Raw genomic sequence first — 72,089 nt, forward strand, 5'->3', positions numbered from 1 at the left:
AGGAACTCCTGAGTGCAACTGTGCAAAAGTGACAAGAAGGTGTGTACCAGCCTCCCCAACCTCCAGGACAGGCCATTTCCTAGCCCAGATCAAACCCTGCTCACAAAGGGCAGTGGTTTTGTCAGAAATGAGGAGAGGCTTACTAAGGCACAGTCGCCACAGCTAAGTAAGCAGTGAGGGCGGCTCCCCTGCCTGGGGGGTGGTCTGCACAGCAAGCGAACCCTGGGCACTGATTCAATCCCTACAACTGGCCACTGGGCAAACGGGGAACACTTGCACTAACTCTGAATATGCCTTCACCGCTGTACATGTCCATGGAGCAATTTACAAGGAGAAGGGACTTCTAACTGCAGGGGAGAAAAAAAAAGGAAAATCCTTCAATTGATGAAGATGGTCTGGGGCCAGGCAATGTTGCTGTCATGCGTTGTCAGGAGCATCAGAGGAAAACAGATTCTGTTGCTGGGGAAAATGCACTGGCCAATGGGGTGGCTTGGCAAGCAACCAAGGCAGCCCTCAAGCTGCAACTCCACCACTGTTGCCCCACCTGTCCCTTTTAAAACAATGCATTGAAAGGCTTCAATGTCCCAGGGGAAGCAGTTGTGGGCAAGGAAGGCAGGGACACTTGTACAGCAAAGCCAGAAGTTCTGGACCATAGAAACTCACAACTGGCACTCCAGAAAGGTGGATGAACAGATATATTATGTGCAGGCCCAGAGAAGAGTTAATCTCCAAATTCTGAGCCCTGTTTTTTAGTGGTCATAGGTTTATATAGGATTTCAGGTGGGATCAGCATAACTTCTGTTCATTGGCTAACGTGTTGCTAGGTGAAATTTGCAAGCAGGGGTTATAGAGGCAGAATGCAGCTGCAAGTTTCCAGGCTGATTTACAGAAGCAGGTGGTAAAGTCACTCTTTTGATATCTTTCTCCTGGGCCATGTTTTCACAGGCTGATTTACAGAAACAGGGGTAGGAGTTATTTGATATTTTCCTGCAAGGCCATGCCCTCGCAGGTGGATCCACAGAAGTGGGGGCAGGAGTGGCTTGTTAGATATTCTGCAAGGTTATGCTTTTTCTTCCTCAACAACACCAGACCCCCGAGGGCGGCTGGCTACTCCCAGATGGCCAGGTCTTCATCCCAGAGTGGGCCGCCTACATCCTTGTTCAACAATACCACCAGCTCACCCACTTAAAATATAAAAACTGCTTTAAAGGCCCTGCTCAGAAAAGATTTCTACATTGCCAGGATGACCTCACTCTGCACCACTGTTGGCAGCTGGTGCCAAATCTGCGCTGAGAGCAACCCCTCCCAGGTTCCCCAGCCCTGGCCAGCATCCAACACATGGAAACTGCCTCTTTTCAAAACTTAACAATGGACTTTGCAGAAGTAAAACCAGGTCAAAAGTATGGGTGCTTCTTAGTAATAATGTGCACCTCCTCTGGCTGGGTCAAGACTTTTACCACCATACTGAAAAACAAAATGTAGCTAAAGCTTTGCTCTGAGAAATAGTTTTCCAGCACAGGATACCTTTATCCATAAGCAGCAACAATGGCTCAGCTCTCCTGTCAGCTGTAGTTCAAGAGCTGGCAAAATGTTAGGAATTAAATAAAAACTCCACACAGCATATAAGCCCCACAGCTCAGGGAAAGTAAAACTCCTAAGTCAAACCCGCAAAACCACCCTACCCAAGGTCTGTAAAAATAAAAGATAAATAAATTAAAAACTGGCTGCCCATGAGTAAATCTACTCCCATTAACCATCCTTAAAGTCAGACTACAACTCTGGACCCTCAGGCTTTTGAACTTTTGAAGTTCTGTTTAAATAACCACCTCCCAATTTTTCAAACCTTCAAGAAAAATCTCAGGCTCCTAGGAAAAACTGACCAGGATTCTATCCTCCAGCAGTTGAAAAAACCCTTGTCCAAATACACAAAACTGTCCCATCTTGGGATCCCATCCCATTAGGAAACCTAAATTGAGTTAAAAAAAAAAAAAAAACCAAACAAAACAGAATTAATAATAATAACAAAATTTAATTTTATAACAAGGAAGCTTTTTGGCAGCCCGCCTCCCCTGCCAACTTGTTTCTAAAAGACTGTTTCTAGTATTACATGACAATAGGTATTTAAAATAAAAAGTTTTATTTGCAGATAACCTCACTGAATCATTATTTTGAGAAGTTTAGTTAGTGTTGATGGTAATTGTATGTTGTAAGAGTTTTGTTTTGAGACAGTTTCCAAAATCATTTTGATAATTCATGTATGTAGGGTATATAGAATGTGTTTGTATTATTAGGGAAACAGAAAGTAATTTTGTCCTAAGATAAAATGATTCGTTATCAAGAAAGAGTAAAATGTGGAATAAAACCTGAATGAATTCAGAAAGTGCAGAAGGTTTGTAAAAAAGGAATTTTTATGTTTAAAGTTAAGTAAGATTTAATGGGCCTATCTAAAAAATTCTAAAATCTTTAGTATCAAATAGTTACTAATGCAAAGTTAAAATTTTGTTCTTTCTCTGTTAGTGTGACAAAGTTTCTCAAGTCATCAGTCTGTTTTAGTAAAAGTTAATGGTGTTTTTCTCCTGAATAATCAGTATACAAAAAGTGTCGGTTTTATCAAAATAGCTTCTTGTATTTTATCCTTATCATTTCCTTGGTTTTCTGAGAAGAAAAAAGTCTCTTCTCTTTTTAAGGAACAAAATGTTCAAACCTGCTTTCTCAAAATGAGATCCTGAAAAATATCTTTTTATTTCAAACTATTGCAAAAGATTTGTGTTTTTTTTCCTTTAATATATTATAAATTGAATGGAAAGTGTTCAAAAGTGTTATAAAATTATAAAGATTGTTTGGCCCTCTGTTAATTAAGTTTGTATAAGTAGGGGGCTCCTATGAATACTTAAAGAGTATACAAAATTCCCAGAAATCTACCCGTGTGTCAGCATAGTGTTAGACAGAGGTACAATATTGTTCATCGTGGTTATAATTATTTAATAGTATATGTCACAAAACCTGAAAAAGAGCCCCTCCAACCTACCTGGATGAGCCCACATACTGTTATCCCTGTAACCCCCTCTGCTCTCAGAGTTTCAAGTATTGGTCCTTGGGGTCATCATACTAGAGTTAGAAAGCCACACTCCAAGAAGAAACAAAACAATGGGACAACTCACCCTGTACCTGACTGTCCCTTGAAAATCAGAATTGCCTGGAGCCACCGAGAATCGCCATCACCTGACTAGATGGGGCTCCTATTCTTTTGGTTCCTAGTCCTCTTAGGACTGCTCAGCTTGCTGTTTGGAACTGGACTGGCAGCTACAGCTCCCAGAGACTGAAATGTGGCTGAAAGGACACTAATCTTAAGAGTGTACTTGAGTCTTATAGGATGCTTTACTACCTGAAGTTGTTTTTTCATGTAGCAAAAGTGAGGCCTTATAAAAAGTGATTAGGGGCATCAGAGGGGTGATTGTTGAGGAACAAAAAGCATAACCTTGCAAAATATCTAACAAGTCACTCCTGCTCCCACTTCTGTGGATGGGCCTGTGGGGGTATGACCTTGCAGGAGAGTATCAAATGTCTGAATTCATGCCCTAATTCTGTAAATCAGCCTGCAAACTTGCAGCTGCATTCTGCCTCTATAAACCCACATGTTTATAAAATTTACCTAGCAACCCATCAACCAATGAATAAAAATTATGCTGATGCAATCTGAAATCCTATATAAACCTAGGAAAACTGAAAAATGGGGCTCAGAATTTGAAGATTGACTCTCCTCTGGGCCCATGCATAATAAAACTGTTCATCCACCTTTCTGGGGTGCCAGTTGTGAGTTTCTATGGTTCAGAACTCCGGCTTTGCTGTAACAAGGAATGTCTTGTTGAAGCCGGCTAGTAAGATAGGGAATCAATAGATGGATCTGGAACCTGGCAGAGTCTATGTGGACTTCAAAAACCTCCAAAATGGCTACAGAAGAACCTCCCTAAGATTCTGCCACTGAGAAGATGACTTCCTCCAGAAGCCAGGAGAAGCCCTGGATATTCCCCAAGGACTTTATCTTTGGGCCCTCCTGGGAGATTGATGGGAGAAATAAGCAATCAAAACAGAGAACAGCTGGAACTCCTCCCCTGCCATTAGCAAAGGGGTGGAAAAAGGAACAATTCAAAAGGCAGGCCCCAAGCCCAAGCTCTCCCTCATGTGCTCTCTTGTCTGTGGACCCCTGTCCTGCCCTCTGCACACTATTCTCACCATTTTTCCTCTGGCATGTGGCCACACAATTAAAACTTGGGCATTTATAACCTATAATGGGGACTTGTAGTCTGTAAATCAGCCCTCTTTATCACTTTTCAGCCCCTTCCTCTCTACTTGGCCCTCTGGCCTGTTATTTTCTCCCATTTTTCATACCTGAATAAATTAATGTCCTAACTCACCCAATGTGTTCCTGAAATTCATTTCTGCAGCATAGTCAAGAAACTAGACAAAATCTGGTAACATTGTTATCACTACCCACAGTTAAGACAATTGTCAATGATATTCCCATGCCACAGTGATTGTTTTAAGGATAAGAATGTGACCTAATTTGGACCAAGGAGAGTGTTCTATGGCTTGGGGAAGAGAGCAGTTTCTCTCCTGGAAGCCTATAGCCCTGGTTGCTCCTAGAAGCCACCCTGCAACGTAACAGAAATCCAAGTGAGGATGAAGCTGACGCAAGGTAGAGGGTAAGGGCTAAGAACATTTTAGAGAAATGTTGAGAGGGGCTGGGTGGTCCTTGGTTCGGTTCATTTGCTTGGTGTGGAAGAAGAGAAAGACACACAAAAGTAGGTTAGGAAGGAAAGGAGGGTTTATTAGGCCTCATCCATCTGCAGAAATTGCAGTATTTTATAATTGGGGTGCTAATGAGTAGTTGAGGCAGAGCTTGACAAAGGTTCCTTTGTTAATAAACATTAAGGGGCTGAACATGATGGGGTGGGTACCAAACCAGTGCGAGTTACAAAGTTACAACCATTATCAGAGATCAAGGTTCTGGGAGAGGAAATTACAGAATAGAGGTCAGGCACAAGGTTTTCCATGTGGCTATGAAACAGGAGGGTGGAGGGTTACTAGCACAATGGCAAGTACACACAACCCGGGGATGAGCCTCCCTGGCAACGAGGGACCACTATCAACTACCAACTGATGATGCAACTGGAAAATGACCTTATACGGAAGGTTCAATGCGGATCAGCAGAATATCCATGTCTACATAAAATACCATGACTTTAAAATGCTGTTTGTCCAATAGAGGGAACTGTATCCCTCGAGAGAAAGGGTGGCTCCCAGGGCATTGGGGCAGTTGAGCAAGTTAGGCCCTGAACACTATTCCATCTATCTCTGGAAGTGGCTCCTCAGGAAACGGAGGTTGGCTATCACTGAGGGCACCAAGGTGGAAGGGAAAATGGACGTTAAATGTGTGGAACCAAAGTAAATGGGGGGTAAGAGAGGAGTTTCTTGAGAGTACACAAGGATGGATATAAAACATGTAATATTACACCATAACATATAGGAGATGACAGACTGATAATGTAAACCATAATGTAAAACATAGGATAACTAAGAATGTAAAAAACTGTGTATCCTAAAGTATGCACCACAATGTAAGCACAAATGTCACCTTGTTTGAAAGCTATTGTCTCAGACTCTGTACATCACGTTAAGTAAATATGATGTGAATAGGGTGTAAGAGTATCACTGTGGAAGGGAAAAGGTTTTCTGGTGGATGTGTGGGAGTGCTGTATATTACATATATACATTGCTGTGGTCTAGGACTCCTGTGAAGAAAAGCTGAATAATTAGGGAGGGGGGGGAAAAAAAGAAAAAAAAAAAGAAAAAAATAGGATGTGGAATTTTTTCAAGTCAACATTCTTTATCTAAGTTCTTTATCTAACTTTATCCAAGTTCTTTATCTATCCTTTAAACTCATCGCTATATGCCATTCCCTAGTAAGGGACCATGACATTATATTGGGCTTCAAATTTCGGGGAGTTCTGGATCACAGAGTGTTTCAACAATGGCAATGGAGGGATACTGGTATGGGATACCAATGACAGGTGATATATGACTGACAGGGAGCGGTACAGAACATATGTCCAGGGTGCATGGCAATGTTTGGATATACTCATAGTGGCAACAATTAAAAACCACAGTAGGGGGGGTACTGGGTTCCTGGCCAGTGGTGCTCTGTCGTGGTCCCTAGGGGAGCAGCGACAGTCTCCCAGGTACAGTGGTGGGGACCGGGAGGGAGTGAGGGTTCAACAGTGAGCCCCTGATACTAATGACTATGCTTGTGACCTGATAAACCCAAAATAATAATAAGGCCTAGAGCAACTTTGTGCCTGGGAATTTCCTTCTGTCAGCCTTCATGTTACTCAAATGTGGCCAGTCTCGAAGCCAAACTCAGCATGTAAATGCAATGCCTTCCCCCCAGCGTGGGACATGACACCCGGGGATGAGCCTCCCTGGCAACGAGGGACCACTATCAACTACCAACTGATGATGCAACTGGAAAATGACCTTATACGGAAGGTTCAATGCGGATCAGCAGAATATCCATGTCTACATAAAATACCATGACTTTAAAATGCTGTTTGACCTAAAGTAAGGGGGAAATGGAAAGGAGAAATGAGTTTATATGGCTACGAGTTTCTAAAAAAGAGTCTGGAGGCTGGCAGAAGGTTTGCCCTCATGCACAACTGAGCAGAGTCAGAGAGACAGATAAAGCAGATACAACCCCCAGATATTGGTTCCTTTGAGGGCTAAAGAGACCCATGGGAGTTATGGTCATGGCCGATGGGGTTAACTACCAGGGCAGATGGCCCCTCTTTGGAAATGGTGTTTATGTGTGATGAATCTGGACTCAGATGGGATCTCCCTTCATAAGACTTTCATGCTAATGTGCTGGAGGTGCAGTTAATGTTGGGGTTTAAGATATATTTAGGGGATTTGAATCTCTGGACTGACAATGTGATAGCCAGATCCTGAGCCTCAACAGACTCCAGCACCTACAATCTGATTTATTGGACTTACCACACTCAGCTAAGATGGAGGTGAAGAAGGACAACCACCACACCATGGAGCCTAGAGTGATTACAACTGAAAATGGGAGGATTGCATCCAGCATCCATGTGGAATCTGAGCCTCCTCTTGACATAGAGGTGCAATGGACACAACCAATCCAGTGTCCACATAGAAGAGGTGGCATTGGATTGGGAAAAGTGGACATAATGGACAAAGGGTATGGGGAAAGGCAGGAAGAGATGAGAGGTGGAGGCGTCTTCGGGACATGGAGCTGCCCTGGATGGTGCTTCAGAGGTAATCACCGGACATTGCAAATCCTCACAGGGCCTACATGATGGAATAGAGGAGAGTATGGGCCATGATGTGAACCAATGTATATGAGGTGCAGAGGTGCCCAAAGATGTACTTACCAAATCCAATGGATGTGTCATGATGATGGGAACGAGTGTTGTTGGGGGGGGGGAGAGGGGGGGTGGGGGGGTGGGGTTGAATGGGACCTCACATATATATTTTTAATGTAATATTATTACAAAGTCAATAAAAAATTAAAAAAAAAATAAATAAAATGCTGTTTGACCTAAAGTAAGGGGGAAATGGAAAGGAGAAATGAGTTTATATGGCTACGAGTTTCTAAAAAAGAGTCTGGAGGCTGGCAGAAGGTTTGCCCTCATGCACAACTGAGCAGAGTCAGAGAGACAGATAAAGCAGATACAACCCCCAGATATTGGTTCCTTTGAGGGCTAAAGAGACCCATGGGAGTTATGGTCATGGCCGATGGGGTTAACTACCAGGGCAGATGGCCCCTCTTTGGAAATGGTGTTTATGTGTGATGAATCTGGACTCAGATGAGATCTCCCTTCATAAGACTTTCATGCTAATGTGCTGGAGGTGCAGTTAATGTTGGGGTTTAAGATATATTTAGGGGATTTGAATCTCTGGACTGACAATGTGATAGCCAGATCCTGAGCCTCAACAGACTCCAGCACCTACAATCTGATTTATTGGACTTACCACACTCAGCTAAGATGGAGGTGAAGAAGGACAACCACCACACCATGGAGCCTAGAGTGATTACAACTGAAAATGGGAGGATTGCATCCAGCATCCATGTGGAATCTGAGCCTCCTCTTGACATAGAGGTGCAATGGACACAACCAATCCAGTGTCCACATAGAAGAGGTGGCATTGGATTGGGAAAAGTGGACATAATGGACAAAGGGTATGGGGAAAGGCAGGAAGAGATGAGAGGTGGAGGCGTCTTCGGGACATGGAGCTGCCCTGGATGGTGCTTCAGAGGTAATCACCGGACATTGCAAATCCTCACAGGGCCTACATGATGGAATAGAGGAGAGTATGGGCCATGATGTGAACCAATGTATATGAGGTGCAGAGGTGCCCAAAGATGTACTTACCAAATCCAATGGATGTGTCATGATGATGGGAACGAGTGTTGTTGGGGGGGGGGAGAGGGGGGGTGGGGGGGGGGGGTTGAATGGGACCTCACATATATATTTTTAATGTAATATTATTACAAAGTCAATAAAAAATAAAAAAATTTAAAAAAAAAATGGCAAGTACACACAAAGTGAGCCTAGCGCTGAAATAACCATAAACAATGGTAAATTCATTCTTGAATTATCATCACAATAGTAAATATATACAGGGGAGAGGCTAAGTCTAGAGAACCAGCCACAGGAGTGGGATCTGTTTAGAATGACCATCGTAATAGCAGGATTAGGCTAAATCTGGCCAGTTTCAGCAATTTCAGATATTGACCTTTTGCTATTTTATATAATATAAATATAAACTTTGTTTCACAATTATTTCTTAATTCTTAACTCTCAGTTACAGTTTTATAAAAAGCATTTTTGAGATATATTCATATACCATATTATTATCCAAACTGTATAATCAATGGCTTTCATTATAATCACAGTGTTTTGCATTCATCACCACAAAAAATTTAGAACAATTTCATTACTCCAAAAAGAAAAACTCCACAACCCATAGTAGTCACCTCTTGATCCCTCTCTCTTTCCCCAGCCCTACATAACCACTAATGTAATTTCCTCTTTATAAATTGATTTATATTTACATTTTATATAAGTGGAATCATACAGTACATGGTCCTTTTGATTCAGGTTAGTATGGAGAAAGGGGGAGGCAGCTGAGGCCCTGCTGACCACATGGCCATGAGACCCCACCCAGAAACCTCCTGAGGGGTACCTCAGACCCTGGCCATGAGAACCCCATTTGGAGTGAGAATCACATTTGGGGTCATGGGAGAGAACTGGATACCCTCAAAAGTACTCACCATTGGCCCCCTGGGAACTGACTGTGGGGGCAACCAGTAAGAACAGGAAACATCTGGGGCACCCCCAACATTAAGAAGGGGGAGGAGGAAATGCTTTAAAAAGCCTGACCTGGGGCCACAGGTGCGCATCTCACTCTGCAGCACACCCGTGGCCCATGCCTCAGACTATGCACTTTCCCTCAAGCCCCTGCTGAAACAATGCCCTAGCACTAACTTCTTCCTTCCTGCGATTCCTTTACTTAGAGTCAACATGGTTTAGTTTCACCCTGAACACTTCAAGTCATGGGTGAATTTGCTAGGCAGTGGAGTGAGAATTAGACTTGATCTCAAACAGATTTGATTGACTCTGCGATCCCACAAGGCTAACTAGGAGCAGGACACTGCCGTGCACCCGCTCAGCCTTCCCCTTGACCCTGGGGCTAGGACCACCACATTGCCCAACACCAGGGCCCCCATTCCCATTGTAGCCTATGTTTTGTGTTGTGAAACCTACTTGCCTAGTTGCTCTCCAAGACCTCGCCCACCTCTGCAAAACCTCTGCAAACAGCTATGGAGGATGCAAAGAATAAACCCCACTGGCCACGCTGCCTGGGCAGAAGGGACCCAGTCCCTTCATGAGTGTAAGTCTCTACAGGCATTGCGGGTATGCAGCCCCTCAGCTTGTAGCTGCCATTGAGCTGATGAACATTCTGGCATCTATGGGAGTTGTTTGAGAACAGAATCCCTCAAAGTGGTTATTATTATTTATGGAAGTTTGAGATAATTTTCTGAATTCCAGAAAAAGGAAAGATTATGTTATTTTTAACAAATAAATTTTATTGATGCATTTTGAAAAGCATAAATCCACACAAAGTATACAATCAGTAATATCTGGTATGGTCACATAGTTGTGCATTCATCTCTTCAGTCATTATTAGAGTATTTTCGTATTCCAAAAAAAATAATAATAATAAAAATCAGTCAGACAAACAAAGGCTCATCACTTCTCAATCTGTCAGTTCTTCCCCTGCCATACATAGCTGCTACTGTGTTCATCTGTCTAGCTTATTTGTGTTGATATTTTGTAAAAACAGTCTGATATATGCAATATCACCCATATTTGTCAAAACATTTCCAATTATGTGCACTGCATTAATGAATGGATACTGAAATGAAAGGATTACAAGAGCCCTGTACCCAAAGGCAATAGAAAACTCTCCTCTGGCACCAGCACACCCACTGAGACCTCAAGACAATTTGGGAGAATTGACTAAATTAGGATAGTTCCTGCTGAACATTGGTCTTTACCAAAGCTACCCCAAACGTTGCTTGGCCTCAGCCAGAGAGCGATGGTAGCAAGTGGCTCTGCCTGCTGAACATTGGCTTGTTTGTGGATGCCCTAATGCAGGGCATCCCTCCTCCAAGGAATGCCCCATCCACCCAGGGCTGGAAGGCAGCCTCGAGCATCACATCATAGCCAGGGCCAGCCTCAGCTGCACCCATGGCTGAGATCCCAGCTATTCAGAGAAGGTCTTCCCAGGGCCACTGCAGCTACTGTGCTGAAAGTAGGGGTATGTGGCATGGTTTGCCCTGAGTTCTTCATTAGATCTGGGAACGAGACTCACATGGTCAGGGAGACCCCAGCCTTGAGCCCAGGGAGCTGTCACACATAATCTAGAATCTCCATATCCATCCCTTTCTCAGTCCTGTCCAAGGGATTGAGAGTCTCTCCCTCCTCTTCATCCTCCCCTACTCATCTTCCCAATAATCATACATCAGCTGCCCTTGCCCACCATCCACCTTGGCTGGGCTAGGGAAGAGAGCTGGAGCCAGAAGGACACAAGGCCTTGCATGTCCTCAGGGAAGGTTTTCTGATTGGTCCCCTGGTGCCCTAAACCATGTCCACAGGTCACCTGGAGAACCTGTGTAAAATGACAGGTGTCAGGGATCAAGCCCTCAAGAAGCTGCTTTGAGAAATATGGGGTGGAACCTGGGAATCTGTGGTTTTAATATAGGGACAAAAATCAAAATAGACAGGTTAGAAATCCATTTACCCAAAAGCCTTGGGCAGGCTTCATGGTCACCTGAAGATAGTACAAGCCATTTTGTATAACTGCACTTTCCTGGTGCAAGCATCTGTTGGGCAATGAATCTCAGACTCCAGAAGAAATCAGCATTCCTATGGTGTGATCCCATTTACTAACAGGACATTTAAAGGTCCTAATATTATATAAGGTGTGGAATCATTTGTGAGTAGGATCTTGAAGACCTTACAAACAAAGGAACTTGGACATAGAGCCACAAGCCAAAAACCAGGAGAAGCCAGAGAGATGGGGGGGGGGGGGAGATAAGGAGAAAGAGGGAGGGTGAAAGGGAGAGAGAGAGAGAGAAAGAGAGAGAGAGAGAGAAAGAGAGAGAGAGAGAGATTGTCATGTGATAGAGATAGAAATGCATCTACAAACCACAGCAGAATATTACAGACTCTCAGAGAAAACAAGCACAGCCAGTGCCTTGGTTTTGGACTTCTAGTCTCCAAAACTTTGAGCCAATAAATTTCTGTAATTTAAGCCAACAAGTGCTGTTGAGGCAGAATCCCAACTGGGACACCTCAGGCCTGCCCCAAGAACATGTCTGAAGGTTCTGTGAAGACCAGTGTCAGAAGAGATCAACATTTTATAGGCACTGAAGCTTTAACATTTGAGAAGTACCACCTTAATGAATGACAGGTACAGATGTTCACAGCCCCACGTGCCATGGGCCACTGCATCTTAATCTTCAGGTCCATCCTTAATGGTCAAGGCCTCCCTTTCCTCACCTTACAGTCCAACTTCAGTCATGGTATGGTGGTTTGAAATTATTTTATGAATCCCAAAAGGAGAATGATTGTATTTTTAAACTAATGTATTCCCATGGGTGAAATTATTTTACGAATCCCAAAAGGAGAATGATTGTATTTTTAAACTAATGTATTCCCATGGGTGTGGTGACTTTTGATTGCCTTAAAAGCATTTGACAGTCCTCTGATTAGATTACTTGACAAGATTGCTTCAGGCCTTTGGTTTGGACTATGTCAGTGAGGCCTGACTCAGGTTGAACCTCTGCCCCTTGCTGGGTCTGATATAAATGGAAACACAGAAAGAGATACATAGAAAGACACAGGAAAATTAGGCCACCATATTTGATCCTGCAATGCTGAGACTGAGGAGACCCAGTGAGAGACAAGCCCTGTGCCAGGTTTGCCTGCAGCTGCAGAAAGGCAGAGAAGTCAGCAGAGACATCTTGCTCCCCCTTGTGGCAGCTGATTTTGGTGAGAAAACACCTGTTCAGGTGCCTTGAGTTGGACTGTTTGTAGTGTTGTGAGCTTTTACCCCAAATAAGTCCCATAAGAAATGCTAACCCATTTCTGGTTCTTGGCATCGGAAGGCCTTTGGCAAACTAGAACATGTGGCCTAAAGGGGCTGGCCCAGCACACCTGTGCTCACACTGCCCACTAGTCAGGCTGCTCTTTGCCCCATGCCTATCCCACCACCTGCACAATGCCCAGGGTGTCACTGAGCTGCCAACTCCTCCAGGAAGCCTGCCTTGATGTGTCCCCTCTGGATTGGGTGACTTTCCTTGTTCCAGTCACACCTTCCTCTTGTCTCTGTGTTAGCATTTACCATATTGTTATGCCCAACTCTATCCTTCCCCAGTTGTCAGCAAAAACAGAGCACCGACAGGGCCTGACACCCTGTGCCATGGTGCTGGACACTCAGAAGGCACTTCACAAAGGATTGTTGAGTGACTGCATGACTGAGGCAGTGGAAAGAAAACAGATTGAGAAGGCATTCCCAGAACCACCTCTGAGCTGTGTATCACCAGGCTGGTAGCTGCATGCTGGTGAGCTCCTGAGGAGGATTAAATAATATAAAGGCCAGAAGCCCTCTCTGGGACTGACCTTCCTGAGCAGCTGCTTGACTCTTTGCACTGAGAGTTGCAGCCAGCATGGTCAAACCAGGGAGATCACTGAAGGACCCTCAGTGTTCAAAGCAGACACTAAGGAAGGCCTCCCATCCATGGCAGGTGCTCAGTGGCCCAGGCCTGGGTGGAGGGAGTTCTTGTGCCCCCTCAGCTCCCCAGCTCTTGCTATTCTGGGTGCTGTGGTCAAGGAGCCCTCCCTGGTGTGCTCCCCCACTCTGCATTCCAGCTTCATGGGAGCCTCCTTCAGCCTTAACCTGGCCAAGGCCATGCCAACATCTGACCCCCTGCCTGCAAGGCTGTTCTTCCAACCCACCCACATCCTCGGGCTCTTCTGTAGAGCACGGATTGTGCAGTCGTGGTGACTGGGGTTGAAACCCACAGCAGGAGTAGGTCACAGCCTGTGTCAATAACCCTGAACCTCAGGTTTCTTGAACGCAAAAGGAAATCAGTGACTCCATCTCAGGAGCGTGTGTTGTATTGGGGGTTAAAGAAGGGGAGCTGAAGGCTCCTCAAGAGTTTCAGTGGGGAGCACCCCACAGAGCATGCCAGGGACAAGGCCCTGCTCAGGAACAGGAATGGGCGAGAGCAGTGCACGTGAGCCCATGTCGGAGGCTGGGCTTTCTCTCCTAGAGCTGGAGGACTTGATGCCAGGGCTGCCTGCTCACCCACCAATGGGGGACAAAGGCAGGGAGGGCTGGGAGGGCTCCTTATCTGCGTGAGTGCCGCCAACTCTCAGCGCTGCTGGTCTGCCCTCCTCCTGCCCCTCTCACATCCCGCTGGCATTTGTGAGACACTGGGTGGAGTTCAGGTGCCCTGGGTCCTCTCCGTGAGGACACTTGGGAGGAAATAGGAGAAGCAATTGCAAGTCTCACCTGCTTTCTTTCCTGCTGAGACTCACAAGGTTGTGCCCACCTCCAGGTCCCTTGAGGGCACCTCTCTCCATGTCCTGCATGAACACACGCTTATGCACTTCCACTTGCAACCAGACAGGTGCCATGTGGAAACTGAGGCCAAGAGGCATGCAGGAATGGTCTAGGTGCTCTGAGGTATGCAGACCACCAAGGGTAATTTAGGGTGACTTGCTTCTAGGAAGGGTTATACCCTTCCTCCTGGTTTGCTTTCAGAATGAGGGCCCCTTGAAGACTGGGTCCACTGCTCAGTAATTTCCCTTATGAGGCAGTTTTCCTTTTGACATCCCTGCATGGCCCATTGCAAACATGTCATCATGGCCGTGGACCATGGGGCTGGGGTTGGAGGAGGAGAGGACCCCAGGGGTGTGAGCAGGGGTAACTGAGGAAAACTGGAAGCAGCTCTGCTGCTGGCCAATGCTCCCACTCTTCTCACAATGCCCATGGACTCATCCATGGGGATGGGGAGAGATGCCAAGCTGATGGGCAAGAGGATCCCCAAGGATCCAGGGGCCTGCATGACTGGTGCCATCCCCAGGACAGCCTTGAACTGGCAGGCCTGGGTCAGAGGGGCTCTGAGCTTCTGGAACCAGGATGAACCCCTCCCTAGAGAGGAAGTGGCTCCAGGAGGGAGGCCTCAGTCTCCTCCTCTGTCTATTGGGGTGTTTACAGTGGGTGACCCACTAGGGATCCACAGACCAGGGAGCTGTCCATTCACCCTGGCCCTCCTTCAATTTCCCACTGCTCTTCCAAGGGCCTAGGAGAGCTGCTGCCTTGAGGATATTCAAGCAAGCTGTGTGCTCACCCCTGTGGGTAGCCTCCTGGAGCTGCAGCGCTGATGCTGGCCAGCAGGGGGCAGGCAGCCACAGCTCCAGCTGTGCCCACTGTGCCTGCTGCAGCCTCTGGCAACTGGGAAGCATCATCCAGAGGCCTTTCTGGCTATCCACCTATTTCAGACACAACATGCACCTCCCATCATTTGCAGCCATCTCCACAATCTGAGCTGGGCTGAGGCTGGTAAAGGGCCTCTGAGAACATCTCAGTTATTCATACAGTGACTGTGCCAGGATCACTCACCCTGCAGCAAGCTTTGTGTTCAGTCCTGGATGTGGAGTGAAAAGAATCCCTGTGGCCCCTGCCCAACAGGATCTCTGCATCTGGAAGGGGAGGTGGACCAAAGCATTAGGGCAAACACAGGTTCAAGGAAAGAGCAAGTGGCATAGAGGAAGCTACACAGGGTGCTGGGAGGAGGGCTATGGCACCATCAAGTGGGGGAGGGTGGCCCAAAGGACATATTGAAGTGACACTTTCACTGTGAGTAGAAAGATGAGAGGAGCCAGCTCTGTAAATGTGTGGTAAGAGGGTGCCTGGGAGCATGCACAGCAGGGGAAGAAGCAGTGGCAGAGGGACAGTAGCACTTTGATATGGTCATGAATTCTAAAAATAGATATTGGATTATGTTTTTAATCTGGTCTGTCGCTGGGTATGATTGAGTTATGATTGGGGCTTTGATTGTGATTCATCCACATCATTAGGCCTTTGAGTCAGCACCACTTGGTGGATGGGGACTCACAGATAAAAGGCATGGCAAAGGTCAGATTTGAGGGGTTTTGATGTTTGAGTTTTGCTGTTGGAGTTTGATTTTGAAGCCTTAAGCTGGAGCCCCAGGAAATAAGCTCACAGAGGAAAGAGGAGTAAGATGCTGGAGGGGAGGAACCCAGGAAGCCCAAACCCTCACAGACATCAGCAGCAATCTTGCTCCAACGTGAGAGAATAGACTTTGGTAAGAGAAGTAACTTATGCTTTATGGCCTCGTACCTGTAAGCTCCTACCCAAAATAAATACCCTTTATAAAAAGCAACCAATTTCTGGTATTTTGCATCAACAATCCTTTGGCTGACTAATATAGGGACCTTGGCCAAAGGAGGCTAAGAAGGCCACTGCTGATGGCAGAGCCTCACCTGAGGTTTACCTGGGGGAGCAGGTGCTTCCCAGCTCTGCTGTGTTGATCAGCAAGATTCACATTGGGATGGTGTCCAGAGAGGGAGACTTCACTCACAAGGGAGAGTGGTGAAGACAGAAAAGCACTTTGTGTAAGTCATAGCGGGACATCCACATTTAGCCATTTTGTTGAGAAGCGTGTCCCGAGGCCAGGACTATCTCCAAGGGGGGTTCATGGGGCTGCTTGTACCTGGAGGTAAAGATGTCAGGGAAGGAGGGCACAGGCAGAACAGCACAGAAGTTGAGAGGACGCACTTGCCTCTGACCCTCAATATAGTGGGAAGCCTCTGGAAGGATTTCTGGCCCAGCAGCAATATCTGACTTTCATCTCATTTCAACCACATCAAGATACAGACTGAGATGGCAATCCAGGAGTGGGAGTGAGTTTATGAAGATCACACAGCCCTGCCCAGGGCTGATTTGAGTTATATTCAATGTTCCCTCCATCACCTTCCTGTTTATTCCATGTCTATATCTGTGAATTCAGTCTGTTACACAAGACTATGCGGTTTGCAGTGTTTGCCCCACATTGACTTCACCATGTACCCAGGAAGCAGATGCTAGAATGATTCCCAGTGTATTGGGCAGGAGAGTTGGGAAGCCTCAGAAACTAGTGTGGTATCACAAAACTGAAAAGAAAAGGGAGCCAGGTCTGCACCCAGGTGCATCTCCTCCTAGCCGGGCCCGAGCTGAACACAGGCCTTCCAGGAAGCTGTGGGGAGGGACGTGTGGGCAGAACTTTGACCAGTTAACAAGATGATCTGGGTGAGGGGATAGACAGACAGACATGCAGAGGGAGTTTTGTGGAGTTTTTAGTCCTGAGAGGGCACTGGGAAGGGGACTGAAGGAGGTGATCTCACTACCTTTGTCACAGACCCAACAGAACTTGGAACCCTGGTAACCAGGCCCCCAGATTCCAGAGGCAGCCCCTTCCCAGCTCACTTGGCAGGAGACGCTCGAGAGAGCAGGATGTTCTCCTGCTGCGTTCGCAGACCCCGAGGCTCAGGCCTCAACCAAAGTAGGAATGAGCCCTCTTCCAGTGGCTTTCGAAATTGGCTCAGGCCTCAGCCACAAAGCCCCAGGCCACTGATCAGGAGGTCCCCAAAGGTAACATGGGGTGACCTAGGAACAGCCAACTGAGCACCTGCCACTACTGAGCTCCTGCCTTGGCAGCCCCATGTCCCATCCACACCCAGTGTGGGGAGGCATAAGCAGGGGCCACGCTGGGAAGCAGCAGGCTGTCAGGGATGGGAACCCAGTAGGTCCTTCCCTGTCACCTGCCAGGCCATGGCTGGAAGGGTGGGAAGGTGTGTCTTGGGGGTGGCTCTCATGTGGACCAGTGTTAATCCTGAGCCCTGAACTGTCATCTCCTCTCCAATGGGGCTGCAGGGAAAGGGTGACCCCCATTTGGGCCTGACCTGGATCTAGGCTCCAAAGAAGTGCTGTATCCCCTGTGGTTTGGGGAAGGCCTCTGACTGACCCTCTTGTCTCACCTGCTGGGCACTGTGTTTGCAGAACTCCATGCAGATGGTGGGGGAACAGCTGGAGGAGGGGCTCGTCTACGCCGTCTATATAGAGAAGGTGCAGGTCCGTCGAGGCCGTGGCCAGGGCCAGCGCTGGTACCAGGTGGGAGTAGGGATCAATGGGGTATGAAACAGCAGGGCGGGGGGGTCCCCAGAGCCTATCTCCCATCTGGCATTCCCCACTTTCTCTCCCAGGGCTTTCTCCCCTGATGTGCCCAATAGCCCACTTCCCAAGGAACCTGGGGCCCCCCAACCCTCCACCACACTGCCATTCCATGGACCAGGGGGAGGTCACCTCAAAAGTTTAAGAACCTCAGAAAGGAGGCCTTAGCAGGGATTTCCCTGCAGGGTGGGCTGCAGGGTGGGCCCACGTCAGATCTGTGTGCATTCAGCTGCTCTATTTCTGTTTCCACTCCTTGGCCCCATGTCCCCGGGCAGCAGTCTTCATGACTGTCCTCCCACACCTGCCCCAAGCCACACAGCTCCTCTCCTTAGGAGGGTTCTTGCCATCTCCCATGACCATCCTCTTGCCCTTCTCAGGTCAGGAGCTGAGGCCTGACTTGGCTGCCAATATTCCAGAAGCGAGGAGGCTTAGAGCAGCGGTTTGGCCTTCAGTGCTGCTGGACCTGGAACATTCCTTTCCTTTTCCCCTTTCAGCACTGGTGCCCTGTGCACCAACCATGGGTCCTAAGCAATATTCCCTCCCCCCACCCCGGTAGAGGCTCTTTGGAATGGGCGGGGTGGGTAGAGGACACACAGACAGCCCTTTCACCAGCAAGCGACAAAGGAACTGCCTAAGGCTGGAGCAGTTCCATCACCACTGGCTGTCTCTGTGGGTGGCAGCATCCCTGCAGCCCATATGGAATTGTCTCTTTGCATTTTCCTTTAGTTTCCTGGTCTTAGTTCTGGGTGGCAAATGGCATCATGTTGTGGCTTTGGCCCCATGAGCTGTGGAGGAAGTCGTTTACTGACCAGGTGGGTCTGCCGGACCGTGAGGTGTCAGTTCAGCTCCTCGGCCCTGCAGTGGGGTTCCTCCCCCCAGGGACACCCAGGCCCTTGTCCTTTGCCAGGTCTGGAGTCTCACCTTTCAATTACCTCCTCACCTGCAAATCAAAAGGAGGCCGAGGACCTTTCTCTGCTGGAGGCATGCATGTGACCCTGGCCTCAAGGCGCTGAGGGCTTGGATACAGCAGGACTGCCCAGAGCCCCAGCCCCACCCGGGGGTCCCCCGAGCTCTGCCCCTCAGCACATGTGACTCTTCTTCCCACCCTAGAGGATGAATGTCTGGGCCCGCTCGAGGGAGGAGCACCGCATGGTGCGCATGGTCAAGGCAGGCCCGTGGGAGAACCTGGCCGAGCACCTGGTGCCCGCCTTCCAGGAGGGGGACCTTGTCTTTGTCAAGACCTTCCTGGGGACATACCGCATGTTCACCACCACCGAGCAGGTCCTGCACCTCTTGTTCAGAAGGTGAGTGCCCGCCCCGTCCCTGCTGCCTTGACTGCTCTGCCACCAACTTGTGTCTCAGAACTGTCATTTCACCCACCGGCCTCAGTTTCCTCCTTGGGCAGGAGGGGGGTCAGGGTACCTACCTGGAGGGTTGATTGTAAGGACTAAGAGGGAGGATGCATGGAAAGTGCTTCCCTGAGCCTGGCTCCCTGGGCAGGGAGGCTGGCGGGGCAGGGTTGTTCCTTAACAGGATTTTCCTCCTCCCAGTGAAGAGGCTCCCGGGCTCCCCCCCTTACTGACCCCGAGTTTCCTCTTTACTCAGGGAGTTTGAGGTCCCTTTTGGCCCTCTGACCTTGGTGGGTAAGAGGAGCGACCAGTGTATCCTGTCAGAGGGGTCCAGGCCCACCCTATGCCTGAGAAGGTGCCACTTAGGGCACTTCTTCATCAAGTATATACATCAAGTGTCTACTAGGTACAGGCACTTCCTTAGGCAGCTTCACGCAGTGAACAAAGCCAGCCAAAGTCCCTGCCCTTCTGGGTTCCATTGGAGTTGGGGCTGCAGGCTGCAACAGGTGTCACCTTAAGCAGGGGTACTCTCAAAGAGAGTCAGCCGTGACATGCCCACGTCTCCCCTAGATATGGACGGAGCCTCCGTGGCAGAGACAGGCAAGGAGGAGGCCTGGAAATGAGGAAGTGAGTGCACTTGGGGGAGGGGGAGGGGCTCTCCTCTCCAGAGACCAGTGTTGGAGTTTGGGGGACAGGTGGTAGGGAAGGACTGGGCAGAACACAAAGCCCCACCCATCTTATGAGCTCCCTTGAGAGTAGAGTCCAGAGGGCTTTCCCCTCCACTTGGAAAGGCGTCAAGGGAAGCTGTGGGTGGGGTTCTGGGGCACTGGGCAGAGGACACTTGACCAGCACAGCCCAATCACACCCCAGGAGCCCAAACACCACCTTGTGCAGACCCACAACAGGAGGTGGTGAGCAGCCAGCTCCAAAGCTGCCCTGACCTCACTCCTGTCTGCCTGCATGGATGGCAGGGTGGCTGCACTGCTGACGTTTGGGAGGGCAGTGTCAGTGGGAAGAAGAGACACACACGATGCATGGCAGAGGATGAGGCAGCTGTGCAGGGCAGAAGTTGCTTGGGGGGAGGGCCACGAGGGCCCAGGGGAGGAGGACAGATCTTCTTCCCTTATCCCTGACATACTGAAGAAGCTCCCACTGTGTGTCCATGCCCGGCTATGGAGAGAGCAGTCAAAACCTCTCCTGTCCTTATGGACCTGATTTTCCAATGGGAGGGTCCCTGGGGCAGCGTGGAAGGAAAGGCCCATGTCTGACTCTGCTGCCCCCTCCTGTCCTCAGCACCGTCTCCTCGCTGCTGGGCACCTGGATGGACCAGTATGCTGAGGATTTCACACAACCTCCAGGCTTGCCCTGCCTCAAGCTGCTGGTGGGCTACGCCCAGGTGTATCTTCCTGGCTCTACCCTGGAGTGCCGAGCCATAGCTCTACTGTCACGGAGGAACCATCTGGAGTCCATTGAGGCAGAGCCAAAGGGTGAGGGCGCCTCAGCATGGGAGCATGTGAGCTTGTGGGGTGAGGACCAGGACTGGACCCATAGGCAGGGACTACCAGGGGTTGCCACCAGGTCAGGAACAAAGAGAAGCCCCAGAGAAGTCACCTGGAGACTGATGTCTGGGAAGAGTTTTGGGGGCTGGATCTTCCCCAGAAGGTAGTGGGAGCTTCAAGTGGGAGCTTAAAGACACTTACCTTGGTTTGGAACTTACCTCTTCTGCATCTCCTTTGTCAGCCCCAGAGCAGCAAATGCCTCCAGGACAACATCCACTGCCAGTTCCACCACCTGTGGCAGTCACAGGGGCACTTCCAGAGCCTGAAGAAGCTACATCTCCACCTCTGCTGCCAGCTCCTGAGTTTGTCCCAGTGCTTGGACAACAAATAGAGCCTGAAGCATTAGGTGATGTAGCACCAGCTCCGGAGCTGAAGGTGGCTCTAGCACCACCACCACTTCTACCCACAGTGCTAGGGCCTGTGACACCTGTGGAGGTACCATCAATGCCGACTCTGATGGTAGAGACAGCTCCTTCCTCAGATGTTGCACCTGCAGCCATGCTGGAAGAAGTCACATCACCATCTCTATCACCAGTTCCTGAACTGGAGGCACTCCCACCACCACCTCCAGTGTCACCTACACATTTCAAGTCAGTGCCCTTTATGGAACCACAGCCTCTTAACTTGCCTTCAGCAACAATGGCTCTTGAGGGGGAGGCAAGTCTGGCACCACCACCAGAGCCAGTGCCAAGGCTCGACCCAGCACTGGGGCAGGCCACAACCCCAGAACCTTCCTGCACTTGTACTTTGCCTTTGGAAATCAGGCTGAGTGAGGAGAATGCTAACCTCCTGGCTTTCCCTCCGGAGCTGGTGGCACAGCAGCTGACCCGAATGGATGTGGTGAGCAGCTGGACATGATAGGGTGGGGCTGGGAGGCTCTTCCCTCTGGGAACTGCTGCTCACCTTACCACCCCCTGAATCAGAATCTTAGGATCTGGGTTCAAACACTGGCTCCACTCCCAGAATTTCAACCTGGGCAAGTTTACTACTCTGTAAGCCCATGCTTCACTCCTCTGGAGAGTAGATATTGGACAGTAACCATCTCTGCCTCATGCACTGACTGGGAACATGACATGAGAGCAAAGAAATAGAAAGCCTGAGGGGGCTTCATCATGGAGGCCTGAAGGAGCTCACTGTGGTGCAGCCAACCCCATGGGGTCCCGCATAGTGCTGGTGCTCTCCATCACATTGACACTAGATAGGCCCTTATGTGTACTGGACCCTTAGGCAGGGACCCAGAGGCTTGGGTCCCCACAGGGACCATGCACCTGACCACATGGCATCCGAGGATGCATTATAATGAGGGTTGATGGTGCTACCTGGGCCTGTGGAAGTCTGAGGCACCTTGGGGGCTGGGGGCTGTGAGATGGACTTGAAAATGGAGCTCTCTCCCCTGCAGGCCTTGGGGCTGAGGACTCTAGAGTGCTCGGTCCCGTCAGGGAACAATGAACACACCCTGTCCTCAGCCTGCCAAGCCCCACCTGAGACCACTGGACCCTGGCCTAGGTCAGGAGGGCCTAGGGCATCTGAGCTTGGCATGGTTCCTGACATCCCCTCCTCCCCAGGATCTCTTCAAGAAGGTGGTGCCCTATCACTGCCTGGGCTCCATCTGGTCCCAGCGTAACAAAAAATGCAAAGAAGAAATTGCGCCCACCGTCCATGCCACCATCACCCATTTCAACCGGGTGATAAACTGCGTCATGTCCACCTGCGTCGGGAACCAGAGCATGAAGGACCCAGCCAGGGCCAGGGTGGTGGAGCACTGGATCGAGGTGGCCAGGGTATGTTCAGGGGGCTCTCTCTGGTGTCCTGAAACCCCACTTTATACTTATTGGCTCTCAGGACCACAGGCCCTCCCAGCCTGGAGCACAGTCCTGCACTATCCTCCCTTCCCAACAAGGCTACCTCTTCAGGACGGCTGTGGGTGTCACTCTGTGTCCATGACGTGCCTCAGGGCCTCTGTCAGTGTCTCTCTCATCCTGGGAGTGGATATCAGCTGTGGGAGCTGAAGCTGGAGCAGGGGGACACTCACATCCACTCTAATGGTGTATCTTTCTCCCTCCCAGGAGTGCCGAATCCTCCATAACCAATCGTCCTTCTATGCCATCATCTCTGGTCTCCAGAGCTATCCACTCCTCTGTCTATTGAAGACATGGGAGGAAGTTTCCAGGTGGGCAGGCCTCTCTCTAGGGGACATAAGATTGGGCCAGGGACCTGGGGAAATCGCCACTTAGGGAGTCTGGGAGGCAGCAGCTCCTGGGTAGGGCCAGGCAGATTGTAGCTCTGGGTCTCCATATCACCTGAGGTGAGCTGTTTTGCCTCAACACCGCTTCCCTCCTCCATCCCTTATGGAGTGGAGCCAAATGGGAGCATGTTAAGTGTTAGCTTCTCAGCAACACACTCTGTCCAAATGAAAAAAGCATGTGCAAAAAGAGCTGCTGATAGAAAGGGATGGGAGTCCCTGCTGTGCACACATGAGAGCTCAGCTCACTAGTCCACACTGTCCTGCAGTGCTCAGATTTACCCAGTTTCAACACCACCTAGCCAGGCAGTCCGGGTCCCAAGCAGCTAAAAGAAGGTGGTTCAGCCCTTACTCCCTCCCTCCCACTCCAACCTTTTCCTTCCTTCTTGCCCTCCCCCAGGGACAGCTTCTGCCTCTTTCTGACTCTGTCAGAGATTTACTGGAAGGAGCACAACCTCTCCCATGGCAGTGAGCTGATCATCAAGGTAAAGGGGAGGCTGGGGTCAGGGCTCAGGCGGTGGGGTGGTTAGTTTTTCACTGACAGTTTCTGTGAAAACAGCCAGCCTGGCCTATTCTGGACGAAGATGAAGAAGGATGTTTGGCTCATGGGCAGGGAGAGGGGATCATTGTAGGGCTCAGTGCTGTGTCCTCACAGCAGGGATGAAAAAATGGGCTCAAGAGAGCAGTCCGCATGCACAAGGTCATGCTGGGGACATTGTGCACGTGGTAGCTGCAGATTTCCCGCAGTCCACTATTCCCAGGTGCTCAAGACCCACGGGACAATGGGTGAGGGGGAGGGCCTCACTACCTCATTCTCCACCCTGGCAGAGGTCCATCTCTAAATTCTCCACCCTGGAGGCAAATCCCCAAATAGTCCAGAGGCAGCACCAGCAGCAAGAGAGGGTGAGTGTGCCTGTGGCCAAAGGAGTTGGGGTGAGGTGGCCTCCAAATCAGGATGGGGGCCCTTCTCAAGCCTGTCCCTCCAGTCCACTGAGCCTGGAAAGCCTCCCTTCAATGTCCCTTCTCCTGGCCTTAGGACGGTGAGCTGTGGGAATCCTGGGGTTCTCCTTGCAGCCAGTCAGAGCAAGAACCTTGAGGAGCTGGCTCAGGGTGGCTGCAGTAGGGGAGGGGTACACATGGTTACTGAAGAAAAGTCAGTCCTGGGAGGTGGCTGCAGAGAAATTTGGGGTCTTTGGAGGCTTTAAGGGGAACTTAAGGGTTACAGCAAAGTGTCCTAGAGGAAGGCTGGGTGGTCCCTGAGTCTGAGACTGAGGAGTTTCCCACGTGGTGTCTTGGGGGCACCTGAGAGCCTGTGCTCATCCCCACCCTATCCAATGCCACAGGGTGACATCCAAGGTGTGGTCCCATGCCTGAGAACTTTCCTCACACAATTTTTGCTTTTGGAGTATGCCATGCCAGAGTATCTGGATGTGAGTTGTTCGGGGGCCAGGGTAGGGTGGGAAAGGGGCCCTGAGGCTTGGGTGGACAGGTCCTTCTGTGAGCCCTGAGCTCTCAGCAGTGAGCACATCATGTCTCCTGGGAGCCTCACAGATGCCCTGGGAGCTGGGGTGCCATGAACTTCTTACAGAAGAGTAGATGGAGGCTGATCCAAGGGGCCTTCTCTCCATTGGTTCATCACAACTTGGACTGGAAGGTCTCTGTCACCACTCCCAGTCCCCACTAAAGGAAGCGAGGGGCTTGCCTGAGTCCATCTGTGGTCTGGGCTGCCCAGTGCATGTTGAACCTGCAGTAGTAAAGCATGACAGGGGCAGAGGGGCAATGGGCTTGGCAATGGCTAGGAGCCCCTTTATGATGAATGCAAATTCTCTGCCTTCCAGGGAAGGAAGATCAATTTTGAAAAAAAAAGGAAGGTGAGTAGCTGTGGCCATCACTACAGGGGTGGGGCTGGGGTGGGGTCAGGGTGATAAACAGAGACCCTCCTGGGCAGGACCCCCCAGGGCTGCTCATAGCTTCCTCTGAAATTGAGGGGGATAGTGGGTGGGGTTGTGCATGGGATGAAGAACAACTTCTAGGAGGATGAGCTGTGTGAAGTCAGCCCTGAGGGCAGGCAGAGCCTGGAAGGGAGTGAAGAGGTGAGGGATCCACAGGACTAAATCCAGCCCCTGGACCCCGTCCCACCCAGCAAGCCCACCCAGGTTTTGATGATACATCTTCCTTTCCTTGGCTCCAGGAATACCAGATGGTGGAGGAGCTCCAGCAGCTCCAGGCGGGCTGCTGCTATGAGGCCCTTGTGCCACATGAATCATTTGGAGCCTGGTTTGCGGCCATGGAGCAGCTCAGTGAGAAGGACCAGTGAGGCCAGGACAGAATCAGGCCATAGTAGGAGCGGGATGGTCCTGGTGGCTCCTGGGTCACCATAAGACCCTGCAGTTGGCTCCTTTCATGTTTTGAAAACCTGTCCTGTGGGTTTGGGTCCATTCCTTGCTCTCCAGGATGCAAGAATTGTCAGGGACCTCTCATGCATTTCCTGTCCAAGACCTGGACTCACACAACCTCCCAGTTGCCCTCTTCTCTTTCCATGTAAAATAGCATTTAGAGACCAAAATCTACACATGAGAGGAGAATTTTGCTACCAGATTTTCTTTACTTACAGGCCTGTTCAATAAAGAGAGCTAGAAGCTCTTTTTTATTCATCGAGAAAGTGGATTATTTCAGACATAGATCAGGGACATATCAGGGAAGTGCCTGCCTGGCCTGGCCCACTGAGGTTGGGGTGAGCAAAACTACTTGGCCAGGCAGACCTGGGAAGGGGGACCCTGAGCTGGCAGGCATCAGGGCCATTTAGAATTTCCCCTTTTGGAACTTGGGTCCTTTCTGCATACTCCCCAGAAGGGCTGAGATAGCTCTGTTCTTCACCTTGGCATCCACAGGTGTGTTTTGCTTCAGGAGAAGAAGATGGTGATGGGCTGAGGGATCCATAGTGTAGTAAACTTTTGCACTGTGCGGGATCTGCAGCACTGGGGGGTGGGACAGAAGGGGGGTCAGCTGTGCCCTGGAGGACCCCAGGACACCCCAACACTTGTGCTCACATGAGAGAAGGCCCCAGCCAGGGACCTCAATTCCCTATTCCAACTCCAGGACCATAAAGGAGCCCTGGGAGTGACACCTGCCTGAAGGAAAGACTCTGCAGAGGTGCAGCTAACAATGAAGGACACTTATTTAAAGAGTGACTCTGACTCCTAACTGCCATCCTCAGAATGGAGCTGCCATGAGGTCATGTACTCTCACCACCATACCCTGCCAGCTTCACTGCTCAGGATCTAGGGGCTGAAATTGACTTTCTAGAACCCAGTGCACATACACCAAATCCAGCACTACCCAGGACAAGACCACTAAGGCCCAGCAAAGACCACCTGAGCCAGGCCTTCTGAGTGGGATCCTAAAGTATTTCTACTTTGACCCTATTTTCCAACTGTCTTTGTGGCCTAGAACAAGCTAGAAAGAAACACCAGACTGGAGTTCCTGCTCTGGCTTCAGTGACATGGTGACTCATCTCCTTTCTTAGTTGCTCCAGTCCTCAGTCTTCCTGTTCTGTAGGACAGGTCCTTCTGCCCTATTTCACACCTCCCAGCTGCAGTTTCTCATTTGAAAGATGGGAGAGGATTTTGAACCTCCGTCTAGGAAAGGTGGGAGTTATTTTACTTTGCCTGGGTTAATGGCTGGGGGAGGAGGATCAGCTCACTGAGAATAAGTTACCCTTACTGTGCACAGGCATGCTATGTGTGCATTCAGTGCTGAATTTTCTCTCCCCTATGGGGATAAGGAGCAGGCCCAAGAGTGTGATTAACTGATCTAAGAGCTGAGAGTCAGGAAGTCTGGCTCTGGGTCAGTGCTATTCTGGATTCTTTCACTTCCCCACTTCCTAGAATACTGAGGGGGCTCCCTCAAGCCTCCAAAGGGGATCGAGGAGACTTTGTCTAGTTTTCACTATCATAACAAGATGGTCTGTGCATATTTGGCACTTGTGTCCATCAGTCATGGTGCTTTTGGAGGTGCAGTATCACAGAACACCCTTCAAGTTGAGCCCCTCTTATTCACCATCTTGTGAAAAGCCCTTTCTTTGGGAACCTCAATGGTGTTAGCTTTGATCTAAGTTCCCAATGCCTGGGTCTCATCCAGGGAAGGGTACACAAGGGAGATAGAGCAGATAGGGAGAAGGTGCTGTGGGCCCTGTGGGCTGCCATCGGCACCTTGTTTTTGGACAGGGTGCCTTTTCACCCTGCTGTCAGGTATACTGGAACCAGTGGGCCTCGGATCTTTAGGCTGTGGACAGGGCTCACGCCTACCCCCTCCAACACCACCCTCTCCAACACTCCTCCTGACTTACTTCGATTGTCTGATATGATTTGCACCAGCTTGTAGTCTTCTGGCTTGTCTTGATGCAGGCTGTGTTCTTCCAGGGCCTTGCTGATCCCGGCTAGAGCCCTATCTTGGCTGGTCACCTGTGGTGGATCAGGGACAGACTCTCAGGGCCTGAGTCCTAGAGCCTGATCCCTCACAGTGCAGCTGCCAGAAATCCTATGAGCCAAGTCTATTCAGGGCGGGGTCTATAGGGGCCATATGCTCTTCCCATGGACCCACAAGAGATCACGGAATGAGGCCAAGAACTCAGGGGCCAAAGAGTGACCATGCAACAGACTGTGGGAACTGAGGAGTGAAATCTGACCCTCACGCTCTCACTTCCTGCCTCCCAATCCTGGGAGATGGTGTTCCCCTGCCCTGCCCCTGACCCTCCAGGACCCCTCCAGGTAGCAGTGAACACCCAGGAAATAGCACACATCCAGTGTGAGCCCAAATGTCAGAGAGGAGGAGAGGCTGAATGATATGCTACAGGTCAGCAGGACTGCCCTGGGCTCCAGGATGCAATTGTGGTCAGCAAGGTCTAGAATGCAGTTACCTTGACATGAGGGCCAATCTGGAGACAGGATCAGGACATGGGTCAGACAAGTGAGAGCTTAGTGAAACTACCCCTGCTCCTGGCCACAAGAGAGGAGCACCCAGGGTGGTTATGGAACAAGGCTCCTAGGCCCAGTCTCTGTGCAGGGGGCCAGGCATGGCTCCATATGCACATCCCATCCAGCATCTACCGCTGCTCACACCTTCATGGCCACTGTCCTGGGGCAGACGCTGTTGTCCATGCTGGTCACAGCAGCAGCCCTAACTGGCTGGTATCTGCATGCATCAGCTCAACCTCCACTTTGAGGCCAAAAGTCACCTGCTATCCCTGTTCTCCTCTGACCCTTCAGTGGCTCTGTCTCCCCCCCAAGAGAAAGTCAAGCTCTGTCTAGCAGTCACAGGGCCTGATGTGACCCACACCTCTTTGGACCCACCTCTTCCCCTTGGTTCCTGTTCCTTCAGGCCCTGGGCTCCTGGCTGATCCAGGGGCTGCCCAACACATGTCTTCCTTGGGCCTGGTGGGCTGTCCCCTCCCTGATCCTCTCTGGGGCCACCTCAGCAAGCTCTTCCCAGGCTGTGCTCACTCCACGTGCCAGCCTCAGCCCCTATGTCCACTATCCTTAGCCCTGACTGCCATTGAACTCACACTCTTCCTGCCTCTGCAGGTGGTTGTCTGTCTTTCACCATCCACCAGGAAGTCTGCTCCATGAAGGCAGGGAGGGAACATGTCCTTCCTTATGTGTCAACTGCCTGAACCACTGAGGGGCCCCAGGGGATTTCCACATGCCCAGCTCACCAGGATACTCTTGTACTTGACGTTGTCCTCATACAGGCTGACACGGACAATGCAGCAGGGCCCCCCTTGCCATTTATAGAGCACGCGTGAGGAACCATGCATGTGGTTGGTCTGCATGGCCCTGGATTGGATGGAGGGAGATGAAGAAGGCATTCCTCCAGATGCTGATGTGACTACGGACGAGTTCTGTGATGGGGAATACAAAGATAAGCAGAAGGTCTGGGAGCTCAGGGCAGCCCTGGGCTGCTCTAGAAGCTCCTATCAGTTCTAGAAGTTCTTTAGCAGTCAACAATCATCAAGACCTTTGTGGATGGGGGTGGCAAACAGGCACAGGGAAGGGAGGGTGAGGGGAGGGCCAACACGGAGAGGAGGTGGGCATTCTCTTTAAATTCCTGGCCATCTTTGGAATCTGAGACATGGTCCAGGTGGATTTTACCTTAGAACTGGAGGCATCAGCTGTATGTATAGGACACGAGTCAGCTGCATCCCTGCTGCTGAAGCCTTGGCTCCACCTGTGCTGGACACTGGAGTGGATGGTGCTGACACCACTGGATTCAGGGACATGGTGGCTGGAAATGAGGGTCAGCTTACTTTGGGGCTTCCCCCAGGATGCAAACAAATCCCTACACAGCTCCCACTGCACCCTGCTAAATGCTCTGACTACCTCAGACATCATGCAGCATCATCCCATTTCACAGAATAGGAAACAGGCCCAGAGATGTGGCAACTTGCCCCAGTCACAGGGTTGTTTTGGTATAGAGCTGAGATCCTGTGGCTAAATCATCAGTCTTCCCAAGCCCATGCTTAGTCTGATGGTTCCCTGAGTCCAAAGACAACCCGCACTTAATGCCCAGGACAGGGAAATCACTTTTTGCTCTAAAGCTTGATGCTTTCCGGTAGGTGTTTGGCTTTGAATCTCTTACTGGCCAACTGGGATGGGGGCTCTAGCTCCTGAGACAGGTGCTAGCTACAGCACAGAGTGGCAGCTGTGAGCTTCCCAGAGCCACACCTCATGTATCCCTCCCAGTGCCCACACAGCAACTGTCATTTACATGCCCCAGATGTCTTCAGGTAAAGGTCTTATGGTCAAATCTGGAACATTTGGTATCATCATAGCCAGAAAACACCAACAACTCCAATGGCCATAAATGATGAAGGCTTACAGAGAATGTAGTTTATGCATCAAATGGGATATTCTCAGCCATAAGACATAATGAAGTAGAGATACATGCTGGAACGGAAGGGGCCTGAAGAACATAATGGTAAGTGAAAGAAGATGGACACTAGTGGCCACTTACAGGATTCCATTAGTATGAAGGCTCCACACTGGGCAAATCCACACAGAGAAGATCGATTAGTGGTTGCTAGGGGCTGGGTTGAGGGTAGTAGGGGGGGAGTTAGTACTATTGGGTCCAGGATTTCATTTGGAATTATTGAAACTTTACTGCGATTAGGTAGTCGTTTTATGGTTTTATAACCTTCTGAATACACTAAATACTCTGACAATGGCCCTTTAAAAGACTAAAGTTATGTTAATTTTTTTTAAAAGATTTATTTTATTACTCTCCCCTTTCATCCTCCCCTCCTCTCTGTGTCCATTCGTGTGTGTTCTGAGGCTGCTTGCATTCTCCGCGGCACTGGGAATCTGTCTCTTTTTTTTAAATTAATCACAGATAATTTTATTTTTTTAAGATTTATTTATTTCTCTCTCCTTCTCCCCCCTCACCCCAGTTGTTTGTTCTCTGTGTCTATTTGCTACCTGTTCTTTGTCCACTTCTGTTGTTGTCAATGGCATGGGAATCTGTCTTTTTGTTGTGTCATCTTGCTACGTCTGCTCTCCTTGTGGGTGGCCCCACTCATGGGTGGGCTGCACTTTCTTCATGTGGGGCAGCTCAATATGGGGTGCACTCCTTGATCGTGGGGTTCCCTATGTGGGGGACACCCCTGCATGGCATGGCACTCCTTGTAGCAGTGCTGCATGTGGTCCCGCTCACCACATGGCCTGGAGGCCCTGGGTTGGAACCGTGCACCTCCCATGTAGTAGGCAGGCACTCTATCAGTTGAGCCATGTCCATTTCCCTGGTGTGTTAATTATATCTCAATAAGACCGAGGTGAAGTCCATACTGGAAGTCCATAATGTAGTTTGCCCTGAGTGGGCCTGTACAGCTTGTGAAATAGACAAACACCTGCACATTCACTGCTGGGCTTAAGAAAGCCTCAGGGGCTTTCAGAGACTAGAGGATTGGGGAGTGGCCAGATGAGTGGCTCTGACCCTGGCTCTGATCTTTGCCCTGGACTGCATCTGTCCCCACCACCTCCCCACCCTGGCTGGCCTCCTGGGAATGGCATCTCCCCTCATTTATTTTGTGTGGAGCTCAAAGAGTAACTTCTCCTTACCCTGAGCTTCTGTGCAAGCTGTTTGATTCTGTGAGTCTGCCACAGGGAAGAAAATGTCTTTGTGGGAATTTGTGAAACAGCAGGTGGTGACAGTTGTCAGGCACTACTGTACTGGTTGGTAAACTACCATGGCCTTGAGTCCCCCAAGCACCAGCCTAGACTCCCTGCCCCTTTTTTGGGACCCCAGGACCTCCCTATGATCTGTCACCTAAAAGGTTCATGCTTCATGGCAGGGGCCTCAGGACCCCGACCAGGACTGGTTTTCTTTGTCTTGACCAAGCTGCCTGCCTAGCTCCTTGTGTGCCTCTGCCCACTCTCAGCCTTGTCCTGACTACCTCAAAACTAAATCTGTAGCTGTGGGACTACAGAGAAAATCCATCCACAATTCAGAAAAACAAAGAAAAGAAGGTACTCTCAGGCCCTAAAATTTCTTAATCTCACACTGGTCCCTGATCTTCTCCTTCCTGCTCCCCCTCGCTCAGGCCTTTAGGCTCCCCTTGGGCTGAGAGGCCCCTGACCAGGCAGTTCCTTCCCTGCCTCTTCCTCTCATCCAGCCTCCAGAACCCCAGGAGGCCACATCACTGCTGAGGAAATCCCTCCACACTGGGGGACTCTTGGCAGCAGCCTCAGTCAATCCCTCACCCCAGGTGTGACCCCCAATCCAGTCTTCCTGGGATTTCTGCTCACCCACCCCCAGCCTCACAGAGCAGTCTGGCCTGTGCTTCAGTGGAATTTGTTCTGTCTCTCCCCAAACAGGGTGGTAATGATGAATTCATCCTTGCCTGTTGCACAAATCTGGGGCAAGTTTTGTTTTGACAACACCCAGTGTGTCTAGGGTCTTTGTCTATTCTGATAGGCTAGGATGAAATATGCTGATTACCACCCCAATACAAGAAAGTTTACACACACAGTCACGTAGGACCATGGGGAACGGACAGAGAAAGGAGCCAGCCTTGCCAAGAGTTCATTTTAAAGAAACCTCTGTCCTCTCAAGAAAACATTGCACTGTTGCTATCTTAATTTTCAAGCTACTGTAAACCTTTTCTTTCATTTGACCCATGAACCCTGTGAAAAATATTTGGATAGACCTTCACTTTGACACATTGCTTTTTTTAAAAGCTGTTTCCAGAGAGCCCACTTATTCCTAGCAAATACCAAGGTCTACATTTTCTTTCCCATCTTACCTGTGAAGAAATGTGAGGCCCAGGGAATGAAAGAGACACATCAGAGTCTCAGCAGAGAGAAGAGGAGCTGCCTTGGGAACGTGGGCTTCTAAGCCCCAAGCTCCATTTTCCTTTTCCACCATAGAAATAGACGAGTGTGGCTCCCAGGCAAGTGTGGCTAAAAGAACCCAAATTTAATGTAGATGATTTCCGTTTTTACCATGCCTTCTTCTATCCTATGTTTAAAAAAGCAAAGCCATTTCAGGTCATTGTGAGGCCAGGAAAAATGAAAGAACCTAGTGGCCACACCAGGAAGTCACAGTTGCCAGGAAATAACAGGTAGGGGCATCAGGGAGCTAATTGGAAGCAGGAGCCCCACCAAGGTTGCCCTTTGGCCTACAGGTTAAAAAACAAGATGGCGTGGCCCTAGTGCTCACTCTGCTGGCCAAAGCCTATCCAAACTTTAACTGCTCATGTCTAGGAGGCACCAAGGCCTCCTGGGGATGATGGGTGGTTGTTTGCAGAAGGGCCCCAGAAAGACCCTGTGTCCCCAAGAAGGGGAGGGAAGGTAACTTAGGAAAGGAGTTTTCCATGGTCGGTGGAAGAAAGAGCAGTTGCATGTGTGCTGGAGGTGGGTTCAGTGGTCTATGTGGGTGGGGGTCAGTCCCCAATGCCCCCAGATGTTTCAAGGGTTGTGGGAAAAACAATGACCACTTCCACTATACAAACAATGAAATGTAACATTTTTAAGCACCTAAAGGAAGGGCGTGGCTAATAAACATGGCTTGCAAGCTGAACAGATGAAGGAGCTGAGCCAAGAAGTAAGGTGAGAAAGTCAGTTAAGAGAGAGAAAAGGTACAGTGTGGCAGGGAGGAGAAGGTGGGGCGTGAGAGGAGCTGAGCTGGTGACCATGGGAGACAGAGAAAAAGAGAACAGCCAGGCACCAGTCTCCTTGTCCCACTGTCATCTGCCCTATTCTTACCCCAGGGCTACAAGAACTAGTTTGCCTGGGCCTCTGCTTCTTGAACCAAATTACTGGGCAACATAGAATTTGACCAAGAGTGGGTGCCCAGGGACTTTTGAACCCATGCTCATAGGTGCATGGGTTTTCCAAGTGATCCTATCTGTGCATCTCCCTAAAACCATTGCTGACAATAAGACAAAGGTGGCTTCTGAGGATCAGGAGCTGTGATTCAAGGGATGCCTGCATCATGGAGGTTCCCAGGGTCTCTGCAACATCCCTAGTGTCATGTCTGATCCTGGACACAGGAGGAGTCAGCTTGGGACACAGAAGAACAGGTACTCCTGGCTCTCCACCTCCTGAGATTTGATCAGTTCCTTGAAATGTCATCACACTTGTCCTCATCCACTATGTCTGCCCTTGTCTGGAACCCTCGATGAAAGAGAAGTCAATAGCACTGAGATGAGCTTCCTCCTTAGTACTTCTCTTGCTTAATAAGACCTCACACTTCCAGACTGAATGTCAGTGCTGGAGGATCTCCTTGTCCTCCATTCATCAGGCATAAGGAATGCCCTCTGGCACATTCGATGGAACAAAGCTCATTTGTCACCTCTTCTAGGAAGATTTCCCTGGCATTCCACAGGCAGCATGAACAGTTTCCTCCTCCAAGTTCCCATAGAACATTTCAGGTACATTTATTAGAATACTCATGCCCTTGAATCATGGACAGATGTTTTCCTCTTGTTGTTCCTTCCTGTGGACTTCCAAGAGGTAGTCATGCTTTATCCATTCAAACCCCTCCTAGCCCTGGTGTACACAAGGCACCTGCTGGGCATTGGGATTCAGTGCTGAGTGGGACTGGATCCTGTCCTTGGGGAGCTCAGAAGCCATTGGGGAGGGATGTTTAGATTCCCTGCAGCAAGAACACCGAGTGAGGCCTCTGCTGATGGCAGGACGGGGTCCTGGGATCCATCCTGCTCCATGCAGAGGAGCCTACATGGAGCTGGAGCTTGGTCAGCCCTGGCTGAGGGCAAATGTGGAGGCTTGGTGGCAGTGGTAGCCTTAGATCTTGTTTAGGTTAACTCAATCCAAGACAGTGGTAGGGAAGGGACTACAACGAGTACTCCTGACCTCAGGTCTGTTGGCCACTCCAACATGATTGTTACCAGTAAGTGAAGTTATAGCTAAGCAATTCATCCATCATTTGCCTCATTTCTCTAGTCCTGCCAGGGGCCCACCATGTTACAGCCCAGAATCGGGAAAAAAAATTGGAGAGGGTTCTTTCTCCATGGAGATGACAGCTTAGAGATGGGCAGGCAGACCCTGCACAAGACATCACAAAATATCACAATATAGATACCAATCACTGATACTTACTGGGAGTTTAGGATATGTCAGGCACTAACTTTAAAGTGCTTGAACTTCATCATCAAAACAATTTGGAAGCCAGAGTGTACTGCCCTCTTTTAATATAAATAAGGAAGCTGAAGTACAGAGAGGTAAAGGAACTTGATCAAGTTCTCAGCACTGAGAAGTGGTACACTGAGGGTTTGAACACTCTGAGCCCCAGTTTTCTAACTTTATAAAGGCAGCATTGCAATGGTTAACAACAGGATTGGTTTAGCATCAGTGCTCTATAGTGATGCTGGAATTTCAATGCTCTGCGATGGCTGAAGTGGGCAGAGTCTTACCTCTGCCCTCTTTTTGGCATCCTGGGCCCTTTCATGTTCAGCTCAAGGGATTTTAAATAGTCAGACATTGAGTGAGTATAACTCAGTGGGTGACCACCTGTTCCCCATGAAGAATTCCTGGGTTTAATCCCAGGAACCTGACAAAAATAAAAATAAAAAAAAGCATTTGGTAAGCTTTGGGCTCTAAATAAAAGGGAAATCCTAGGCCTCAGGGCATGGCATCTGGGTCCTCCTGACCACCCTAAGGCCCTGTACCCCTGCACCAGATGGCTCTCACCCCTCAATCCTCTCCTGTGCCTCCCTGTTCCCATGACTGTGCTCCTGTGTTTCCCCACCTGGAATCTGTTCCTACCCCTGCCACCCTCCTTCTGGAGGCCACTATCCCGCTGAGCCCACCTTATCCCCAGGACCCTGTGCTGCTTCTTCATGCTAACACCCAGCCCAGTCTGACCATTGGCCATGGTAAGAGATGTCTCAGTTCATGCCTTCTTGTCCTCCTAAGTTGGTGGCCAGGATCACTGAGTACTCCTCTCCCACCAGCCCTGAGACTCTGAAAGAAACAATAAGGAGGACCTTGTCAACGGAAGGCCACACTTGCTTTCAGGGGAAAATCTGGCCTTTCAATTAACATCTCAGGTATTACAATTTTCCAACCTTCCTCAGTGACAGAAAGCTCTATGTGGTAGCCAGATTAAGTGCTTCTTAACATTTCGGTCCCCAAGGCTGCCTTCATACCATGGAGAGTACAGGACATTTCTTGTGTTTATTTTCTTTTCCCCAAGGCTGTGAAATCACCCTGACACTCCACCAGGTAAGCTGTTTCCTGAGGGACTGGTGCTGCCTGTCACTTGAACCTCCAGTGCTCCTTCCCCCACATGGCAGGGAAAGCTGCTCTTGAGCCTGGTCCTTCTCTTAGGGCAGACAGCCTGGCCTGGTCAAGGAGCCATTCTCATGGGTCAGAGTCAGGTCTCCAGGCTCATCAGCAATCCCAGGAAGATTTGGACCTGTGACCCTCTGTGGATGTGCTGGGCTCGATGAGTCTGGGTTGTTGATTAGGCTCTGCAGCAAAAACCTCCTCATCCTGGGCCTCGCTGAGACACGGGGTCCCAGGATGTTTCAGCACAGAGAGACCAGGGTAACTCAGTGAGCCTCTGCCCAATCAAAGAGGCTGTGGGCAGAGCTACCCGGAAAGACTTTGGTGTGGCAAGAAGACCTGGACAGGGTTGTCTGTGGACATGAAGTGGTCTGGAGGGATGTGAGATTGTCCCACAGAGCTGGGCATCTGCTGTGTTCCAGGACAGTGAAGACAGCCCAGATTATTGGTGTGCCCACACTGACAACAGGCTACTGGGTGGGCTTCCAGAGAAGACGGTGCCTACCCATGCAGTGTGGGCTGGGAATGGACATTCTGGAGCTCCAAGGAAGCTAGACATGATGCCCCTGAGAGCTTGTGCTGAGCTCCACTAGGAGGATGGGAGTGACCAGTTAGCAAGACAAGGACACATGGTTGGAGGCTCCCATGGCCAGCCTTCCTGGGAGCTCATTCTCCTGAACTTGTGGGGAGAAGGGCTCTCCAGCACAGGAGTGGGGGAGCAGGGGGAAAAGATATTGTGCTTGGGCCATCTCTGGGTTCCCAGGGAGGCCTTTAAGGGATCCATTTCTTGCTGTCCATCCCAGTGTAGTATTTACCTGCTGATTAATTTAGGTGCCAGTATGTGATGTCCTACTCAGGTTCTTCTCTCTGTGGCCTGATATCAAGATGTGACAAAAGCTGACTAGCACAGGGTTTGTGTGATAATGGCCCACAGACAGCATGCCAAACCATGCACTGAATCCCCAAATCCAGAGAATACGCCAGGCCAGGCTGTACCTCCCCAGGATTGCTCCGGGGTTGCTTCATCTCACATGACTGCTGTGCCAGTTGTTGCCACATGGAACCCTTGTCTTTACTGAAATATATTAAACTGACTTATAAAGAGTTGCAAAGACCAAAATATCCAAAGAACCATTAAAACTCAATAATAGGAAAACAATGACATTAGAAAAAGACCCTTCAACAAAGATTGCATAGAGATGGTAAGTGTGTAAGAAAAGATGTTCAACATCATGTGTCACTAAGGGAATGCAGATTAAACAATTCCATTCCACTATACTCCAGTCAATGGGCTGAAATCCAGAACTCTGGCAACAAACACTGGTGAAGACGTGGTGCAAAAGGAGCACTCATTCATTGCTGATGGGGCTGCAAAATAATTCAGTCACTTTGGAACCCAGTTTGGCATTTTCTTACAAAGCTGAATAGAGGCTTACCATAGGACCCAGCATTCATACTCGTTATAATTTCCTCAAAGATTTGAAAATCATATCCATGCTAAAACCTGCACAGGAATGTTTACAGAGGTATTATTAATAACTGCTAAAAATTGGTAGTGACCAAGATGCCCAATAATACTTAATAGATAAACAAAATGCACAGCTCTACAATGGGGTATATTTCTGCATTAAAAAGAAATGTGTTGTGAAGCCTCAAAAATCATGGAGGAACCTTCAAGGCCTGTTGCTAAATGAAAGTAGTCAGTCTGCAAAGGGTCAAAGCTCTGCATTTCCAACTATATGACCCTGTGGAAAAAGCAGAACTATAGCGACAGTAAAGAGATCAGTGGTTCCTGTGGTTTTGGGGGGCTGGGTGGGTGGATGACTGGGGGGAGCACAGTGCATTATTAGGGTAGTGCAATTAATCTGTAAGCTCATGGATTGCTGGATACATGGCATGATGCATTTGTCAAAACCCGTGTAACTGTTCACACAAAAAGTGAACCCTCATGTGAACTATGGGCTTTGGTTACAAAAATTTTATCAATATTGGTTCATTTCCTGCAAGTTAATATTAAGAGAAACTGCATGTGTAGGGGTGGTATAGAGGAACTCTGCTTTCTCGGTATTTTCCCTGTAAAGCTGAAAAATCTATTATGTTTAAAAGAAGATGTAGATGTAGGCACTCTCGGTTCCCTGGTGATTAACCATCTTTACTCCCTGTTAGCTGACCTGGGTAAGTCCAATGAACCAGAGAGTAGTAGTTCCAACTCTGCTGAGGCTCAGGACTCAGCTGTCACATGGATAGTCCAGAGATTCAAGTCTCCTGAGTATACATCAACCCTAGCACCAACCACCGGTTCAGTAAAAGTGAAAGAAGAGGCATGTGTAGTAAGGTCACATCTTAGTCCAACTCCAATCACACTCAGAAATACAAATTCCAATGTAGGGTTCACTGACATGGCACTGAACTCCAGAGCCATGTGCCATGCCCTGTGGGTCTCTGTAGCCCTCAGGAGAACCAGTACCTGGGGTTGTACCTACTTTGGCTGTCTCTGGGTTCTCACTGAGGCGTGAGTAACCTAGACCCCTCTGATGACTTCCCAACTCTTTTTTGGAGACTTTTAGTAATACCAACACTTTTGTCTTTGCCATTTTCCAATTTTAATTCAAGGTCAAAAAGCAGTTGTTGTTTTTTCTTTATTTTTTTAAAACATTACATTAAAAAAATATAAGAGGTCCCCATGTACCCCCATCCCCATCACATCACCCCACTCCTCCCACATAAACAACCTCTTTCATCATTGTGGCACATTCATCGCATTTAATGAATACATTTTGGACACTGATGCACCACATGGATAATGGTTTACACTGTAGTTTATACTCTCCCCCAGGCCACACAATGGGCCATGGCGGGACATACAATGTCCAGCAACTGTCCCTTTAGTACCACCCAGCACAACTCCAAGTCCTGAAAATGTCCCCACATCATATTTCTTCTTCCCTCTCCCTACCCTCAGCAGGTACCATGAACACGTTCTCCACATCAGTGCTACAATTTCTTCCATTACTAATCACACTAGTTCCATAGTACAATATCAATAAGTCCACTCTAGTCCATACTCTATTCCTCCATCCTGTGGAAACTGGGATGGTTATGTCCACTCCATACCTGTATCAAGAGGAGGCTTAGATTCCACATAGATGATGGATGTAATTCTCCTGCTTGCAGTTGTAGGCACTCTTGGCTCCATATTAACTTCAAAAAAGATAATAAGGAAATTAAATTAAATAAAAAAAAAAAAGAAGTGGTAGAAAGTTCCCTAGAGATATATTCCTTCCTAACTATTTTATGGGGAATAGGACCTCAGTGCCTGGGAGCCACTGTAGCTTGGAGCATGTTCAGGCCCTGGCTGTGGATAACAGGCTGTACCATGCTGTCCATGAGCACCAAGGCAAGGAGCCTCTGCAGCATGAGGATGAGGAGGGAGCCTGTGGGCAGTGGGAGCCGGTGTTCCCTAAGGCCCTTAGTGATCCAGCCCTGCATGTCCCTCACTGCACACCACCTTCTAACCTCCCCCCACACCACACAAAGGACTTGCAGTCTTCTACCTGGCTCATTTGCTCAGGCCATTTCTCCCCCATAGTGTGACTTTCCTTCCTTTCTGCTGACCTCCTCCTCACCCTCCCTGGTCCAGTTTAAATGTCAACACTGTAAAGCACTCATACCTACCCTGGGCATGGAGAGTCACTTGCAACTCTGAGACAGTGCTGCTCCTTGCACGTCCAGCCCCATGTTTCAGGAAAGGAGTAATGATTCCCTATTTTGGTTGGGATTCTCCCTCCAACCTGGATGTCCCTGGACAGTAGGGTCTAGGGCTGCACCTTGCTCACCTCTCCTACCTTCCTCCCCAATGACATGTCAATTACTTGAAAACCAACTTTCTCTAATCCTTGATGGTGAGTAGAATGCTCCACTAACTGTTCAGTCAAGAAATATTCCTCAAACCATCTCTGTGCCAGATGTGGGGCCAAGTGCTGAGAGCACAGAGCTAAACATGAATGTGAAGAAGGATGGTCCAGGACAGTTGAGCATATATGTATCCATAGACCAGGAGAGAAAATGGTCACAGAGAGACTCCCAACATAGAGAAAAAAAGCAAGTGCACCTGCTCCATGAGTCTCAGACTCGAATCTCCAGTATTCTCTGGCTCAGGTTGGGGATGTAATAGAGTGATTGTTGATGAAGTGGGAGGAAGGAGGAATGTGGAAATCTCATATGTCTGGAGGATAGCATGTGTGATGGGTGGGTACAGACCACTAGGATACTGAAGGACATTCTACAGCTCATGGACAGGAATGTCCATGGGCTCCTGAGGGAAAAATGGACAGTGTTGAGAAGAAGCATACAGATCAGACTTCTGCCTCCCCCATTGGACTCTTGACAGTTGACAAAAATGATTTTTTTCTAATTCCCCAACTTCTTGGAAGAGTTAAACCATGAGCAGCCTGCTGTGAAGCAGTCAGAATGCTGGTCAAACCCTCTGAAGCCAAAAGTGTAATCCCAATAAAGGGACCACTGTGCATCTTAGAAAAGTCCCTCCTTCCCACCATGGGCCTCAGCCTCCCCTTCTGTGCATAGCTGCCTGTGGTGGTTCAGCTCATGTGAGGACTTGGCTAGCTTATGCTGTGCTGTTGTGCAGTCAAGCAAGTACTGGCCTGTTTGTTAGAGTATTTTGAAGATTGAAGGTATCAGTTAATTGCATCTAGGGGTGATTACATTTACAATTAACAGAGGAGATTGCCTTCAACCATGAGAGGAGTCTCATTGAATCAAGTGAACACAGGGGAAGGAGCAGGTGAACTGCAGATTTGCAGGTCTCTGGTTAAACTACAATTTTGGAAATGTTCTTTTGGCAAATATGCAGGGGAGGATTACTGGTATAGGGTGTTGGATGTGGGGGGGTATAAAAGATACGGTGCACCTGCAGGGGGGTGTCTGTGGAATATGTAAATGTTCATCTTGTCATATTGTGTTATATCAGTGGGCAGTGCCTCACGCAATAAACAGGAAAATATTGAACTCCCATCCTGAGAGTCATGAAATGTTCTTTTAATCATCAAATGGAGATGCTGAAATTTCCAACTGCAACGTGAGTCTGGCTAACTTTACATTTAGTTCTAGCAATGTTTGCTTCATGTATTTTGAAACATTGTTATTTGGTATGTAACTATTTAGGATTATGTCCTCTTGATGATATAACCACTTTTTCACTATAAAATGGTCTTCTTTACTCCTAGTAATTCTTCTTATTCTGAAACTTATTTCATGTGATATTTTTTAAAAATATATTTTTTATTTTTTAAAAGATACTTAGATTTTATAAACCTTACATTAAAAATTAAGGGGATTCCTATATGTGCTGCTAACCACAACTCCCTCAACTGATATTAATTACTCTTTTGAGATTAGTATTCCAAAGTATATATATATATATATATATATTTCTATTCTTTGGCTTTTACTCTAGCCACATCTTTTTACTTAAAGTGGGTTTCTTATAGATAACATATAATAAAAGGGACTTGCTTTTTTATCTAACCTGATCATCTCTGCCTTTTAGTTGGTGTCTTTAGAATTTAGAGCATCTGGCTGTTTTCTATTTGTACTTTTAGGTTTTCATTACTTTTGTCCTCTTTTGATGACTTTTTGGGGAATTGAGTATTTTTCCAATATTGCATCTTCTCTCCTTCATTGACTTGTTAGATATATCATTTGATTTTTTAGTGATAGCTCTAGGGCTTATAATATACATCTTTAACTTATCGCAGTCTATTCAAGTAATATTAACTCACTTTATAACTGGTATAAAGTATCAACTATTGAGCCCTTACAAGAATATATTTCCATTTCTCCCCTGCTGGTCTGTGTTCTACTGTCACCAAATGTTTTAAACCTCACTAGGTGGGTCAACAATGGCCTTACATCTAGAGCTATTTTGGCTCCTCTACTGAGGCCCTCTCCTTGATGTTGTGTGTGTAAAGAGGCCTTTGTGTGGGCTGCTCTGAGCTGTGTGGTTCCACATGAGCTGTGTGGACTGCTCTGCCTGCTCCTTTGAATGGTTTGTTCTCCATCCATGGTTGTTTCCTCTCATGCATGTACTTATCAAACACTCAAGGGGGACTCCTTCATATCTCTGGAGCTTTCACTCTGTCCAGCTCTCTTCTCAATGGCACACTATCCTGTGAATTCTAATCACCATGGCTCCCCGAAATTTTGAATTCTGCTCATCTCAGGGAGAGCACCAGGCTCTATTTGGTTCCCCTCTCCCAGTGCTATGGCCTAGAAAATCTCTCTAGGGCTCATCTTGTTTGTCTATCTTCTTTCACTGTCCTGTGCTGACTATTATCCAATGTAGGAAAACTGCTGTTCCATAACTTGTGTCCATTTGTAGTTGTTTAAAGCAACTGGACCCTGTGACTGTATTATGGCTGATAGAATCCTCCACATCCTTAACTTGTATAGGAAAAGCAAAACCATGCTAACAGCAATAGAATTGTATTTGTTTCTAAGTTTAAAATGAAAAGGAATAAAATACCTAGATCCACCTCCATGGCTGAATCCATTTTTAGTTTACTTAGATAAAGATATTAAAACAAAGAGGAAAGCATTTATAATCTTATTTGTTTAAAGGGGTCAAAACTTTTGAAATAATCCAGTTCATCTCCCTCATTTTGAATATGAGGAATCAAATCTTAGAGAAGTTAAGGAATTGTCAAAGGTCACCTTAATTCTGGGCCTAACAGGGAGTAGAACACAAGTCTCCCAACAAACAAGCCATTAAACCATGTTACTTCTGTCGTGCCCAGAAATATTATTATAATCACCATTTTCTTTAGCACTTTAAAATATTACTTAAACATCCTGACAACCTTAGTAGAATCAGGGTATGTAGAACTATTACCACCTCTTTTCAGTTAAATAACCTGATTAATGACTTGTCTAAGACAGCAGTGCTCAAATTTTGGGCTCTGAAGCTCCTTTAGGGAATCTGCTGGGTCAAAACAATTTTTAGAAGAGTAAGTTATCATTTGACTTTTTTTTTCTTATCATGTTGACATTGGCACTAATAGTGTAAAAGCAAAGATGGGTGAAACCCCTTGCATCTTAGCATGAATCAAGCCAATTACAACTAGGAAGTCTCTTTGGTCTTGCCCAGTGTTAACTTCCTACATCTCTGTGGTTTAAGATAGATTGCATATGGTCAGTATAGTAATTGTTTTTTCAAGGAATTGTTTTCTTGGGCACCTGAAGTTCCAATTTTATGTACTACAATGGAACTGACCACTGTGGAGTTAAGCCTATTTTCTGCATGTACTTGTGGATTGTGGTAATTAGGTAAACGACTGCTACTGGGAAATGAAGTAACTCTTTGCTTCCTCCAAGGGAAATTACATGCTTTGTATTAAGGAAAAGTATGTTTTTCAAAGCTGCAGTGGTGGGAGTAGGGGAAGGGATTGGGCAGAGGAGATTTGGGATGCTACTGGATGCTGATTCAGAGGTATTCTAAACTAACAGCAAGTCAGGCTCCTTGAGTGTTTGGGAGAGATGAGATGATCAACTCAGCCTGGTCTGAGCAGACAAATTTGGAGACTCACATCAACAGTAGCTTCGACTCTGACAAGGAATTTATATTTATATCATTTGGGGGATGGGCAGGGAAGCCCCAAGATCCTGAGCTGAGGCAAGATGGTCCAAACATACCTGACAGAAGTATTAGTTCAGAGGAAGCTGTTAGAAACTGTCTCCTGAAGCAGACAAAATGAATTCTAAATTGATATACCATCACTGATTGACCTATAATCATTTATTGACATTTACTGAATGACTAAAATTTTATGTCGATAAGGGATTTCCTGCTTTAAAAAAATTGGCCTTGAGATTTTGGTTATACTTGGGACCCAGAAGCCAGGTCACTTGGTCCCAAATCCTAGCTCAGCCATTAGCTGCAGGACCTGTGGATAAACCACTCTGTACCCTAGTTTTGTTATCCAAGAAATGCGAACAGTAATATTACCCACATCTCAGAGCTGCTGGGGGCCGAGATGAACTAGCTGATTAAGAGATTTCCAGTCCTAGACACAGGACCAGGTGTCACCAGGATTGTAATGTGGATGACTCATTAGACAGGAAGGGCAAAGGAGACACGGAGAGACTGTGTTTCTGAAGCCACAGCCCCGGAAGAGAGCTCGACTCCAGCACATACTGCAGTGATGCAAGAATGGCAAGCGCTGGCAGGCCTCCTCTCCTGTCCCCTGGGCATGTCAGGCCCACTTGTCAGAAGTCATCCAGCTCTATGTGGACCCACATAATGACTGTTTCTTCCAGCTTCTGTCCCTGCTTCTTCCACACCATAGTGCACCCCCTGGTTTTGGATGCAGGTTACCTTCAGGAGCTGAAATTGGAGTTGCATCCGCTTTTGAGCCCTTTCAAACATGCCTTCAGCCACCTGCTGGTCCACCCCTCTTATGACGGCATTGTTCATTCTCTCACAGGCTTTTGTGCAAGTGATCTGAGCTGCCTCTGCAAAAATGATAGCCACAGTCACACTACAGCAAAGACCTAGATATCTTTAGCATCAGGGAAAAATATGTGTGTATACATGTACATATATGTACCTATATACATACATATATATACCATTTCCACAGTGATGGAAATAGTTTAAAAATACAATGGCACAAGCAAATAACTCTCTCAATATTGAGATAATAACTATCATTCAGAAAATCTGTGCGAACTAAGCAGAAGTTTACAAAATCCAATCCCTCTCTCCTCTTCCACAATGGGGCCACCAAAAGAAAAAAAGGCTCTGGAAAGTGAATTTACATGTACTTAAAGAACGTAAGAATGAAGCATAGACTTCAGAATTTGGAGTCTAAGCAGCTGAGATTCAGCATGGAGAGGAGAACCAAGGAATCCAGATAAAGAAAGCAAGTAAAAGTGTTTGTAATTGGCCTTTCCCCAGGCCCTTGCAATTATTTTGACCTAAGACATGGGAGGACAAAGACTTTGAGGAATGAGGGCAGTAAAGGATGCTGACAGGCTGAACAGATAGCCCCTGAGGAAGCAGGGACACTGTTCTCTTGAGGCTGCACCTTCATAGCAGGAATTCAGTTCCTTCTGAACAGAGGTGCTGACAGACTAAGGATGTTGTCTCCCAGCCTCCCAGGATGGCACTTACCTGGGAAGCCAGGGTAAAAAAGGCCCTTTGCTGCAATTCCTTCTAGAGCAGCAGGTGGGTGTTCCTGTATGTGGCAGGAATTCCCCTGCCTTACATCATGGTTGATTGCCTCCAGGCTGTCTCCACTACTGGGCTGCAAGCTTTTCAGACCAGAAATTTGACATAAGACTCTATTAAACAAAAGTTCTTCCTGTAGCACCTCACACTGAGGAAGCATTTGAACTCAAGCATGTGCCTTAAGTGGGATGGTACTGGAACAGGCCCTTTTGGGTGGGGGCACAGGCTATTTCTCTAGTGCTGCCATGTAAGTTGGGCTGAGCCTGGAAGAAAGTAAGCCATGGACAGGAATTTTAGGGACTCAAAACTAAAACATGATACTTTAACTTCTTTCAGCTACTCTACTTTGGATGATATTGTATATCACTGGCAAAACTGATGGAGACAAGAATGAAAATGTTAAATGATTTAAATTTTTAAAAACTAAGGGTTCTCTGAGGATTCCAGCCTCAGGATTTACTGTCAGTTGTTTTCCAGTGGAACAAACTTGGCCTGGGTGTCCCACTTCTCTGTAGCAGCCTGCCCCTCTCCCCTACTCCTTTATGGCTTGTATTTCCTTGTTTATTTATTTGATTGTTTGTTTGTTTATATATCCCCACCCAACCCCCCATTGTTTACACTCACTGTTCTGTGCTCTGTGTCCATTCACTGTGTGTTCTTCTGTATCCGCTTTTCTTCTCTTTAGGTAGCTCAGGAAACTGATCCAGGGACCTTCTGGACTGGGAGAGAGGTGCTCAATCACATGCACCACCTCAGCTCCCTGGTTTGCTTCATCTCTTATTGTCGCTCCTCTATATCTCCTTTTGTTGCACCATCTTGTTGCATGACCTCTCCGCATGGGCCAGCACGCCTGCATGAGCCACCACTCTGTGTGGGCCAGCTCATGGTGTGGGCCAATTTTCCATCACCAGGAAGCTCCAATATTGTAGATAGGAGCCCAATCACTTGAGCCACATTGGCTTCCTGTATGGCTCATATTTCATAACTTCTCCTAGGAGAACTTTCAGACCCTGGAAACTCCTGGGGAATAAGCAGGAAGATAAATGGGCAAACTCCAAAATCCTTCTGGAAAGCCACTACTCAGCCTTGCTACCTTCTTCATTCTATAAAGAACTTATCTCCTGGATTAGGAAACTGTTTTCCACTATCATATTTTCAACCATTTCTTTTCCCAATTTCCATCATTTACTCCTGCAGTGAGTGCTTAAAAACAACTATGCAAGGCATCAGACCTGAACCAGAAGGGTTCCCAGACTTACAGAAGAAAACAGAGCAATATCTTAAGAGACATTAGTGGTTACTGTGGAGTAAAACAAACAAAAACTACCTTGTGGCCTTGAATATATTTCTAAGCAAATAGAAGGTAGATGAGACCTAACTGTTATCAAATGCTAATAATGTGCCAGGCAGTGTGACTGTCCTAAGCCCTTGACTTAAAAAAAGCTATGAAGTTGATGTAATAATTATCATTTTATAGATGAGAAAACTGAGGTTCAGAGAGGATTACTGATGTATCGAAGGACACACAGCTAATAAGTGACAGAGCCATATTTTGCCTATAAAATTCATCAACTTTGCACTACCCAGTTGTTTCTACTTGAAAGGTTGGAACTTGATCTATACTTTAAAAGACAGGTGACATTTAGGGAAGTGAACAGAAGGAACAGTTATTCACTATGGGGATAATATAGTGAACAAAGTTTCAGAGTATCCCATGAGCAAGATGTAGCATGTTGCAGAAGAGAGAGTATAGGTTTTAAAATCTAGCTCTCTACTTATGGCCTGGGTGACATTGCAAATTTTGTGTAATTCCTCCCAATTTCAGGTTTTTCTATATAAAAAGACAGAAGCCACTTAATTGGGTTATTGGGAGGATTTGAGGATGTAATTCTTATAAAGTGCTCAACAGAGAGCCTGACACATCACAGTAACTCTTTCTTTCCTGGCAGGCTGGCCACAGGGCAGGAAGGACAGGAAAAGGCAACTGGAGAGTCTTGAATGACACTCTAAGGATTTTGGAATTTATCCCACAGACTTCTAAACAGAGTTTGGGTGGCTATAGATAGAATGGCCAAGATGCATATAAAGAAACTGTCAGAAGAGCAGGAGTGGAAAATGTGGGTGCTGAGTAAGACACAAGTAAAGGTAGGAGAATGGATGAAGCAGCAGCAGGGGATTGATCACATGAAATCCCAGAGGTGAAGGAGAAAGGACATTGGGGACAGGAACTATACTTAGAGATTAAGAGATTCTGCTTCTATTAATGGAGAAAGATGATGTTGGGGGTTCCTCTGGCTTTGCCCAGGCTGCTTGAGGCGAGGGATTAGATGGACGCACAGCGGGCGCGAAGAATGCTGCGGAGATGGTGAATGGTGGTAACACGCAGTCTGCTTTATTGAGGAAGTGCTGGACAATATATATTGTGGGGTGAGGGGACGGGGCAGGCAGGAGGCGGCATGTGGGACGTTGGTTTGTCGGGGCTGGTGGGAGTTAGGCAATGTGGGAGTTGGCTGGTGGGGATTGGCTAGTGGTCGTTGGATGATGTGGCCCCGGTGAGGGGGAAGAGGGGGAGGCAGTAGGTCGGGCTTGGCGGTTAGGTGGGAATGGTTGAGAGGGCGTGGCTCACCCGAACCTCGGCAAAGAGCAGGCGGCCCGTTCGCCAGACAGGGAGGGCGGGACTCGCCCATGCCCCTGCGGAGAGCAGGAAGCCCATCCATTCTACCAGTTTCCTTGGCCCACTGCAGCTCGCCTAGATAGCCTCCCCTCAGAAAGAGACTGGAAGTCAGTGGAGGAGGGAAAGAGCGAGAACACAAGATGTTAAACCCTCCAACTCATGCCACCTATGTGAGCATTCACTGCGTCAAACACATACAGTGTCATCGTTGAGCCAATTTTCCTTTTCACATTCAGAGAAGGTCCTGACTGCCATGTGTTTGCTTAACTCCACTCCCTCCAACCAAAATACCCTGACCTGGGCTCAGATCCCTAAAAATTTGATCCCCTGCTACAAGTTTGAGATATTTGATAAGTAATGGGAATCATAACATGAAGCAACACCTCAATCTCTACTCTAGGTCAGCATGGGAAATATTTAAATAAACCAAACTAAGCAGGCCTTTGTGCTTTGCCAAACACCAAGCTTTCCTCAAGTTGCAAGCTCCTCTTTATACTTCTAGATCCAAACTACAAATTCTTAAAGGTGAGATTCTTGCCCAACGTTCTTCAGATGTTTGCTCACAAGGGAATGAGATGAAAGATCCTTTGCTTGAAAATGCCTCCAAATTGGGATCAATTTGGTCATAAATACGCTGAGTGTGGCTTCACTCAGATCTATTCTTGCAAGAGACCTGGAGGCACAGATGCCATTCTTCAGGCAGACAAAGCTCAGAGTCTGGTGAAAACCTTGGTTTCCTTTATTCCTTTACTTTTTTTCAAATTTCTTCAGTGCTCAGTAAAGAAGCAGTCAGTATTACTTCGTGGTTTTCTCCTGCCTGGGTTAAAGGCCACAGGCATGAAAAACAAAATACAACTCATTAAATGACTGAGTTTGAAATAAAAGGAACGACCATGAAAACTTTGGGTAAGTATGTACAATGAAGCTAGTCTGACCAATTTCCCAGAAGAGTAAAGGGCCATAAAATAAAGATACATATACAAAATTAATTACAGAAAGAAATTAATGCCAACCACAAAAATGTAATTACACTGTGGTTAACTTCACATTTCATACAAGGGCATCTAAATTAGTAATCCATAAAACAGGAACATCTTTCGCTTCCTCTTCTTCACTGTCTTTTTAGGTAAAATCTTCAGGACTTTGGGCTGACCACCCACAGATACAGGTCAAGAGGTCAATCTGGATTTCATCCCTCTCCTGCCCAAAGTCTCTTAGAGCACAGCTGACCTGCCCCACTGACCTTATCTCTTGGCCAGGAACTGTCCCTTACTCTTCTATTTTACCCAAGCCTAGGGGCTGGGTTCTTGTTCTACAGCTGTGGGAAGATGTCCTGGGACTGACTGGTCATTGCTGCAGTGATTTCAAGGCCAAATCAGTGGTTCTAACACAGTCTGGGGTCAGTTGACCTGGTCCAATTTTAATTTTAAAAAATCCATCTTCTACCAAAAGTCCACACACATTAATAATTGAAGTTGCATAGCCTTACTTCTTTTCTGGAATTACAGCCCCCACCGCTTCCTCCCAGGTGCTCCTTTATAAGCTGCTGCACAGTGCTGAGAGGGGCATCTACACTGGCTTCACCAGTTCTGCCACCTACTGGAAACAAAGGGCTGTCAGGTGAACTCTGTGTAGCAGTATGTGCATCCCATCTTCTGAATGTAGCCTATGTGACACTACCCCAAAGATCCTGTACATTTACATATTTTTTATCAGCTTCACCCCATGTGCCATGATCTCTGATACAATGTATATTGTAGATAGAGCATACTTCTTCCTGAGAATGCATTTTCCCCTAGAATTTACATTGGAAAACCAACTCCTCTTCTTCAGTTTTAATTAGTATCACCAAGAACTTCCCATTCATCTGTAGATACCACTGACTAATAAGAATAATTCAAATGGTTACTGACTATAAACATATACACATATAAACAAAAAACTTATTATTTAATTAGGAAGAAGGCTAACTTTTTCATTCAAGGTATTAAATAAGGAAAACAGAAGGAATTATTTCTATGAGACAGTGGGCAGAAAGGACTGGGAAAAGTGGGATATAAATTGCCATTGAAGCCAAGAAAGTGGAAGGTGACCCAGGCCTCTTTTTTCAGAAGGCATGGAAGTCACGTTGGATCACATATAGAGAGAAACTGGGGTTTGAAGGTAACCCACAGGATAGGTGAAGTCATTTAAGGCTTTGGAACAAGGGAGGGACACAGTGGAATACAGGGTTTTGAGAGCAACAGTGTTCAGGGTGAACAGGAAGAGGATCTCTCAAAGGAAAGGTCTTAGGCTACTGCCTAAGTGGCCATGAGGAGAGCAGAATAAGGACTGGAAATTCATCAGGTGAAGGAGGATTGTAGAAGGATGGTTAGAGCAATTTGCTGACAATGAGGGAAACTAAATAAAATTAAGAAAATTTCAATTTGTATATTCTGAGGAAAAAGGATTAATTCGAACCACTGAAGAAATGGGAATATTTTTATATTTAATGTCCTCTGGGACATTATATGACATCTCACTCTATATCTAGAAGAGCAAATATTGAAAACTGCCCAAATGTCCACCACAGACTAAATTCAAGAGAATATTATGGAGTCACTAAAAATGATGTAAATATGCATAGGATATAGATTGGGGAAGGAAACTAGGCTATAAAATAGTATAAAATATGAAATATAAAGTATCTCCATAAAAACATTTATTAAAATCCTTTATCTATTCTTAAAAACTCTTTCACATACACACAGAAAACATTTCCTATCATCTGATAATATAATTTCCAGTGACATACTTGCAATTACTTTTCCCTATCATCATGTATGGACATTTAGAAACCTGTAATATGTGTACAAGGTACAAAAAGCTTAAAGTACTAAGCAGTATATTGTATAATATCTTTCTTCCTCCCTTCATTATTCCCTAGCCACCAAATCCTCCTCCCCATGGTTTCATGTATCCTTTCAGTTACACACATGTGGTGCATTTTCTATTTGCACAAATGATAATATACTCTATATACCACTCTGCTCCCTTTCTATATTCCTTGAACAATATACCTTAGAGATCTTCACATATGACATAGAATACTCTTTATTTTATTTTTCCTTATTTTTTTTAATGTTACATTTAAAAAATATGAGAGCCTCATATACCCCCGCCCCCTTCAGCCCACTCCTCCGACATCAAAAACCTCTTTCCTCATTGTGTCACATTCATTGCATTTGAGGAATACATTTTGGAGCACATGGATAATGGTTTACATCATAGTTCACACTTTCTCCCAGTCCACACGTTGGGCCATGGCAGGACATACAATGTCCAGCATCTGTCCCTGCAGTACCACCCAGGGCAACTCCAAGTCCTGAAAATGCCCCATATCATATCTCTTCATCCCTCTCCCTACCCTCAGCAGCTACCGTGGCCAGTTTCTCCACATCAGTGCTACAATTTCTTCCATTACTAATCACAATAGTTCCATAGTACAATATCAGTAAGTCCACCCCAGTCCATACTCTATTCCTCCGGCCTGTGGACCCTGGGATGGTTATGTCCACTCCCCCTCTATATCAAGAGGGGGCTTAGATTCCACATGGATGATGGATGCAATTCTCCTGCTTGCAGTTGTAGAAACTCCTTACTTTTTAAAAACAGGTGTGGCCATCTCAGGAGTCTCTTACTGTCACAGTAAACAATGCTTCAAGCAAGGGGGCTCTTGAGGGCTCTAGAGACATCTAGACACTATAGGCATGGTAGACAATCTTAGCACTTTGGCACCTGTCAATGCACCTTGCCTTGGAATATATGTTTCCCAATGTAACAGAATTAGACTCATTTATAATTTCCCTACACATGACTCTTCTGCCCTTTTTAGTTGAACCCATGTTAAGCACTATATTCATTAAGTATATATCCCAGGTACTTCAATCTTTGGTCTCTTTGAATGTCGGTGGAGCCCTGAATCTCAGCAGAGTTGCAAAATCTACTCTCCAGTTCACTGGACTTACCCAGGACACCTAACAAAAGGATAACATCCATACGCAATAAACACAGAGTATCTACAATGGGAAGCAAGACAGCTCCATCCCATCTGCCCCATGGATCTAAGCCCCCACTCAATCAGAAACAGAGTGGCCATCACCATCCCAACATCCTCAAGATTGAGGAATGAACAAACATAAGGGGGGAAAGCAATTATGGACTAATGTAGACATTAATTTTCGAGCAATGGAAGAACTTGTAACATTGCCATAAAGGTAGTGGCCACCACAGTTTCTGAGGGGAAGGAGAGGGAAGAATTGGTGCAACATGGATATTTCTGGGACAATGGAATTGTCCTGCATCACATGGCAATGACGGATACAGATCATTATACCTTCTGCCAAAACCTATAAAATTGGGCAGTGAAAAGTATAAACTATAATGAAAACTACACACCATGGCTAGTCCAATGCTTCAATATGTGTTCATCAATTGTAACAAATACACTACAATAACGAAAGATGTTAGGGGGAAAAGTGAGGGAGTGGTGGGGATGGATATATGGGAATCCCCCTATATTTTTGATGTAGCATTTATGTAATTTAAAGCTTCTTCCAAGAAATTGTATCACTGATGTGGAGAAAGTGTCCATGGTAGCTGCTGAGGGTAGGGAGAGAGAAGAAGAGATAAGATGTGGGGACATTTTCAAGACTTGGAGTTGTCCTGGGTGGTACTACAGGGGCAGATGCTGGACATTGTATGTCCTCCCATGCCCACTGGGTGGACTGGGGGGAGCGTAAACTACAATGTAACCCACTATCCATGTGGTGCAGCAGTGCTCCAAAATGTATTCACCAAATGAACTTATTATGTCACGATGATGAAAGAGGTTGTTAAAGTGGGAGAAGTGGGGTAAGGAGTATGGGGAGTATATGGGGCTCTCATATTTTTTTAATGTAACATTTTAAAAAAAATAAAGGAAAAATAAATAACATTTCTGATCCCTTGTGTTACAAACACGACTCAATGAATATCCTTGAATATCAAAATCTTTGCCACCTATGTGCAGAAAATATTCATAGAATATTTGGAACTAAGTCTATGTGCAGAAAGTATTCATAGAGTATGAGCAGAAAATATTTGTAGAAGTAAATGGGACAAAGACAAAGGATATGTATACCCTATATTTCCTTAGCTTTCAATCAATATAACAAAAATGCCCTGCAAACAGTGTACTGATAATTTACATTAACAACATAAAATAGTGCCTTTTTCCCCATTCTCACTAAAAAAAAAAAGAAAAAATTCAGCCCGGTGCAGCCGCTGTGGAAACCAGTTTGATGGGTCTTCAAAACATGACCTGGAAATTCCATTCTAGGTATATTCCAAAATAACTGAAAGCTGGGACTCACATATGTGTACACCAATGTTTAGGGAAGCATTATTCACAATAGTTAAAAGGAAGTGGAAAAACCCACATGTTCCCCAATGGAAAATGGATAAACAAAATGTGGTATATTTATACCAAAATGTTATTACTCAGTTCTAAAAAGGAATAAAGTTCTAACACTTGCTACAACATGGATGAATAGTGAAGACATCATGTTGAGTGGAATAAGCCAGACACAAAAGGACAAATACTGCATGATTCTACTAACGTGATGTGTCTAGAATAAGCAAATTCAGAGACAGAAAGTAGATTAGAGGTTGCCAGGATCTATGGGTGAGAAGAATGGGGACTTAATGCTTAAGGGGTCTTTTCTGTTTTGGGTAATGAAAAAGCTGTGGTAATGGATGGTGGTGATGTTAGTACATTGTACATGTAACTAATGCCACTATATTGTACACTTTAAAATGGCAAATTTTATTGCACCTATGTTACCATGATAAAGCCACATGTTTGTAGTGAATTAGGGATTTCCCTAATTCAGTTTAGCTTCACTACGGACATGGTAATAATCAGATGATATTATTTTATCTGGAAAAAATATTTCATCACAGTGTGGTGTGTTGATAGATCGATGTTGTTTGGGAATTCTGCATGTGTGCATGATTGTTTTATAAGTTTACAACTTTGTCATAAAAATTATATTTAAAAAATAATATTAGGGTGGTTTGGGGGGGAAACACACCAAATGTGAGAAAAGGACTATAATTAGTAGTAAGATTTTGACAATATTCTTTCATAATCTGTAACAAATGTCTCATGACAGTGAAAGGTGTTGGTGAAGGAATGATGTATGTGACCCCAGTATAATGTTATGCATATTTGCTTTGTAAGTCCACAACTTTTACTATACACTTATTTCTTATGTATGCTCATATAGAAATGATATAAACTAATAATAATAATACGGGGGTTGGGGAAAACACTTTGGTTAGTAATAATATTTTAACAATGGCCTTTAATCATTAGTTTAGAATGTTTAACAACAATGCAAGGCATTGGTGGTAGGGTGAGTTATGAGAGCCCTGTATGATGGTATCTATGTTTCTTTTGTAAGTTCACAACTATTACTATACACTTATTGTTTATGCATGTTTATGCATGAGTGGTATACTTCGATAATTTTTTAAATGAAAAAAATACATTGAGACTATTTTTTTAAAGCACAAGTTCCATAAGTTTGATGTTAAAAGTAAGTTAACTCTGTTGTGGTGACTTGGAGCTCTGTAACCCAGAAAAACAAGTTCTTAGAGTTAATCCATTCCTGGTGGTGTGAACCCTTGTAAAAAGGAACTCCTGATGTGGTGATTTCAGTTGAGGTGTGGCCTGAATGAATTAGGATGGGTCCTAATCTTATTACTGAAGGCCTTACAGGAAAACTACAGAGAAAGAGAGAGTTTGGGAAAGAAGCCAGAAGCTGGAAATCAATGGGACCTGGAAGAGAAAGGAGAAGAGGCAGCCATGTGCATTGCTCTGGGAAAGAAAAGCCAAGGACCAAGGATCTCAGGCATCCAGCGCCAGAACACCAAGATGTTCTGGCAGAGAGCACTACCATGATGACACCTCGATTTTGGACTTCTCTTAGCCACAAAACTCTGAGCCAAAAAATTCCCATTGTATGGTATTTCTTTCAGCAGCCAGGAAATTCAATCATGTATGAACTCTTCAGACACCTAGATTTAAGCTTCAAATTTTCTCAAAGAGACCATTGTTTAAAATGACCTTTGACTGGTAAGCTAAACAGAATTGATTGTGCCCAAATTACATTTGGAATAGTGCATAGAGAAGGGAAATGTAATTCTATAGATAGATTGGGAATATGTCATCTTTAAAACTATCCAACTTTGAAAAGGATCATACTTGCCCATCATGCTTATATCAACAGCATTTGCCGAATTCAGGAACACATGAAATACAATATCATCTTCCATGTATAACTGATGTATGGAACAGGAATGTGGACTTGTTATGCTACCCTGTTTCCATTTTTATTAAAATATATTATATTCAAAGTCATGATATCATACACAAAATTGTCAATTACATAAATATTATCCTTCATAGCTTTATTCTGACAATTTTTTTAAAAGAAATCCTCAGTGTAGTAGAAGTGGAAAGGTTTAAAGGGAACTATTCTAATAAAAATTCTGAATTGAATGACATCCATGGTGAACAAGGAATCGTCTGATTGCCATTAGTCCTAAGTCAGAAATCAAGACTAGACTGGAAGAGATCACTTTCTCTGAATGACAGCCGTCAAAGCCAATATGGGAAATGTATCTGGCACTCTTGATGTAGTCTGTTAAAAACAGCAAAAGGATGCTAAGGTTGGCCCTCACACCTGCTAAACTTCACTTTGTGTAGTTGCTGGGCTTTCAGAAAGAAAAAAGGAAGAAAAGAAACCTAGCTTCCAGATCTGTGTGGATTTACTTTATTTTTATTTAATTTTTGCTCAAAAAATGTGTTTTTGTGTGTGGGTGTTTGTACTTGATTATTTCTTGTTTTTTTTTTTCTTCATTTTATTTAATGGCTCATTACAATCTGACCACAAACAGGAAAAGTCTCCATAAAATAAGACTAGGCAATTTAAACTATTTTTTTGAGGAGTGGACTGTGTATAAATCAGTTTACTAGAATTTAAACTAACTTCTAGTAGTTTAGTATAGCTCTGCATAATATACTTTTATTACTCAATAGAAAAAATTACAGAAAGTTTCAAAGACAAAATTGAAAATAACTATGCAATATTCAGTGCATTGATCACAATAAATATTTCTTAGATTTATCACTTACTAAATAATGTAAGATACATTTTTCTCAGTTTTAATGTATATTACAGTGACCATCAATAGATAAAGCAAACATAAAAGAACACCTACTTGTGGTTCTCAATAATTTTTCAAACTCTGGAAAGATGCTGAGGACAAAGCTTGAATCCCCTTTCTATTTAATATTGCACTGGGAGCCCTAAAGAGAACACTAAGGCAGTAAAAACAAACACATGTACACATGTAAAAGAGACAGAGACTGGAAAGAAAGAGATAACATTATCTATTTGCAGCCAACATGTTTATTTATATCAGAATTTCTCAACCTCCACACTACATTCAGTCCAGAAAAAGTTTGCTCTGTGTAGCTTCCCTATGCCATGTAATCTCTTTGGTAGTATATTTACTCCCTCGCCATTAAATGCCAGGAGCATTCTCCAAGTGGTGAGAACCAGAAATGTCTCCAAATACCAAATATCTCCTGGGTCAGAAAATAACCCCCAGGAGCAAACCATTGGTCTTGCTATAAAAGCATTAGGAGTCTAACAGAATACCACTGGGAAAATATGTACATTTAACCTGGATGCAGAATAGAAAGTTAATACACAGAAAACAATGAAATTTGTATAGATTAGCAACAAGCTTTTGAAAACTGGAATTTAAAAAATATATTCATATTTGCATAAACATAAAATATTAGGAACAATTTAACAAAAACTTTTAAGATCAGTACAATAAAAATTATTAAGCATTGCAGATTAAATGAAATAATATCTAAATAAATAAGGACCTAAAAATTCATGAATCAAATTATTGTTTTCAAAATGCTCATTCACCTCAAAAGGATTTATATAATTAAACACAATCTCAACGAAAATCCCAGGAGGCATTTTTTGGGGGAATTGATAAGATATTTTCAAACTGTAGTAAAAATTAAAATGACCTAATATGCTCAACATGATTTTTTAAAAATAAATAATTTGGCGTTAACACAATATTTTTTTCACACTTAATATTTTAGTAATCAAGCTAATGCCATGACATAAGTTTAGTCATTTAAATCAGTGGCGTGGAATGGTATCTACAAATTAATGCAGACATCTGCAAAGAATTCATTTTAATAAATGCATTGTTCTGTAAATCAGTTTAGGTAGAACTGACATCCTAACACATGTAGACTTCTAATACATAAACATGGAATGTGCTTCCATTTACTTGGGTCTTTGGCTTCTGACATAGTTTGTAGTTTTCTGAATATAGGTGCTTCTCCCTGGTTAAGTTTATTACTAAATATTTTATTCTTTTAGTGACTATTGTAAAGGAAATTTTTTGTCTGACTTACTACTCAAACAGCTCATGAGTAGCGTATAGAAGTGATAAGAATGAATCTTGCTCCCTCTCAAGTTGTTTATTAGGACTAGTATCTTTGTTGTGTTTTTCTTGTTACTTTTTGCTTGGTATTTTTCATGTTTTCTACTTTAATCAATTCACTGATTAGCCTGAAATTAATCTAAAATTATAGAGAAGATTTGAACAAGAAATTTTTTTCAAGCATCAATGGATTTTTAAAATAATAATACATGGAACTTAAAATGATTATGAACAACATTAAAATGTCACAAACACAGGGAGTTTAGATTCTCTTCAGAATCTGGTAAAATGGAAATAATAATGAATGAGCAAACTGAAAGTCCCAACATGTATGGAAATTAAAATATAGTATGATAAATATCACAGTTCAGATATGAATTCAAAAAGGAATTCAGAAAATATGTTGGAAGTTATTTTTAAATATTATTCATCAAAATATATTGGTTGCCAAAAATAAAAGGTGAAGGAACATTTCTAACTTACAATGCATGATTTAGATACAAAGAAGCAAAGCAAAGTGATTGCCAAATCACAAAATTTTCCAAAATTGATAGAAAACTAAACTCAAAGTAGATAAATATAAGGAGAAAGAAAACTCAAATTAGTGAAATGGGAGAAAGAATAGACAGGATGAATGGAAGCAAAAATAGATTCATTGAAAAGATTAATAAACTTGATAAAGGTATGTTATGTCTGATCAAGGAAAACAAAGAAAGAGGCATAAATATCAACATCAGAAATAAAAAGACATAAATATTTTTCAACAGATAAAATCGTATTTCAAATGTGGTGTGAATAGATTTGGAAATCTCAATGAAACAAACTCATTGTTAGTAAAACATTACCACATCTGGCAGAAGAAGAAATAGGAAGCTGAATTTAGAATTCCATTCACAATTTAAAATCAGAATCATGAACATTCCCACAGAGAAAATTTTGAGCCCAGATTTCAATACACATTCAAAAAAAGTTTTTAAAAAGGTTAAAATGGTAACACCAGCTGCACCAGAAAACATGAATTATTATAAAGGTATTTTTAAGACAGTATGGAGAAGAGCAAAGACCTGAATTGAAAAGGAGAGCAAAAGCTCAAGATATGTATTTATTCATTTGACTGTGACAAATGTGGCCTAAAAGCAAAGTGGGAGAAAAATATTTTCAATGCAGTCTGCTACATCATTTGCATACCTTAATTGAAATACTAATACTTGATGCCTACTCATATTCTATCCAAAATCAATTGCAGAACACAACAGAACACAAAATTCACAATCGGTAAGGGAGAATATAGTTGAATTGAACTAAATGTACATTCAAAAGTGATGTCATTGGAAAGATACATTTAAGAGTTGAAATGGCAATCCAGACAGTGAGGGTTGATATTTACCATACGTTGCCAACTAATGACACAAGTCTAGTGATAAAGTTATGAAATAGTTTCAAAATGCTTTTGGGATTATTTTTGCCCTTTGATGGAAAAGATGTACATTTCAGTATAGACAAAACACCTGAGGGGGAATCATTTCTTAAAAGTGAAAACAAAATCTAGGAATGATAAAACAGTTGTGTGTGTGTGTGAGTGAGTGATATAAAAAGTTTAAACCAGGAAGGAAAATATTTCAGTGATCTTACATAATAATTTTAAATGCTACCTCATAAGAATCTTTAAATTAATTACAATACAGCAATTATCACATACAGCATTTAATGATTTTTAAAATATAACTATGAGAAAAAAAGGAGAACCCATAAAAATCAAAATATCTAAGAAGATAATTTACAAAAAAATTATATATATATTTATGTTAGCATTAAAATAAAATGATAGTGAACAGTTTTTTCAAGAATCTGACAAACTAATAAAGTATCTCCACAACAATAAATTGGGATACTATTTGCAGTTGTTTTTTGACAATGTATAAAATATCTTGCCACTACGTGTGAAAATACCTAATGTATAAATTAACCATCTGGAATGTATATTCAGAAAAATAAGATATTTTCACAAAGATAAATGTTACAAAATCCACTTACACAAATAGTTACATTATCAGAAGATTGAAAACCATCTCATGTCTACACCAAAGTATCACTTTAAACTGATGGATGATACAGAGAATCAGGCCCTGTACAGCCATTAAAATCAAGTTGCATGTAAATATTTATTGATACATGACACTGATGCATAAGAATGCCAATTACTAAATAATTTTAAATCCTAGGATAACATTATATATATATGATGCAGTAAATGGTAAGATAACTTTCTGTCATTCTGATGGTTGTATTTCTATCTATTTTGGTCTCTCTTCTATATTTGTACTTTTATATGTTTACTTAAGAGCATAGCTATCACTTAGCTTAACGAGTGAGTTTATTCTATTTTCTTTATATATATATATATATTTGCCAATTTGGGATATTATATATAAAATGTGTCATACACTGTAGCAGTTTTATATGGTTTATGAATTCCAAAAATAGATATTGGACTATGTTTGTAAATGAGTCTATCCTTCCAGGCATATTAGAGTATATTGAATTCAGAAATTTAACTTTTACTTAAGCAATGATTAAGGCTTTGATTGGGCAATGTTAGCAGGATGTTGAGTCCCCATCCCTTTGAAACTATACTGCAGAGAAGGGAGTTTCAGTTTTGATGTTGGAGTTCTGATGTTGGTGTTTTGATACTGAAGTTTTGATCTGAGGCACGGGAAGAGAACACACAGGGAAGAACACAGGGGAATAGGGATTACTCCTTAGACACAGCAGAAGCTCTGAGGAGAGAGACAGAGCCATTCACCTGGTAGTCTACAGCTGATGTTGTGAAGAGAGCCCAGCAGCTGAACAGGGAGAGTAACACAGCGCTGGGAAGAGAGGAAACCAGAAAGCCAGAACATTGCCAGCATATGGCAACAGGCTATGATGAGGGAAGTACCTTATGCTTCATGGCCTAGTAACTGCAAGCTTCTACCCCAAATAAATACCCTTTATGAAAGTCAACAGATTTCTTGTATTTGATATCAGCACCCCTTTGGATGATTAATACAGAATTTGGTACTGAGGAGTGGGGAAGTGTTTTTGAAATTACCAAGATGCTGGAACAGTTTTATAAAAGGCTAAGGGGTATGTTTTGAATGAATTGTGAGATACTTGGGAGAAAAGACCCACAGTGCTTTGAAGAGACTGTTGTAGTAATAGAGAATCTAAAAAGACTTTTTATGAGGGCTTAGGAGCAAATGATAAAACTATTTTTGGAAAATGGAGGTATGGTGAACTTTGTTTTAAAGTTGCTGAGAACCAAGCAAGATTAACTCCTGATGTTTTATGGAAGACAGTATTTAAAGAAGACAAACCTGGGCATTTAGCTGAAGAACTTTCCAAAGTAAACTGGGAGAATGCAACTTGGCTCTTCCTTGCACCTTATGGCAAAGAAGGAGACAAACATAAGCTGAGGACTGAACTGTTGGGCATAAAGAAACCAGAAAATGACTGGAAATTCCAAGCCTCTAAAAATCAAGTGCCAGGTTATACTGCCCCATTTGAGGACATAACCAAACTCAGAACTTGTAAATCAGGATTGAAGATGCAGTTATCTTGGAAAGACTTGTGGAAAGTCAATCTGATGGCTTGGACCCCTGCTTTTTTTGCAGGCTAAACCAACAAGCTTATTGAGAGAGCTGTATGAAGAAAAACACTGTCAACTTGGATAAAAGTGACATGGTGAGGAGAGACTGAAGGAGAAACAGTTTTAAGAGAAAAATCATGGCAGCTGATTTCTTGAATTAAGTTGTTGCCTTGGGCAAAGAAAGGAACCCCACTCATGCATACAGAGTGGATGACTTTCAACCAGCTGTTGAAAAGAGTGGATATTCCCACCTGATGTTCAGGGAGAATTTGCAGCCTCAGGGCAAAGATGATGCAACACATTTTTCAAGGAAGAAAGCAGTTAAGGTCAGCACCCAATAGGCCTGAGAGGGGTGCACATTTCCCCATGGATTAGGGAAGACAGGTGGTCAACTCATTGCTCTGAGAGGATTGAGCATGTATGCCAAAAGTTAGGGAGGATGTTGCCTTCATCTCAATGTATTAAGGTGGTTAAGTCTCCAATCCAAAGATTGGGTAAGGTATGGCAATCATCCCAGTGCCCTTTGAGGATGAAGTCTGGAGCTTGGTCACCACCTAGATGCTTGGTTAAGATGGAACCAAGAAAATGGCCATTAGGCAAGCCTATGGAAAGTGTGGGTCCACATGTGACACCAAGAAGAAGAAACCATCATCTTAACAATTACCCTGAGACTTTGAAATCTAATAGAGGTTAGACTGTAGGTCCAGTGAACAGTAAAGGAACCATATCTCATGTTTTCCTCCCAATTTCTCTTTATGGTAATGAAATGTTTATCCTTTGCCCATTTGTGTATTGGAAGCAGGTAATGGTCTTTTAAAATTCAGAAGTCTACTGTAGATGAGACTTTGCCCCAAGGCATACTGAATTTATTGAAACTGATTGCAATGCGATGCTATACTTAGCATTGCTACTGATTTAAGCTTGTTTTAAAAAATATTTTAATGTCTTTTTGGAATTCAGAGGGTGGTGAGTAGAAGTTTGATATGGTTTATGAATTCCAAAAATAGATATTGGATTAAGTTTGTAAACTGTTCTGTACCTCCAGGCATATTAGAGTGTTTTGGGTTCAGAGGTTTTGCTTTTACTTGGTTAGGATTAAGGATTTAATTAGGGAATGCCAAAAGGGTGGTGGTCCCTTAACATTTGTTGGGCAAGGACTCACCGAAAAACTATGCTGCAGAGAAGGAAGTGACATATTGGTGTTGGGAGTTTTGATGTTGGAGTTTTGAGTGGGAGCCCGGGAAGTGAACACACAGGAGAATACAGGGGAATAGTGACAGCTTCTTAAAAACAGCAAAAGCCCTGGGGAGAGAGACAGATCAATTCACCCATAAGTTATTTTGGCTTTTGTCTCAATCATAAAAGAATCACATCTTTTAATATTTAATTGGTTTGGTTTTTAGATTTGCTGCATAGATCCAATCCATAATGCTCATGTTAGGTAATCCCTATCTCTATTAGTGCTATTTTCCCTTCCATCCAGTTTATACCTTTCTCCCCACATCTCACTGTGACCAGGTTGGCACCTGTCAGTATCAGCAGTCAGTTTGATAACTGGCAAACACCTACTGACTCTTTTGTGCTTCCCTTTTATCAAGTCTGAGACTCTGTGGCTTCACTCTGCTTCCCCTTGCAAAGACCATCCATGTGAGTGTGGTGGCAGGTTTAGGGATAAATTAAAAAACATTTTTTTGTGGCTATGGACGGTAAGGTTTAGGAAGTTCAGGGTATTCAACAAAAGACAGTCCCTCAATGATTGATCATTTTCCATCTCCCACATCAGGTATCTCTGGGCCAAGCAGGTCAATGTGGTAAGGCTGATGTGCATAGCAGTGCTGAGCCTCTGGAAGGCTCAATGAGACATTCTTGTTCAAGCTGTGATGACAGGGACCAGCATCTTTTTCTAAGGCCATACTTTCTCCTGTAGGGTTGAGATTCTGTGTCCTGTTCACAAGAAAGTTCTCAAAAAAAGACTCTTGACTAAAAATCAATTGATATCTCATCCAGAAAATCTTTATTATTCAAAGATGAAAAGATAATCAATTGAATTAACAGGGAATATTCCTCCATTTATTTAAGTCTTCTTTGCTTTCCTTTAACAGCATTGTGTAGTTTTCTGTGTACAAGTCATATGTATCTTTAGTCAAATTTATTTCTAATATTTTTTCCTTTATTTGCTTTTGTAAATCGGATTATTTCTTGATTTCTTCCTCTGATTGCTTATTTTTGTTGTATCAAAATGTTACTGATTTCTGTGCATTGACCTTATAACCTGTGACTTTACTGAACTCATTTATAAGCTCTAGAAGCTGTGATGTAGATTTCTCAGGGTTTCTATGTAGAGGATTTTGTCATCAGAAAACAGTGAAATTTTTACTTCTTTCTTCCCAATTTGGATGCTTTTCATATCTTTTCCTGGCATACATGCTCAAACATGTAGAAAAAGATAGATAAGAACAGTGATCCTGGTTACCTTGTCTTGTTCCCAATCCAGAGGGAAAGCTTTTAGGATTTCACCCTTGTATATTAGGTAAGCTGTGGGTTATTCATACACCCTTTATCATGTTCAGGAAATTCCCTTCTAGTCCTCTACTTGGCAGTATTTTTATAAGGAAAGGGGGCTGTACTTTGTTGACTGCTTTTTCTGCATTTGTAGAGATGACCATGTGACTTTTTCTTCTGATCTGTTCATGTACTATATTGCATTGTTTGGTTTTCTTATGTTGAAGCATCCTTGCACAGCAGGGATGAAAGCCACTTGACCATGCTGTATAATTCATTTCATGTGTTGTTGAATATGAGTAGCAAGTATTCTGTGGCAGATCTCAACATCTAGGTTCATTAGAGGGGGTGGTGTATAATTTTCCTTTCTGGTGGCACCTATATTTGGCTTTGGTATTAGGGCAAAGTTGACATTATAGAATGAGTTAGGCAATGTTCCTTCTACATCTATTTTTTTTTGTAAGAGTTTAAGAAGGATTGATGTTATTTCCTTCCAGAATGTTTGGTAGAATTCACCTGTAAAGCCATCTGGTCCTTGGCTCTTCTTAGTTTGGTGGTTTTGGATGACTATTTCAATCTAATTACTTTTCACTGGTCTGTTGAGTTCATCAATTTCTTCTTTCATCAAAGAAGGCAGCTTGTGTGGTTCTAGAAATTGTCCCTTTCTTCTAAATTACCCTTTTTGTTGGCATGTAATTTTTCAAAGGATTCCTCTTATGATGCTCTTTATTTCTGTGGAGTAGTGGTGATAATCTCTATCTTGTTTCTTACTTTATTTGCATCTTCCTCTTTTTTTTTGTCAGTCTAGCTGAGGTTTTGCCAGTTTTATTGATCCCTTTGAACCAGCTTTTGGTTTAGTTTATTTTTTCTACTGCCTTTTTATTTTGTTTCATTTAGTTCTGCTCTAATCTTTGTTATTTCCTTCATTCTACTTCCTTTGGGCTTAGTTTGTTGCTCTTTTTCTAATTCATCCAGGTGTGCAGTTAGGTCATCAATTTCGCTCTTCCTCCTTTTTTGATATATGTATTTACGGCTATGAATTGCCCTCTCAGTACAACTTTTGATGCATCCCATAAGTTTTGATATGTCATGTTGTCATTTTCATTTGTTTCAAAGTAGTTATAATTTCTTTTGTAATTTCCTCCTTGACCCACAGTTTGTCTAAAAGGATGTTGTTTAACTTCCATATGTCTGTGCCTAATCTGGTTCTCTGGCCTTAACTATTTCCAGCTTCATTTCCTTGTGGTCAGAAAAAATTATTTGTATCATTTCAATATTTCTAAATTGATTGATGATTATTCTCCTGCCTAGCATGTGGTTCGTCTTTGAGAATGATCCATGTGCACTCAAGAAGAAAGTATGCCAGCAACTTAATATCAGACTTAGATCCTCCAGAAGTTGGAGAGAATAGAGTTCTGTTGTTTTAAGACATCCAGTGTATAGTATCTAGCTGCAGGCCTATAAAACCAATACACTCAATAAATCACTATTTTTCCAAATGAACAATGCATTATGTTACAAATTTATGCATGGAAAAAAATCCATTAAAAGTGAATATTAACTCAGTGAATTTTAATATAAGAAGCAAAACAAGTTAAGAATCATATTTTTAGATTCCACATTGCAACTAAGATTTAAGCAACATCCTCTTGGCAAGTTAAAGTATATTATCAAAAGAGAAAACTACAATTATCTACAAATTATGTTACAATACTTCTCATTTTCCCAATACATACCTGTATGAGGCACGATTTTCTTCATATACTTCAACAAAAAATAAAATATTTCAACAGATTGAATGTAGCAACTGATGAGTTACCCATATCTCATTAAAAGACATTTAAATATTGCAAATTCTTACTCATTTTTTTTGAATAAAATATAGTTTTTTAAATAAAAAATACAATATTTATGTTCACATGTAATGGGGATTGTTTTTTCTTAGTGCATTAATAAGTTCATTTTTCTCAGTTTTCATATATATTACAGTGACCACCAATAGATAAAGGCAAAATAAAGAACACCTACTTGAGGTTCCCAATAATTTTCAAAGTCTGGAATGATGCTGAGGATATAAGGCTTAAATCCCCTTTCTAGTCAATATCTTACTGGAAGCCCTAAACAGAACAGTAAGGCAGTAAACACACACACATAAAAGAGACAGACATTGGAAAGAAGGAGTTGACATTATCTATTTCCAGCCAACATGATTATTTACATCAGAGTTTCTCAGCCTCCACAGTACATTCAGTCCAGAAAAAGTTTGCTCTATGTGGCTGCCCTGTGCAATATAATCTGTTTAGTAGTGTCTTTACTCCCTCGCCATTAAATGTCAAGAGATTTCTCCTAGTGGTGAGAACCAGAAATGTCTTCAAATGTTGCCAAATATCTCCTGGGAGGCAAAATAACTGCCAGTAGAGAACCACTGGTCTTTCTTTAAAATCACAAGGATTCTAACAAAACCACTTGAGAGTATGTACATTTAAACTTGATGCAGAGTAGAAAGTTAATACACAGAAAACAATAAAATTCCTATAGATTAGCAACAAGGTTTTGAAAGATGGAATTTTACAAATGCATTCATATTTGCAAATACATAAAATAATAGGAAGAAATTAACAAAAACTCTTAATAGCTGTACAATTAAAATATTAAACATTGCTAAATAAAGATCTAAATAAATGAGGACATAACATATTCATGAATCAAATTATTGATTTCAAAATACTCAGTCACCTCAAAAGAAATTTATATATTTAAACACAATCTCAATGAAAATACCTGGAGGCATTTTTATGGGAATTGACGAGATGTTTTTGAACTGTATATAAAAATTACAATGACCTAATATGCTCAACACAATTTTTTAAAAACAAAAAATTTGAATAAGTTAATACAATCTCTTTTCCACATGTAATACTTTAGTAATCAAGCTAAAGCCATGACATGTTTAGTCATTTCAATCAGTGGAGTGGAATAGAATCTACAAATTGATGCAAACATATGCAATCAATTAATTTTAATAAATGCATTGTTCTGTACATCAGTTCAGGTAGAACTGACATCATAACATATGTAGTCTCCCAATATAAAATCATGGAATGTCCTTCCATTTATTTAGGTCTTCTTTGGTTTCGGTTACAACATTTTGTAGTTTTCTGAATATAGTTCCTTCATGTTCCTGGTTAAATTTATTACTAAATATTTGATTCTTTTAGTGGCCATTTTAAATGAATTTTTTTCTCACTTCCTACTCAGACTGCACATTAGTAGTGTATAGAAGCACTCTGAATCTTGCCCTCATCAGGTTCGATGAAATTGTCTATTCTAGTAGCTTTGTTGTGTGTTTTTTTGTTACTTTTTACATGGTATTTTTCATGTTTTTTACTTTAAGCAATTCACTTATTAAACTGAAATTAACATAAAATTATATAGAAGATTTGAACAAGAAATTTTTTTAAATAACAGTATATGGAACTTAAAATAATAACAAAATTAAATGTCACAACCACAGGCAGGTTAGGTTCTGTTCAAAGCATGGTTAAATGGAAATTAATAATAATGAATGAGCAAACTGAAAAGTCCCAACATGTTTGGAAATTGAAATATATGATCATAAATATCACATAGTTCAGATGTGAATACAAAAAGGAATTTAGGTAATATGTTAGAATTCATTTTTAAATACTATATATCAAAATATGTTGGTTGCCAAAAATAAAAGTCAAAGGAAAATTTCTAACTTACAGTGCATGATTTAGAAATAAAGAAGCAAAGCTGTCAATCACAAGAATTTTCCAAAATTGACAGAAAATTTAAACACAGAGGAGATAAATATAAGGAAAAAGAAAACTCAAATTAGTGAAATGGGAAAACAAGAATAGTCAGAGAGGACAAAGGGATGCAAAGATAGGTTCATTGGAAAGAGTAATAAACTTGATAAGCATCTTTTTAAGACAAATCAAGAAAAACAGAAGCATAAATGTCGACATCAGAAAAAAAAGACATTTTTAAACAAATTTTTCACCAGATAAAATGATATTTTCAATTAAATATTTTCATTTAAAAATTTATCATATTTCAACAGATAAAATGATATTTCAAAAGTGGTGTGAATAGATTTTTAAATGACATTTTCATTTACAATTTTATTTTTAAATGACATTTCATTTAAAAATTTATTTTCATTTTAAAATTTAGCATTTTTCAACAGACCAAATGATATTTCAAAAGTGGTGTGAATAAGTTTGGAAATCTCAATGAAATGAGCTCATTGTTAGTAAAATATTACCAAATCTGACATAAGAAAAATTAGGAAACTGAATTTAGAATTACATTCACAATTTAAAATCAGAATCATGAACATTCCCACAGAGAAAACTTTGAAGCCCAAAAGATTTCAATGTACATTCAACAAAAATTTTTCAAAAGGAAAAAATGGTAGGGAAACAAACCACTAACATACCCATAGGTCAGATGTATTAATTCCAAGACTTATGATGTACTCTTACCATCTCTTTTTATTTTCAAACTTTCGCAAACAAGTTTTTACTAATTTTTCACATATTAAACTTCAGCTTTCCATTCTCTAACCACATGCTATTGTCTCATGACATATTCTAGCAATTAACTCCAGAAATTTGCTCATTATATTTAGCTCATAATAGAGAAATTAAAAAAAAAATACTTGTCCTTTTGGACCTTGCTTGCTTGAATCACCATAATGTCCTCTAGATTCATCCATGTTGTCATATGCTCCATGAATTTGTTTTTTCTGACAGCTGTATAATATTCCATCATGGGTATAGATGCAATTTGTTTTTCCATTCATTGGTTGATGGACACATGGGTTGTGTTCTTCTTTTGCAATTGTGAATAACATCACTATGAACATCAGTGTGCAGATGTCTGTTCATGTCACTACTCTCACTTCTTCTGAATATATACCTAGTAGTAGTTTGCCAGTTGACATAATAAATCCATATCTAAGATCCTTAGCAACTGCCAATGAATGCACCATTCCACATTCCCAACAGTAGCAAACAAGCATCCCTATCTCTCCATATCATCTCCAACACTTGCAGGTTTTTTTTATGGTTATCAATTGTATTGACACATAATAATAAAGGATAAATTCATGCAAAGAGTACAATCTCTGGTATTCAGTGTAATCACATATTTGTGCATTCATCACCCCAATCATTCCCAGAGCACTTTCATTATTCCAATAATAATGAACAAAAAGAACCAATGAATACCTATCACCTCTCCGTGTCTCTATGCCACATCTGCTGTAAATACCTGTCCTTCTTATATTTCTCTCTAGTATACTTGCATTTAGATTTTGTAAAAACAGTTATATATATTCAATACCACCCATATTCATGTTTTACATGAGGGCTTACTATCTTATACAGATTCATGTTACAATTTTTAGCTTTCCTTCCAGTAATATTCATGAACTTGGGCTTTCCCTTTCAAACACTGTCATAAACGTATAATAGCTCTGTTAGTTACAAACATCATGATCTATTTTAATAATGTGGGTTTTTTTTTCCCTTTCAGCCTACAGCAAACCCTATACTATCTCTTGTAGTTCTGGTCTTTGGGTAACATATTCTACCAATGTTTGTTTGTCTGTGAAGGCTTTGAACTCACCCTCAGTTTTGAAGGACATTTTTTGCAGGATACAGAATTTCTTGGCTGGCAGTTTTTCTCTTCCAGTACCTTAAATACATCATACCACTTTCTTCTTGACACCAAAGTTTCTGATGAGAGGTCAGTGCTTAATCTTATCAAGTTTCTCTTGTATATGAGGCTTTGCTTTCCTCTTGCTGCTTTTAGGATCCCCTGTTTTATCTCTGATATTTGTCATTCTGAATAGGAGGTGTTTTGGGGCAGGTCTATTTGGATTTATTCTGTTTGGGGTGAGTTTTCCTTCTTGGATTTGATACTTATATCCTTCATGAGGGTTGGGAAGTTTTGGTCATTATTTCTTCAAATTTTCTTTCACCTCCTTTTCCATTCGCATCTCCTTCTGGGACACCAATAATGTGAATGTTTGTGCATTTTGCATTGTCATTTAATTCCCTGAGACTCTGTTTCATTTTTTCCATTCTTTTCTCTTTCTGCTCTCCTGACTTTTCCAGTTCAGAAGTTCTGTCTTCAAAATCACTAAGTCTTTCTTTGAGCAATTCAGTTCTGTTCTTATGTGCCTCTAATGTACTTTTAATCTCACCTATCCTGTCTTTCATTCCTATAAGGTCTGTTACTTTACTTTCCAGGCTTTCAAATTGCTCTTTATGCTCTCCCAGTGTTTCTTAATATCTTTTATTTAGCCATGTTTTCTTAAATTCTTTGAAATGATTTAGGAGAGTCGTGTGGTTATCAGTGATTAATTGTATTAAATCATGTATCTCTTCAGAATGTTTGATTACTTCTTTTGGCTGGACCTTCTCTTGGTGTTTCCTAGTATGACTTGTAATTTTTGGCTGATGTCTAGCAATCTGAATATGTTGGTGAATTTACTCTGATGAACAATTTCCCTATTGTCTACAGTCCTTTTCCCCCCACAGTTTTTCTTTGATATTTGTTTCACTTGATTCCATGTCTTTAAAATGCTCAGCTTAAGATATGAAGATCAGGCAAGGGCCTCACTAGTGGGGCACACATTTTCTCCCATGGTAGGACACAGAGAGAACCAAATTTTTGTCCATGCAATCTCCATACTGGCCAGCATATGGCACACATCAGCGCACCTTTGCATGGAATTGTTTCAGTCTGGGCTTTCCTGTATTCCTGTGTTGAATCTTCAGAGAAGAGATTCAAAACAGACTCCGCTGGCCCAAGGCACTAAAGAGAAGCACCGCAAGTTCCCCTCCATTTTCCCACAAAACAGCTGTTGGGGATGGAGATGTCTGTTTCCCTGCAATTGAGTTCAGGAAGCCAAGGATTTTATCCCCAATTAATAATATCTTGGTGGTGGGAGAGCAGAGCACTTCCTGCTTCACATGAGCTTAGTAACTAACTTTTGCCCTTCTGGCTTCTTGATCTCTCTGTCCCTCACCCACTTGAAAGTTGGAAGCTTTGGAGCAATGTCCTAGTCTGCTGACTCCCAAAGGAGGTTCCCCCAGGTAGCTTTTGACCATTTTTCCATTGTTTTTGAGACCATTGAGCTATGCCTCTTAGTTTGATGCCACCTTCCCACAGTTCTCATCTCCTACAGTTTTAAATTGAAATAGACTTCACATACCAGAAATTTCACCATATACCATATACCATATACATTGTATACATACCATATACATTAGTTTATAATAAATGTATAAACTTGTGCAGTCATTTCCATTGTTGGTTTTCAAAAAGATAATTATCCCATAAAGAAATTCCATATCTCTTGAATTACTGTACAGTTCCTTGTCCCCAGTCTCCTGGCAAAAATATATTCTATTTTCTTTATATATATATTTGCCAATGTGTGACATTATATAAAATGCTTCATACACTGTAGTAGTTTAATATTGTACGATTTCTGAAAATAGATATTGGATTATGTTTGTCAACTAGTCTGTCCCTCCAGGCATACAAGAGTATATTGGAGGGAAGTGGACTTGGCCCAGTGGATAGGGCATCTGACTACCACATGGGAGGTCCACGGTTCAAACCCCAGACCTCCTTGACCCACGTGGAGCTGGCCCATGCACAGTGCTGATGCGCGCATGGAGTGCCGAGCCACGCAGGGGTGTCCCCGCATGGGGGAGCTCCATGAGCAAGGAGTACACCCCATAAAGGGAACCGCCCAGTGCAAAAGAAAGTGCAGCCTGCCCAGGAACGACAACGCACACATGGAGAGCTGACACAACAAGATGACACAACAAAAAGAAACACAGATTCCCATGCCACTGACAACAACAGAGGCAGACAAAGAATAACATACAATGAATAGACACAGAACAGACAACTGGGGCAGGGAGGAGGGGAGAGAAATAAATAAATAAATAAATAAATCTTAAAAAATTGGATTCAGAGAATTTACTTTTACTTGAATAAATAATGATTAAGACTTTGATTGGGCATGTCCATAGGACGTTGAGTTCCCATTCCCTTGCAGAGAAGGGAGTTGGACTTTTGATGCTGGAGTTTTGATGTTGGTGTTTTGATGCTGGAGTTTCGATTATGGAGCCTAGGAAATTGAACACACAGGAGAAGAACACAGAGGAATAGAGAAAATTCCTTAGACACAACAGAAGCCCTGAGGAGAGAATCAGATCTATTTTCCTGATTTGTCTGCAGCTGAGCTTGACATAGCACAATAGCTGAGTGGGAAGAGAAACCCAAGAAGCCAGATCTCTTGGAAGAAGTCAATAGTCAACTTGCCCAAACATGTGGCAATAGGCTTTGATGAGGGAAGTAACTTATGTTTCATGGCCTGGTGACTGTAAACTTCTACTGGAAATAAATGCCCTTCGTGAAAGCCAACAGTCGATATTTCATAAAAGAATTTGGCTGGCTGGAAAAAGAAGTAAGGGCCAATGCTGAAGTGAAGGCAGAAATTCTCCTACTGACTCTGAAACCCCCAGTTCTGACTTTAAGTCTTCTCACTGATTGTGTGAGGAGACTCCCCATATTGCAGAAGACA

The 72,089-nt window shown here is 43.9% G+C and overlaps 2 protein-coding genes across 2 annotated transcripts; one reads left to right on the top strand and one right to left on the bottom strand.

Annotated features, from left to right (window-relative positions):
* The first annotated feature begins 17,721 nt into the window (after positions 1-17,721).
* On the top strand, positions 17,722-25,691 carry LOC131275527 (ral guanine nucleotide dissociation stimulator-like). The gene is made up of 11 exons (XM_058286208.2): positions 17,722-17,847; positions 18,997-19,190; positions 20,529-20,722; positions 20,976-21,634; positions 22,360-22,575; positions 22,861-22,964; positions 23,437-23,521; positions 23,865-23,939; positions 24,380-24,466; positions 24,875-24,907; positions 25,228-25,691. Exons 1-11 carry the CDS (start codon positions 17,722-17,724, stop codon positions 25,351-25,353), a joined length of 1,899 nt encoding a protein of 632 aa, XP_058142191.2. The 3' UTR covers positions 25,354-25,691.
* LOC131275686 (ral guanine nucleotide dissociation stimulator-like) lies at positions 25,633-29,312 on the bottom strand. Its single transcript, XM_058286751.2, has 4 exons — positions 29,186-29,312; positions 28,750-28,935; positions 27,385-27,499; positions 25,633-26,014 (listed from the first exon to the last, which is right to left on the bottom strand). The coding sequence occupies exons 2-4, from the start codon at positions 28,900-28,902 to the stop codon at positions 25,839-25,841; spliced, it is 444 nt and encodes a 147-aa protein (XP_058142734.1). The 5' UTR covers positions 28,903-28,935; positions 29,186-29,312; the 3' UTR covers positions 25,633-25,838.
* Between the last annotated feature and the right edge of the window lie 42,777 nt (positions 29,313-72,089).

Source organism: Dasypus novemcinctus, chromosome 23 (assembly GCF_030445035.2).
Source record: "Dasypus novemcinctus isolate mDasNov1 chromosome 23, mDasNov1.1.hap2, whole genome shotgun sequence".
Lineage (NCBI taxonomy): Eukaryota > Metazoa > Chordata > Mammalia > Cingulata > Dasypodidae > Dasypus > Dasypus novemcinctus.

Bases quoted from the DNA above. Each gene is read 5' to 3' on its own strand.
- LOC131275527 (XM_058286208.2), top strand. From the start codon at position 17,722: ATGCAGATGGTGGGGGAACAGCTGGAGGAGGGGCTCGTCTACGCCGTC. The intron at 21,635-22,359 runs GTGAGCAGCTGG...CCTCCTCCCCAG, and splicing joins AGCTGACCCGAATGGATGTG to GATCTCTTCAAGAAGGTGGT. The intron at 24,467-24,874 runs GTGAGTTGTTCG...TCTGCCTTCCAG, and splicing joins CCATGCCAGAGTATCTGGAT to GGAAGGAAGATCAATTTTGA.
- LOC131275686 (XM_058286751.2), bottom strand. From the start codon at position 28,902: ATGCCTTCTTCATCTCCCTCCATCCAATCCAGGGCCATGCAGACCAAC. The intron at 27,500-28,749 runs GTGAGCTGGGCA...GATCCACCACAG, and splicing joins TCAAGTACAAGAGTATCCTG to GTGACCAGCCAAGATAGGGC. The intron at 26,015-27,384 runs GTAAGTCAGGAG...CCCACCCCCCAG, and splicing joins AATCATATCAGACAATCGAA to TGCTGCAGATCCCGCACAGT.